The sequence below is a fragment of the Rhinopithecus roxellana genome, chromosome 12, assembly GCF_007565055.1.
Source record: "Rhinopithecus roxellana isolate Shanxi Qingling chromosome 12, ASM756505v1, whole genome shotgun sequence".
In the NCBI taxonomy this organism is placed as follows: Eukaryota; Metazoa; Chordata; class Mammalia; order Primates; family Cercopithecidae; genus Rhinopithecus; species Rhinopithecus roxellana.
The window spans coordinates 94355126-94427214 of record NC_044560.1 but is presented as its reverse complement, the minus strand read 5'-3'; the positions used below and the strand labels follow the sequence as shown (position 1 = coordinate 94427214).

Below are 72089 nucleotides of genomic sequence, written 5' to 3'. Positions count from 1 at the left end.
AGTGTCTAACTAAAATCAAGATCATAGTAGCTCAACACATAGAAGTTAAAGGTAGATAAGTCAATTTTGTAACCTCAACTTTGCCTTTTCATTTGTTGGCATATATATATATATATATATATATATATATATTTTTTTTTTTTTTTAGACAGAGTCTCGCCCTGTCACCCAGGCTGGAGTGCAGTGGCACTATCTCAGCTCACTGTAAGCTCCGCCTCTCAGGTTCATGCCATTCTCCTGCCTCAGTCTCCCGAGCAGCTGAGACTACAGGCGCCTGCCACCACACCTGTCTACTTTTTTGTATTTTTCATAGAGATGGGGTTTCACCGTGTTAGCCAGGATGGTCTCAATCTCCTGACCTCGTGATCCACCAGCCTCAGCCTCCCAAAGTGCTGGGATAATGTTGGTTTTTATATTACTTAAACATTTTAAAATTAATGAATGCCTGTCTGTGTCCATTCACATCTGGCCTAGAATATTTAAATTGGCTATAAGTCTTTTGACTGTAAGTCCCTTGGCCATAGGGTTCCCACTGAGGGACAGGATGGACCTGGGGTGGGCAGTCATGCCACCCCAGCAATGCTATGGGACAAAATAAAAGTTTGGTGGCCATTGATGTTGCCTCTGGCAAATCTTGGCCAGAGGGGGAGAATATAAACCAGAAATAAGATTCTAAGCCCTCCAACCATCTGAATGGACCATCCTCTTGGCCAAGGGTCTTCCAAAGTTAACCTGGAAAGCTAATTCAGGCCATGACGGGAAGTGGGTGTTGGACATGCCTCACAACTGGCCAGCATTAACATTAAAACAGAGATCTTAAGACTGATAGAACAGACTTTAAGCTTGATAGGGAACACTTATAATCTTTTCTCTCTGAAGCCTACTACCTGGAGACTTTATCTGCTTGATAAAACCTTGGTCTCCACAACCCCTTATTGTTACCCACACACTTCTTTCTATTGATTCCAGATCTTTAGATAATAACTCAACCAACTGCCAATAAGAAAATCTTTATTTTTATTTTATTTTATTTTATTTTATTTTGAGACAGAGTCTCACTCAATTACCCAGGCTGGAGTGCAGTGGCATGATCTCAGCTCACTGCAACCTCTGCCTCCCAGGTTTAAGTGATTCTCCTGCCTCAGCCTCCCATGTAGCTGGGATTACAGGCATGAGCCACCATGCCCAGCTAATTTTTGTATTTTTAGTAGAGATGGGGTTTTACCCTGTTGGCCAGGCTGGTCTTGAACTCCTGACCTCAAGTGATCTGCCCACCTCAGCCTCCCAAATTGCTGAGATTACAGGTATGAGCCACTGGGCCCAGCCTGTCACACTTCGTTTGAAGTAAAGTGTGTCTGCTGGTCATAGCTGATGCTTCATGAGATATTATGGCAATGGATAACACAATCTGTGTGACCATTAATGGTGGTAGTGTGAGAAATGCCGCAGGCAGGAAAGACAAACCTGAATATATATATCTATTCCTGGGAAACATACAGCAGCCCCTCCATAATGGGAAAGATTTAATATAGTTTATCTTTCACTGAGTAACTGGCTGGTCCTGCATCAAAGGCTTAGCAATAAACTTTGCTTCCACGGTTTGGCACATAGCAGTGTCAATAGCCAATTCAGGCTTGGCAAGGGTAAGTCCATGTGACTGAGTCCATGCATAGCCCCATCTTGCTGTAATGGCTACTTTGTATAGCAGGAACTGGTGTGACTAGAGAGAGAGGCTGGCTGAAATCTGTAGGCGGATCATCTTGTTCACCTAATCATTGAGGGACAACCCGCACAGGGGATGCTCACTGTTGTGGATTTATATAGAACATGATTATCTTCACATTCTGCCTTCCCTGAGGGAACTTTATCCACATACCCTTTCCTAGACCCCTCGTTACAAATGTTTCAATCCTTTTCTTTCCAGGTGTCCAAAGTGCCTTCCATTCTATTGGCATTTGTCCATGAAATAACGGGAGCTTGTATTATTCATTTGAAAAGGTGTTTTCTAATATGTGCGGTTAGTGCTATCAATTTCCCTTTCCAAAGAAACGGCTACTTCTTTAGCTGTGAACCACATATTTTTATAGTTGTAATCTCATTTTCATTCAATTCAACATATTTTTCATTTCTTTTGAGACTTCCTCTCTGACCCATGGATTACTTAAAAGTATGTTGCTTAATTTCTAATAACTTGGATAATTTCTTATCTTTCTGTTATTGATTTATAGTTTGATTCCATTATGGTCAGAGAATTTACTTTGCATGATTTCAATTATTTTGAGGATTGTATCATGAGGCCAGATACGGTGGCTCATGCCTTTAATCTAGCATTTTGGGAGGCTGAGGAAGGAGAATTGCTTGAGTCCAAAAGTTTAAGTTCAACCTACAGAGTAAGACCTCAACATAGTGAAATAACATAGTGAGACCTCATCTCTTCAAATCAACAAAATTAGTGGGGCATAGTGGCATGTACCTTTAGTCCTACTTGGGAGACTGAGAAAGAGGCTTGTTTGAGCCCAGGAGGTAGAGGCTGCAGTGAGCCATGATCAGACCACTGCACTCCAGCTTGGGTGACAGAGTGAGACCCTGTCTCAAAAAAAAAAAAATTGCATTGTGACCATGCTATGGTGTATCTTGGCAATTTTCCATCTATTCTAGAAAAGAAGCAGTATTACGCAGTTCTAGAATGGAGTGATCTATAAACATTAGATTCTGTTGCTTAGTGTTGTTGTTCATTTCTTCTACATTCTTGTTGATTTTTTGTTTACTAGCTCTATCACTTACAGAAAGAGGAGTGTTTTTTTTTTTTTTTATGTATAACAGAGGTGGGTTTCTCTGTGTTGGTCAACCTGGTCTTGAACTCCCGACCTCAGGTGATCCTCCCACCTCAGCCTCCCAAAATGCTGGGATTACAGGCATGAGCCACTGCACCCAGCCAGAAAGAGAAGTGTTGATGTCTCCAAATATAATTGTGGATTTCTACATTTCTCCTTTCAGTTCTGTCCATTTCACTTTCTGTGTTTTGAAGCTCTGTTGTGTGATATACTCACGTTTAGCATAGGTGTGTCTTTTGATGAATTGGCCCTGTATAATTATGCAAGTCACTCTTTGTTCTTGGTCATATTTTTTTGCTCTGAAGTGTATTTTGACTCCAGTTTTCTTTTGATTAGTGTTTTCATGGTATATGTTTTCCATTCTTTACTTTTAACTTGCTGTATCATTATATTTGTAGTGAGCTTCTTATAGACAGCATACAGTTGAATAATTTTTTTAATCCACTCTGACCATCTCTGTCCTTTAATTTGTGTGTTTAGATTATTACATTTAATGTAATCATAAATGCATTTACGTTTAGGTCTACCATTTTGTCACTTGCTTTCTGTTTAATCTCTGTGATTTCAATTCCTGTTATCCCTTTTTGGATTTCTTTTAAGTTTTAAAAAGTATTTTATAGTATTCAATTTAAATTATCTATTGTGTTTTTATTATATCTCTATGTATAATCTGTTTAGTAGTTGTGCTAAAGATTTTAATATACATACTTAACTTTTAGCCATGTGTGTAGAATCAATATTTTAATATTTTAAGTTTGGTGCAGGAAACTAATCAATATATAGGTTCTTTACCCTACCTCTTTTAGATTGTAGCTATCTTCTATGTTATGCGCATTGACAACCCCATCAAAAAGTTATAGCTTTTTTCTTTCAACCATCAAACATATTTTGAAGAATTCAAGAGAAAGAAAAAATGTCTATCACATTTACTATTTCTTTTATTCTTCTTTCACTCTTCATGTTCCAAGAACTTCAAGTAGTTCAACTTGGCTTCAAAGTCAGGTACCTATGGAGTAGTGGTACAAGTAGTGCCAGATCATCAAGTGTCTTAAAAATCATAATAAAAAGTTAGAATTTTACTCTAAATACTCTGAGGTACCACTGAAGGCTTTTAAATGAAGAGTGGCATGAAAAAAATTTCCATTTTAGAAAGATCGTGCTGGGATAGCAGGAAGAAAACATTATGGGGCAGGATGCAGGAGGGGTAGAAGGACTAATACTAAAACAGAAAAACAAGTTAGGAAGCCACTGCAGTCATCTGGCAAAAAGTTATGAGCCCTAAGTATGGCACTAGAAGAGGGAAAAGAATGCTGAAGATTTTGATAAGGTAGAAACCATAGAATGAATATCTATCTATCTATCTATCTATCTATCTATCTATCTATCCATCCACAGTAATGTACCACATAAAGAAGTTTCCATCAAAGATGAACCACATGTACAATAATGGTCCCATGTCATATTTTTACTATATTCTATGTTCAGATATGTTTAAATACACAAATACTTACCATTGTGTTATAATTGCCTACAATATTCAGCACAGTAGCATGCTGAACAGATTGGTAGCCTAGGAGCAATAGGCTATACCATATAGCCTAGGTGTGTAGTAGGCTGTGCCATCTAGGTTTGTGTAAGTACAGTCTCTGATGTTCACACAATGATAGAATCACCTAACCATGCATTTCTCAAAACATACCTCTGTCATTAAATGATGCATGACCATGACTCTGTGTGTGTGTGTGTGTGTGTGTGTGTGTGTGTGTGTGTGTGTGTGTTTGATGCTTGGTTTTAGAAGGCAAGAAAAAGAGGAGACTTGAATGCTTGGCTTCCATATTTCTTCCATATTTCTGACTTGCATAACTGGGTGGATGATAATTTTCCTCTTTGAGATGGAAAATAAGAGAGTATGACAAGACTTGTGATAGTGTGGAAATGTAAATTTAGTTTGTATATTTCAAGTTTCAGACGCCTGTGGATATCCTTGTGGTGGTTTCTCCTGAGCAGCTGGTGGTATTGGCATGGAGCTCCAAAGAGAGGTCTAAATTAGAGACATGGCTTTGTGAATCACCAGCCCACTGGTGGCAGTTAAAACCATGGGCCCGGGTGGACTTTCTGTGGAAGAGTGAACCAAATGAGTTGCAATTCTGGGAAGCACCAATATTTAAAGGATGCTGAAAGGAAGAGAAATAATGAAAGGTACAAAGAAGGCAAAGAAAGAGTAGAGCCGCTGGAGATGAGGAGGTAAGGACTTATAAAGAAGAAACAATGCCAAGAAGTCAAATACGACAAAAGTTGGAATGTGTCCAACAAGGTGAGAAGCCTGTGAGTCACTAAAGACCTTGGGGAACACAAATGTAAAAATTGCTCAGTGAGGGTGGGACAGAGGAGGTGGATGTAAACAAACTGATGGGAGATGGCCCTTGAAGTGAGTTTTGAAAGGTAAGAGTAGAAAACCACTAAAGCAGAATAAATTCCAGGCACACTGAAGAACTGAGTGTCACTAATTTAATCTGTGAGGGGCAAGAGTCGGCATTCTTGTCCACCTCAAAGGGCTGACTTGAGGAGGAAATGCATTTATGTATGTAAGAACATGGCACAAAGCACTAGATATGGCACTACTGGTTACCCTCTTCTTCTGCCCAGCAGCAGCAGGTCCTAGAACCAGCTTCCATTTACATGATTTACATGTGTCTCTCTGAAAATGTGGCCCCAAATTCTGCCCTGCCCTGGATACACCTGTATCAGTCACCAAGAGGAGGAGCTAGTGTGGAATGTGTCCCAGACTTAAGTGACAGAGGGGTATTTGTGAAGGAGAAGCACCCCCTTGATCAGCAGTCACTGACCACATCTTGAGAAACAGATGTGCCGTGCCACACAATCACGCTGGACAGATGAGGGCCAGGGGTGTGTTTCTAGCATTCCTGTACTCTGCATCAGGTCCAGGAAGTTGACACAGATGCTTCTAAGTTTCAGCCCCTTACTCCTCCCACTAGGTAAGGAGAAGTGCCCAGGGCCACTGGGCCAATGCCTCCCAGGCCTGAGCATTGCGTCCTTGCCCCAAGGACTGAAGCCTCCTAAGGCCTATGTGGTCACAGAATCTTTCAGTACTGTGCATGCCTGAGATGTTCTCTCTCTGGTAAGTCTTTCCTGATCATTGGAAAGGTTGATAGTCAATGCCTGGTTAGGTGATTCTGTTATTGTGCAAACATGATAGCTTCAGAGGGCCCAACTAGGGCACAGGGCTAATGATGCAGGCACCGTGGAAGGTGTAGTCTCCAACTCATCTTCTGAACCAAGAAGGTGGCCTGAGAACATTGACTCCAAGAACATCAAACTGGCTGCTAGGGTAGCTGATGAAGCAGAGCTGAGAGGCTTGAGGACAAATCCTTCAGATCTTGGATGGAGCAACTGGACCTAAAGATTGCTCTCCTCAGGACCTGATGTCACTTGAAGGGACTAGGGAAAATTCCAAGTCCATGGCATCCCTCCCCACCATGGTCCTCTTCCTATTTTCCTTGCAATCATTCCTCTCTGTTTTCCAGCCACTAATCCAAGGTATCTTGGGTCAGAGTTACCCTGAGCTGATGTTTTCCACCGTAAACTCTGTGCATTACTAACATTCAAGAGATAATAGAAGAGCATTGGGCCAAGAATTAGAATCCTGGGTTCAGGTCCCAGCTCTGCCACTTACTGGTGAGTGACCAGAGAATAAATGTATAAATGTGTGTTCTGTTGTTGGGTGGAGTGTTCTATAAATGCCAGTTAGCTTGTTGTTCAATTCTTCTATATCTTTACATAATTTTTGTCTCCTTGTTCTACTGGTTCCTGAGAGAGGAGTGTTGAAGTGTCCTGCAATAATTGTGACTATTTCTGTTTCTTCTTTTAATTGTATCAGTTTTTTTTTTTCCATGTATTCTGTAGCTCTGTTTCAGGTGCATTACAATTTAGGACTGTTATGTCTTATTGATAAATTTACTTCTTCATCATTGCATAATATCCCTCTCTATTCCTGCTAATAGTCCTCATCCTGAAGTTGGCTATGTCTGATACTAATAAAGCAATTCCAATTTTCTTTTTTTTTTTTTTTTGAGATGGAGTCTCGCTCTGTCGCCCAGGCTGGAGTGCAGTGGCCGGATCTCAGCTCACTGCAAGCTCCGCCTCCCGGGTTTACGCCATTCTCCTGCCTCAGCCTCCCGAGTAGCTGGGACTACAGGCGCCCGCCACCTCGCCCGGCTAGTTTTTTGTATTTTTTAGTAGAGACGGGGTTTCACCGTGTTAGCCAGGATAGTCTCGATCTCCTGACCTCGTGATCCGCCCGTCTCGGCCTCCCAAAGTGCTGGGATTACAGGCTTGAGCCACCGCGCCCGGCCTCCAATTTTCTTTTGATTAGGGCTTACATGATGTTTCATTGTCCATCCTTTTACTTTTAACCAGTTATATTTTAAGTGGGTTTATTGTAGATAGAATATAGTTGGACCCTGCTTTTTAAAAAAACCTAATCTGACAATTTCTGCCTCTAACTGAAGTGTTTGCTCCATTTTCCTATAGAGCAATTATTGATATAATTTAGTTTAAATCTCTGTCATCTTGCTACTTGTTTGCTATTTGTCTCATCTGTTTTCTTTCCTTTTTTCCCTCCCCCACCTTTTCTGCCTCCTTTTATACTTGAGCTTAGCCAAAAGACTGAGAAACTATTCTGACTCCTTTTAGATGGAGCATTTTTATAATTCCATTTTATCTCCAACATCAGCTTATTAGCTGCATCTTTTTTCTTTTAGTGGTTACTCTAAGGTTGACAATATGCCCCTTTAGCTCATCACAGTCTCCTTCAACAAACGTCATAGTACTTCAAGTATAGAGTAAGATTCCTACACAGTTTGCTTACATTTCTTCCCTCTTATCCTTTGTCTCTATCATATATCAGGTCATAGATTTTACTTCTACATAATTATAAATTTCACAATATATTGTTACAGTTTTGTTGTAGGCAGTCACTTAGTTTTGTCTAAAGAGATTAAACATAAGAACTATTTTATATTTCATGGTTCTTCATTTCTTGTATAGATTCAAGCTTCTATGTTATCTTCCCTTGAATAACTTCCTCTAACATTTCTCACAGTGCAATTCTGCTGACAGTAAATCTCAGCTTGTTTTCGTTTTCTGAAAAAGTCATTTCTCCTGCATTTTTGAAAGATATCTTTTTTGTGTACAGCTTTCTGGACTACCAAGGTTTTCTTTTCCCCCCGTTTTATGATGCTTTAAAGATGAAGCCCTGTTGTCTTCAGGCTTGTATAATCGTTTGATCTGTCCATTGTCATTTTTTATTGCTTTATAAGTAAGATTCCCCAACCCCCACTTTGGCTACCATCAAAATGAATTTTTTTTTTACCTGAGGTTTTCAATGTAATGGGTCTAAGTGTGTTTTTATTTGTTTGCTATGCTTAGTGTTCTCCTGGCTTCTTTGATGTGTGGCTTGTAATCTTTTATTAACTTTGGAACATTTTTAGTCATCATTTTTTCAAATATTTTTTCCACCTTGTTTTTTCCCTCAGTTTTCCTTCTCTGACTCCAATTACATGCATGTTAGATCATTTGACATTGTCCCACACTCTTGAATGTTCTCTTATTTTTTCCTTCCTTTTTTCCTTGTTTCAGTGAACGATTTCTATTGACCTATCTTAGAGTTTGTTGAGTCTTTCCTCTGTTATATTCTTTTGCTGATGTCAGTAAAATAAATTATTCACATTTCTTTTATTTATTTATTTATTTATTTATTTATTTCACTTTAAGTTCAGGGATACATGTGCAGAACGTGCAGGTTTGTTCCAGAGGTATACATGTGCCATGGTGGCTTGCTGCACCTATTGACCTGTCCTCTAAGTATCCCCCACTCAAACCCCACCCCACAACAGGCCCTTGTGTGTGTTGTCCCACTCCCTGTGTCCATGTGTTCTCATTGTTCAACTCCCATTTATGAGTGAGAACATGTGGTGTTTGGTTTTCTGTTCCTGTGTTAGTTTGCTGAGGATGATGCCTTCTTTTTTTTTTTTTTTTTTTTTTTTTTGCAGTCTTTTTTTTTTTTTTTTAATTATACTTTAAGTTCTAGGGTACATGTGCACAATGTGCAGATTTGTTACATATGTATACATGTGCCATGTTGGTGTGCTGCACCCATTAACTCGTCATTTACATTAGGTATATCTCCTAATGCTATCCCTCCCCCCACACTCCACAATAGGACCCAGTGTGTGATGTTCCGCTTCCTGTGTCCAAGTGATCTCATTGTTCAATTCCCACCTATGAGTGAGAACATGCAGTATTTGGTTTTCCGTTCTTGCGATAGTTTGCTGAGAATGATGGTTTCCAGCTGCATCCATGTCCCTACAAAGGACATGAACTCATCCTTTTTTCATGGCTGCATAGTATTCCATGGTGTATATGTGCCACATTTTCTTAATCCAGTCTGATGGACATTTGAGTTGATTCCAAGTCCTTGCTATTGTGAATAGTGCCCCAATAAACATACATGTGCATGTGTCTTTATAGCAGCATGACTTATAATCCTTCGGGTATATACCCAGTAGTGGGATGGCTGGGTCAAATGGTATTTCTAGTTCTAGATCCTTGAGGAATCGCCACACTATCTTCCACAATGGTTGAACTAGTTTACAATCCCACCAACAGTGTAAAAGTGTTCCTATTTCTCCACATCCTCTCCAGCACCTGTTGTTTCCTGATTTTTTAATGATTGCCATTCTAACTGGTGTGAGATGGTATCTCATTGTGGTTTTGATTTGCATTTCTCTGATGGTGAGTGATGATGAGCATTTTTTCATGTGTCTGTTGGCTGTATGAATGTCTTCTTTTGAGAAGTGTCTGTTCATATCCTTTGCCCACTTTTTGATGGTTTTTTTTTTCTTGTAAATATGATTGAGTTCTTTGTAGGTTCTGGATATTAGGCCTTTGTCAAATGAGTAGATTGCAAAAATTTTCTCCCATTCTGTAGGTTGCCTGTTCACTCTGATGGTAGTTTCTTTTGCTGTGCAGAAGCTCTTTAGTTTAATCAGATCCCATTTGTCAATTTTGGCTTTTGTTGCCATTGCAACAAAATGTTTGGTGTTTTAGACATGAAGTCCTTACCCATGCCTATGTCCTGAATGGTATTACCTAAGTTGTCTTCTAGGGTTTTTATGGTTTTAGGTCTAACATTTAAGTCTCGAATCCATCTTGAATTAATTTTCATATAAGGAGTAAGGAAAGGATCCAGTTTCAGCTTTCTACTTATGGCTAGCCAATTTTCCCAGCACCATTTATTAAATAGGGAATCCTTTCCCCATTTCTTGTTTCTCTCAGGTTTGTCAAAGATCAGATGGCTGTAGATGTGTGGTATTATTTCTGAGGACTCTGTTCTGTTCCATTGGTCTATATCTCTGTTTTGGTACCAGTACCATGCTGTTTTGGTTACTGTAGCCTTGTAGTATAGTTTGAAGTCAGGTAGCGTGATGCCTCCAGCTTTGTTCTTTTGGCTTAGGATTGTCTTGGCAATGTGGGCTCTTTTTTGGTTCCATATGAACACTTTAAAGCAGTTATTTCCAATTCTGTGAAGAAAGTCATTGGTAGCTTAATGGGGATGGCATTGAATCTATGAATTATCTTGGGCAGTATGGCCATTTTCACAATATTGATTCTTCCTATCCATGAGCATGGTATGTTCTTCCATTTGTTTGTGTCCTTTTTTATTTCACTGAGCAGTGGTTTGTAGCTCTCCTTGAAGAGGTCCTTTACATCCCTTGTAAGTTGGATTCCTAGGTATTTTATTCTCTTTGAAGCAATTGTGAATGGGAGTTCATTCATGATTTGGCTCTCTGTTTGTCTGTTACTGGTGTATAAGAATGCTTGTGATTTTTGCACATTGATTTTGTATCCTGAGGCTTTGCTGAAGTTGCTTATCAGCTTAAGGGGATTTTGGGCTGAGACAATGGGGTTTTCTAAATATACAATCATGTCATCTGCAAACAGGGACAATTTGACCTCTTCTTTTCCTAACTGAATACCCTTTATTACTTTATCTTGCCTGATTGCCCTAGCCAGAACTTCCAACACTATATTGAATAGGAGTGGTGAGAGAGGGCATCCCTGTCTTGTGCCAATTTTCAAAGGGAATTTTTCCAGTTTTTGCCCATTCAGTATGATATTGGCTGTGGGTTTGACATAAATACCTCTTATTATTTTGAGATACGTTCCATCAATACCGAATTTATTGAGAGTTTTTAGCATGAAGGGCTGTTGAATTTTGTCAAAGGCCTTTTCTGCATCTATTGAGATCATCATGTGGTTTTTGTCTTTGGTTCTGTTTATATGCTGGATTACGTTTATTGATTTGCGTATTTTGACTCAGCCTTGCATCCCAGGGATGAAGCCCACTTGATCATGGTGGATAAGCTTTTTGATGTGCTGCTGGATTCGGTTTGCCAGTATTTTATTGAGGATTTTTGCACCGATGTTCATCAAGGATATTGGTCTAAAATTCTCTTTTTTTGTTTTGTCTCTGTCAGGCTTTGGTATCAGGATGATGTTGGCCTCGTAAAATGAGTTAGGGAGGAGGGAGGATTCCCTCTTTTTCTATTGATTGGAATAGTTTCAGAAGGAATGGTACCAACTCCTCCTTGTACCTCTGGTAGAACTCGGCTGTGAATCCGTCTGGTCCTGGACTTTTTTTGGTTGGTAGGCTATTAATTATTGCCTCAATATCAGAGCCTCCTATTGGTCTATTCAGGGATTCAACTTCTTCCTGGTTTACTCTTGGGAGAGTGTAAGTGTCCAGGAAATTATCCATTTCTTCTAGGTTTTCTAGTTTACTTGCATAGAGGTGTTTATAGTATTCTCTGATGGTAGTTTGTATTTCTGTGGGGTCGGTGGTGATATCCCCCTTATCATTTTTTATTGTGTCTATTTGATTCTTCTCTCTTTTCTATTTTATTAATCTTGCTAGCAGTCTATCAATTTTGTTGATCTTCTCAAAAAAGTAGCTCCTGGATTAATTGATTTTTTGGAGGGTTTTTTATGTCTCTATCTCCTTCAGTTCTGCTCTGATCTTAGTTATTTCTTGCCTTCTGCTAGCTTTTGAATGTGTTTGCTCTTGCTTCTCTAGTTCTTTTAATTGTGATGTTAGGGTGTCAATTTTAGATCTTTCCTGCTTTCTCTTGTGGGCATTTAGTGCTATAAATTTCCCTCTACACACTGCTTTAAATGTGTCCCAGAGATTCTGGTATGTTGTATCTTTGTTCTCATTGGTTTCAAAGAACATCTTTATTTCTGCCTTCATTTTGTTATGTACCCAGTAGTCATTCAGGAGCAGGTTGTTCAGTTTCCATGTAGTTGAGCGGTTTTGATTGAGTTTCTTAGTCCTGAGTTCTAGTTTGATTGCACTGTGGTCTGAGAGACAGTTTGTTATAATTTCTGTTCTTCTGCATTTGCTGAGGAGTGCTTTACTTCTAACTATGTGGTCAATTTTGGAATAAGTGTGATGTGGTGCTAAGAAGAATGTATATTCTGTTGATTTGGGGTGGAGAGTTCTGTAGATGTCTATTAGGTCTGCTTGGTGCAGGGTTGAATTCAATTCCTGGATATCCTTGTTAACTTTCGTTGATCTGTCTAATGTTGACAGTGGGGTGTTAAAGTCTCCCATTATTATTGTATGGGAGTCTAAGTCTCTTTGTAAGTCTCTAAGGACTTGCTTTATGAATCTGGGTGCTCCTGTATTGGGTGCATATATATGTAGGATAGTTAGCTCTTCCTGATGAATTGATCACTGTACCATTATGAAATGGCCTTCTTTGTCTCTTTTGATCTTTGATGGTTTAAAGTCTGTTTTATCAGAGACTAGGATTGCAACCCCTGCTTTTTGTTTTGTTTTGTTTTCCATTTTCTTTGTAGATCTTCCTCCTTCCTTTTATTTTGAGCCTATGTGTGTCTCTGCATGTGAGATGGGTCTCCTGAATACAGCAAACTGATGGGTCTTGACTCTTAATCTAATTTGCCAGTCTATGTCTTTTAATTGGACCATTTAGTCCATTTACATTTAAGGTTAATATTGTTATGTGTGAACTTGATCCTGTCATTATGATATTAGCTGGTTATTTTGCTCACTAGTTGATGCGGTTTCTTCCTAGCATCGATAGACTTTACATTTTGACATGTTTTTGCAATGCCTGGTACCTGTTGTTCCTTTCCATGTTTAGTGCTTCCTTCAGGATCTCTTGTAGGGCAGGCCTGGTGGTGACAAAATCTCTAAGCATTTGCTTATCTGTAAAGGATTTTATTTCTCCTTCACTTATGAAACTTAGTTTGGCTGGATATGAAATTCTGGGTTGAAAATTCTTTTCTTTAAGAATGTTGAATATTAGCCCCCACTCTCTTCTGGCTTGGAGAGTTTCTGCCGAGAGATCTAATGTTAGTCTGATGGGCTTCCCTTTGTGTATAACCTGACCTTTCTGTCTGGCTGCCCTTAACATTTTTTCCTTCATTTCAACTTTGGTGAATCTGACAATTACGTGTCTTGGAGTTGCTCTTCTCAAGGAGTATCTTTGTGGTGTTCTCTGTATTCCCAAATTTGAATGTTGGCCTGCCTTACTAGGTTAGGGAAGTTCTCCTGGATGATATCCTGCAGAGTGTTTTCCAACTTGGTTCCATTTTCCCCGTCACTTTCAGGCACACCAATCAGACGTAGATTTGGTCTTTTCACATAATCCCATATTTCTTGGAGGCTTTGTTCATTTCTTTTTACTCTTTTTTCTCTATACTTCTCGCTTCATTTCATTCATTTGATCTTCAATCGCTGATACTCTTTCTTCCAGTTGATCGAGTCGGTTACTGAAGCTTGTGCATTTGTCACATAGTTCTCGTGTTATGGTTTTCATCTCTATCAGTTCTTTTGAGGTATTCTCTGCATTGATTATTCTAGTTATCCATTCATCCATTCTTTTTTCAAGGTTTTTAGTTTATTTGCGCTGGTTACGTAGTTCTTCCTTTGGCTCTGAGAAGTTTAATCAACTGAAGCCTTCTTCTCTCAACTTGTCAAAGTCATTCTCCATCCAGCTTTGTTCCGTTGCTGGCGATGAGCTGCGTTCCTTTGGAGGGGGAGATGCACTCTGATTTTTTGCATTTCCAGCTTTTCTGCACTGCTTTTTCCTCATCTTTGTGGTTTTATCTGCCTTTGGTCTTTGATGATGGTGACATACTGATGGGGTTTTGGTGTGGGTGTCCTTTCTGTTTGTTAGTTTTCCTTCTAACAGTCAGGACCCTCAGCTGTAGGTCTGTTGGAGTTTGCTTGAGGTCCACTCCAGACCCTGTCTGCCTGGTTATCAGCAGCGGAGGCTGCAGAAGATAGACTATTGCTGAACAGTGAGTGTTGCTGTTTGATTCTCGCTCTGGAAGCTTCATCTCAGGGGTGTACCCTGCCGTGTGAGGTGTGAGGGGTCAGTCTGCACCTATTGGGGGATATCTCCCAGTTAGGCTACTCAGGGTTCAGGGACCCACTTGAGTAGGCAGTCTGTCTGTTCTCAGATCTCAACCTCCATGCTGGGAGATCCACTCTTCTCTTCAAAGCTGTCAGACAGAGGCATTTACCTCTGCCGAGGTTTCTGCTGCTTTTTGTTTAGCTATGCCCTGTCCCCCAGAGGAAGAGTCTACAGAGGCAGGCTAGCCTCCTTGAGCTGTGGTGGGCTCCACCCAGTTCGAGCTTCCCAGGTGGCTTTGTTTACCTACTTAAGCCTCAGCAATGGCAGGCGCCCCTCCCCCAGCCTTGCTGCCGCCTTGCAATTAGATCTCAGACTGCTGTGCTAGCAATCAGGGAGGCTCCGTGGGCATGGGACCCTCTGGGCCAGGTGTGGGATATAATCTCCTGGTGTGCCGTTTGCTAAGACCCTTGGTAAAGCACGGTATTAGGGTGGGAGTTACCCGATTTTCCAGGTGTTGTGTGTCTCAATTTCCTTTGGCTAGTAAAAGGAATTCCCTTCCCCCTTGCGCTTCCCAGGTGAGGTGATGCCTCGCCCTGCTTCACCTCTTGCTAGTCGGGCTGCACCCACAGACCAGTGGCAACTGTCCGACACGCCCCAGTGAGATGAAGCTGGTACCTCAGTTGAAAATGCAGAAATCACCCATCTTCTGTGTCACTCACACTGGGAGCTGGAGGCTGGAGCTGTTCCTATTCGGCCATCTTGGGCACACCCCCCGATGATGGTTTCTAGCTTCACTCATGTCCCTGCAAAGGACATGACCTCATTCCTTTTTATGGCTGCATAGTATTCCATGGTGTATATATACCACACTTTTTAAATCCAGTCTATCATTGATGGGCATTTGGGTTGTTTACATGATGTTGCTATTGTAAATAGTGTTACAATAAACATATGTGTGCATGTGTCTTTATAGTAGAATGATTTATATTCCTTTGAGTATATGCCCAGTAATAGGATTGCTGGGTCGAATGGTATTTCTGGTTCTAGATCCTTGAGGAATCACCATACTGTCTTCCACAATGGTTGAATTAATTTACATTCCCACCAACAATGTAAAAATGTTCCTATTTCTCCACAGCCTTACCAGGATCTGTTGTTTCTTGACTTCTTAATAATCACCACTCTGACTGGCATGAGATGGTGTCTCACTGTGGTTTTGATTTGCATTTCTCTAATGATCAGTGATGTTAGCTTTTTTTCACGTTTGCTGGCCAGGTAAATGTCTTATTCTGAGAAGTGTCTGTTCTCAGACACTTTTTTTTTCTTGTAAATTTATTTAGGTTCCTTGTAAATTCTGGATATTTTTCACTTCTGATACCATGGCTTTTATTTATAGTATTTTTGTCTGACCTCTTTTAAATTAATTAATGTTTTTTACAGTAGTGTTAGGTTTACAGAAAAATTGCATGTAAAGTACAGACTTCCCAAATATTCCTCCTCCTCATGCCCCACCATCTCACACATAGTTCCCCTATTGTTAATACATTGCTTTAGTGTGGTAAGTTTGTTATAATCGATAAAGCAATATTAATAGATTATTATTAACTAAGTTTCATAGTTTGAGTAGTGTATGTGTGTGTGTGTGTGTGTGTGCAGAGATGTGTTGACTTAGTGGCCCTCTCTCCCAGTTAAAAACTTTGATGTCTGATTCCAAGGGTGAAAGGGCATTTGCAGCTGTTAATGGTGTGATCATAATCTGCTGTTCACCGGCTGTTTCCGTTTTTATTCACTCAGCAACATGGTGTGAGCATTTGCATTATTAATGATGTTTATAAAATATATTTTTAATGGCTACATAGTATACTATTATGTGATCATACCATAACATATTTAAATGAGTCACTATTATAGAAGTGTTTTCAATTGGTTCCAAGTTTTCCCTATCAAAAATAACAATAAAAATCATTGTATTGGGCCGGGCACGGTGGCTCATACCTCTAATCCCAGCATTCTGGGAGGCTGAGAGGAGCGGATCACCTGAGGTCAGGAGTTTGAGACCAGCCTGACCAACATGAATAAACCCTATCTCTACCAAAAATACAAAATTAGCCAGGCGTGGTGGTGCATACCTGCAATCCCAGCTACTCGGGAAGGTGAGGCAGGAGAATCGCCTGAACCCGGGAGGCGGAGGTTGTGGTGAGCCAAGATTTGCCCTTGCACTCCAGCCTGGGCAACAAGAGTGACACTCTGTCTCAAAAAAAAAAAAAAAAAAAAAAAGAAAGAAACACTAATAATAATAATAATAATAATAATGTGTTACTTTTCCTGAGCTTCTGATATCTATTTCCAAAAATATCCTAAAAGTGGAATTATTGGGTTGAAGGGCATAAAAATATTTAAGGTTTTTAATATATAAAGACAAATTGTCTTACAAAAAGATGATTTATACTCCCACCAGCAATCTATAAAGTTTATATTTCATTGTATTCTGGACACCTCTGTTTAAAAACTCTGACAGTTTCAAAGGTAAAAAGATGATGTTGATATTTTAATTTGCATTTCTTGATGACTGCTTTGGTGGAATTTCCCCATATGCCTATTAATGATTTGGATTTTTTAAAACAAACTGTTCACATCTACTGTCGATTTTCTGAGGTGCTTGTATTTTTCTTACCAACTTGGAAGAGCCCTTTTTATGTTGATGATGTTAACCATATGACTGTAAGTATGTTACAATTTTATGTCCTGTTTTGTCACCTGCATTTTAGTTTTGCTTTATTATATAGGCAACACTGAGGCTCCTGGGCATGCAGGTAGGGTAATACTTTTTTTTTTTTTTTTTGAGATGGAGTCTCACTCTGTTGCCCAGGCTGGAGTGCAGTGGTGCAATCTCGGCTCACTGCAAGCTCTGTCTCCTGGGTTCAAGCCATTCTCCTGCCTCAGCCTCCCAAGTAGCTGGGACTACAGGTGCCCACCACCACACCCGGCTAGTTTTTTGTATTTTTAGTAGAGACGGGGTTACACCATGTTAGCCAGGATGGTCTCGATCTCCTGACCTCGTGATCCGCCTGCCTCAGCCTCCCCAAAGTGCTGAGATTACAGGCGTGAGCCACCATGCCCAGCCAGGGTAATACTTTTAAGAACACTAGAAACCTGCACCCTTGGCATGGACCCTGGCTTCTCATGTGGTTTGTAAAGATTCTATGAGGAATAAGCAGAGTTTGGAGGAAAGGGCCTTCCAAGCTAGGGAGAATGGAGCTAAAACTTCCTATTGAGTTTTTACCTCTCTTCAGACTTTGCATCTGGTGGTAACACTATGCCCACTCTCCTACCTCTAATTTTCCTCATCCTTACATGGACAGGATCCCTTTTCCTTGATATCACCCAAAAAAGGCTCTAGTTTTCCAGAAGATACTTTATTAAAAATAAGAGAAAAAGGAAAATCAAGAGGGATAAATTGTTTTCCAAAAGCACAGAAGTAAAACACTGTTACAAAACATCCCTTTGCCCAAGGTGATTTCAGTCAACCTCAGATGCTATAACAGGCATAGTTTGTAAGTGGGTAGATAAAGGCTCCTTTCCTCCTTCTCAAGTCTTCTTCTCACCCTAAGATTATCTGCTTTTCAGTTTTTGAGTTTCTCTTTCTCCCATTTTTCCCTCTTTTTCCTTTACTGTCTAGGGCTCCACTCACTTTCACGACCCCAGAGGATCATGGTTGATGACTGGTTGATTATTCATTCCTGAGTAGTAAATTTTAAAAATTAAAACTAACATTTGTTGAAAGGTTACTACATGCCAGGCTCTGTACTAAGCACATTTTACATATTATTTCATGTATTCATTACAACTTCCCTGTAAAAAAGAATTACAGACCTCAGAATAGTTAAATGATTTGCAGAAATTCATGTTACCTATTAATTGGTGAAACTGTCTGTCATCCTCGTCTGTCTGGCACTAAAGTCCAGGCTCTTAACCACTGCACTTTATTTTCACAGTTATCTCTGTCTCGAACATCATCATAGTTATTGCAAATGTCCAGACACCTTGCTCAGCTCTCACTTGGGCAAGGGTGAAGAGTCCAGTTCTACTAGGTCTCATGGGAGAGTCCCTGGGGAATTGGTGACTGCAAGTCCTGCTTTGTTTAGCTTCTAAGATCTTTAGTTTTAAAGTCTTACTCTGGGGCCCTGCTCCATCCCATCCATTTGAAAAAAGCTTTTTTCACATCTTTGTTCCTTAGACTGTAGATGACAGGATTGAGGAAGGATGTAGCAATGTTATAGAAAAGGGCCATTTTCTTTCCACTGTTTGATAACGAGCCAGAGCCAGGGCCCATATACATGATGATACATGGAATGGCAAACATGGTGACCACAGTGATGTGGGAAGCACAGGTGGAAAAGGCTTTGATTCGCCCCTGGGCTGAGTGGATCCTCATGATGGTGGCAAAGATGTTGGCATAGACTATGACAGTCAGGGAGAGCGGGACCACAATGACATTGAAGCCTATAATGAAGTCCACCAGGTCATTGAGGGATGTGTCTGCACAGGCCAGCTTCAGAACTGCAGGAACCTCGCAAAAGTAGTGGTCAATCTCATTAGGCCCACAATAGGGCAGGCGCATAGCAAAGAAAGTATAGCACATGCTACCCAGCACACCATAGGCTGCACAGATACCCACCATGAGGAGACACACCCAGCGGCTCATGATGACCTTGTACCTGAGAGGGTGGCAGATGGCCAAGTACCTGTCCACGGACATGATGGAGAAAAGCCATGACTCAATGACCCCAAAGAGGAGGAAGATATACATCTGGGCCACACATCTAGCAAAAGAGATGGCCCTCTTCTTGCTGAGAATGTGCACCAGCATCTGGGGCACGGTGGTGGTGGTATAGGACATGTCCAGCAGGGAGAGGACACTGATGAAAAAGTACATGGGTATGTGCAGAATATATTCAAAATTCTAGGCAAAAGCAGTAAGTCCTGGTAAATGAGGGTGATGAGGAGGCTGTTGCTCATGAGAATCAGCAGGTAAAAGACGAAGAAGAAGGTGAAGAGCAGAGGACTGGTCCTGGGATTGGAGGTGAAGCCCACTAGAATGAATTCTGTCACGGTGGACTGGTTGAGCTCCTGCATCGTGATCTGCCTGTTTAAAGAGTTTTTAGGATATATCTTTGATTGAGTGTCTGTGCCAAGGGTGTGTAAGGAATTTTCACATTCATTGTTTCATTTACATTTCTTAACAATATCAGGAAGCTTTGGATTGGCAGGTGGAGGTGCCAAGAGCTCTGTTCCAATTGGAGTTTGAGTGATGTTGGGATTTGGTTCAGGAATCGGTGGAGGGTCATACTGATTAAAGGGGTGAGAGCCAGGTCAGGGCAGCATAGAGGCAGTGTTCTATTATGGCCTGTAGGCATCTGTTTTTTCTTTCCTGACACAGCCTTGTTCTCTCTGTACTGTACTCACCCCATATTCTGTTCTTTTGGGACTTCAAAGGTTCGTAAGCCTTGTGTGAATTAAGATTAGCATAAGAGTTGGGGCTATTATATTCATCGTTTGCTGTCAGTGTTAGCATTAGGGCTAAGGATAATATTGGGCATTACAGTTCAATGCTATGCAGGCAAAAGATTAGAGTTGATATTTAAGATTTAGCTTTTTTGGTGAGTGAACTTAAATGTTGTTCATTAATTATGCCATTCATTCAAGAATTTTAACTAAAATGATCATTATAACATTATCTCCTCAAATGAGAAGGTGGTTTTTCTAAAATATAGGGGGCAGGATATTTTGTAGTTAAAGAAAGATCTTGGATACATTGAGGATAGTCCTGTAAACAATGTTCAGAATTACCAAAATAAAAGTATACCATACAAGGAGGACAAAATCTTAAATTAAGAATGCATAAATTGTGCAATTAATGTTCACTTGTCATGCATTCTTAATTAGAAATACTTCAAAGACTCTCCTTCACACTGTTGATGTGGTGCCAATAAACTGGTTTTGCTTTGTTGGAGACAATGAACGTATTGAGAATTTAAAATTTTCCCTATGTCTGGGTTTACCTTTCAATATTCATTGTTTTTCTGGTTTTATGACTCAGAAAAATTTATGTTTTGCTCCTAATATATTCAAAATTCTAGGCATGATGGGAAACTATGCAAAAGTAAATCCACAAAATCTAGAGTTCTGTGAAAGGGCAATTGATTGGGAAGAGTTGGCAATGCATGACTAAGCACATGTACTCCACTGGGGTGGAATATCTTAGCTATCTCCTTACTCATTTCTGACATGCACCCTCTTTGGACTCCGGCTTCACAGTTTCCTCTCAACTTGTGAGAACTTGATAATGCGATTTGAAAGCTCATGAGAGAATAATAGGGTGACGATAGCCCAGGAAACGAATTAAAATTTAACTGGGCATCTGCATTTTATCTGATAACTCTAAATGCAGACAGCCTTCCAAAGGTTTAAACATATAAATAAAACCACAAAATAAAAATGTAATATGAAGCAAGAACAAGACAGATAGATCAATGGGACAGAATAGAGAACTCAGAAGTAGACCTTACCCTAGGATGAAGATGCTATTGTAAGTCAGAGGGGCAAGGAAGAGTTATTCAACAAATGTTGCTCAGACAATTAATTAATGATTTGGGTTATTATTTCACATAGTGTATCAAGACAAATTCTAAATATGTTAAAGAGTTAAAAAAAAAAAACTATCAAACAACAGAGGAGAAACTGTAGGTGAATGTTTATTTTACGGTGATTCACAGACCTCTCAAGCATAACCTAAGATTTCCAAGCCTTTCAGTCTCATGGTGATAACTTTTGTCTCTTTAATATGCAAATTTGAAGTAATATAGGCCCTCGACTGATCTGCTCTAAGAAGTCCAATGTTTTCCCCGATATTTCTAAGGGTTCCCTCTGGTCACTTTGCTCTAAAAATCCCTGCTGTGAGGAAATGCTCTAATAGATTATTAAGTTTAAAAAGCAGGATAGGAAATAATATATAACCCAATCCTAATACTATAAAGATTTACATTCATAGAAAAAAAATTGGAAAGGAATATATCAAAATTTTAACAATGGTCATTTCTGGAGGATTAGGTTTATAGATGATATTTGTTTGTTAAAATTCACAAGACTTTCTAAATTTTTCACAATAAGCATGAGTTACTTGTAATAAAGAATAAAGAACAGCCAGGAGGCGTGCCTGGCTGAGAGGACCCTGTCCTCTAGACTTGCCACTCCCTGAGAACAGACCTGAAAATGCACAATGGAATGGGTGGGCATTGGGGAGCAGGACCTGGAGTCTTAACAATTTCAGAGTCACATATTTTCAACCTTTTTAAAGCCCTTGAAGTTTTTTTCTGCAGAAGCAGAAAAACCCACCTACTCATCCTCACCCAGAAAAACATGGTTCCCTGGAACTCCTCTGATGAGCTAAAGACTTAATTTGATAACCATTAATGCAATCCTTTCTTTTTACCAAAGCCCAGAGAGGGAAAGCAATTGGCTTAAGTTTGCCCAGCCTGAGAGTGTCTGAGCAGGGAGAGCATCCAAGTGGACTGACCTCCAGTCCAGGGTCTGCAGTGCCAAGTGCTGCTCCCAGATGAGCCAAGAGCCTGGACATGGAGCTAGGGACAGAGGAGTCTGATGCTGCAAATCACATCAGCTCCTGGGTTGTGAGGTCCTTAAGCAAGGATAATGAGAGGCCACCCAGTTCTTACCTCCAGCTTGTGCCTGCAGGCTGAGGGCAGAGGAAGCAGAGAAGATGTGGGTGACAGGTCCCTGGCCCCCAGGACTCCTTGCCCTTTGGTGAGTTTGCACCGTCCTCCAGAGCAAAGCCTAGAAACGGGTTTCTACTCTCACTTTCCTTGCTGTGTGTCGTAGGGCCAGTTGCTTGGCCTCTCTGAGCTTCTGGTTCTGACTCTGTCAAAGCTAGATTTGATGATGACATGTTGGCAATGAGAAAACAGAAACAGATTGTGTGTACAAGGTCCTGGTAGTGGGTAAGCCTCTAGCTCCTGGTTGGCCAGGGCAGGCATGGATTGGGGTTGCCAGCCTTGGTCCATTGCTAGGGTGTAATGGAAATCAGAGAAAAATGGCTTTTTTTTTCTTACTTTGGATCCTTATATTTCTCTCCTCCTGTCATATCTCGTCTCCAGCAGCACTGACTAGGAGATAAAAGACCAAAGGCAGCTGGTTTTGAATTCTCACTTTTGCTATTTACTGGCCATGACTCTGAGCAAGTTAGTCATTCCTTATCTGCAAAAAAGAGGAGACTGGTTGCAATAATATCTGATTCTGTCAGGTTCTGATGATATATGTTTTCTCTTCCCTTCCCCGTTTGACAGCCCTTTTTCCCCCATCCCCTCCACCCTCCACAACACACACACACACACCATGCCCCAGTATCAGCACCGACTTGCAAGACCAAGAATGGCCAGAGAAGAAACAAGTAAAACTAGAAAGAAAAAACAAAAGGCAGAGAATGACTGACATGATTGATGAAAAAAAGATGGAGAGGTCACTGCAGGAAGAGAGACACATGAGTCAGAGAGAGGCACAGAGAACCAGATCCCAAGGGCACAGACAGGAGAGAGAGAAGGAGATGCTGAAAACACAACTGAGGAACAGGAAGAGAAGTACCTGGGAGCCCAGGATGGGCAGACGGTGGGAGAATGTTCATTCTAAGAATCCTAGAAGAGGGGAAAAGACCAAGGAAGCAGGCATAGAGACACTGAGACCTCCTGGGAGGCTGTCAGAGGAACCAAACCAGACAAGGAAGCAAGAGGAGAGGAGGCCAGGAGCCAGGAGGCAGGGAAGCATGTCTGTGATGCTGAGATGCAGGTGTGAGGCCTATGAGAGGGACACAGGAGCGAGGCAGAGCTGCAAAAAGGGCAGGCGGGGCTGGGCGTGGTGGTTCACGCCTGTAATCCCAGCACTTTGGTAGGCCGAGGTGGGTGGATCACGAAGTCAAGAGATCGAGACCATCCTGGCCAACATGGTGAAACTCCATCTCTACTAAAATACAAAAGATTAGCTGGGCGTGGTGGTGTGTGCCTGTAGTCCCAGCTACTCGGGAGACTAAGGCAGGAGAACCGCTTGAACCCGGGAGGTGGAGGTTGCAATGATCCAAGATCGTGCCACTTCACTGCAGCCTGGTGACAGAATGAGACTCTGTCTCAAAAAAAAAAAAAAAAAAAAAAAAAAAAAAAAAAGGCAGGTGGACCAGCAAAGAGCCCAGCAGAGAGAGGCCGGAGTGATCAGATGTGGGGCGGTGGGGAGAGGCAGGGCCAGTCCAGTCTCCCAAGGAGAGAGAGCTGGAAGAGGAGCCCAAAAGCAGGCAGATGGGAGGCTGGATTGGGGAGAGCTGGGCACAGAGGGGGAAACCAAGACATGACAGTGGGGAAGGCTCCAGCAGGAGACCCAGAGCAACGCTGCAAGGGGAAAAGCCTTGTGGATAAGAGAGGATAAGGGGAAGAGGAGAGATCAGGGATGGCTAGAGAGAGACATCGCTGACGGCAAATCCAGAGGTTGAGAGACGGCAAAATACAGAGAGGTCAAGGAAGAAAGAAAGGCAAAAGGAATGAGCTGAAGACCTAGTGGAAGAACCTCAGAGCCAGAGATACAGGTAAAGGAGGGAGAGATGGGACAAGACTTTGGAGACAGAGACACACAGAGACAGCCGATAGAAACAGAAAAAGACAGATGGAGAGATGGAAAGCAAGGGAAAGAGAGACAGACAAATAATAATAGGCCCAGAGAAAGCGAAAGAAATAGGAGGACACAGAGAAAGGAAGAGAAGTAGACACAGGCAGCCAGGCACACACTCACATGGATGTGGGAAAGAGATGGAGGCAGAGAGGCAGGTGGCTGCTGGTGAGCGGGAACAGCAGACCAGGCTGGGCTGCTTCTCAGAACTCCCACTGGCAATGTTGGGGGTATGGGGGCAGCCAGTAGGCTTACTTGCTCTCCAGAATGCCAGGGGACACTGCTGTCCTGAGCTTATAACCTTGCAGGGAAGGGGGTGGGTCTGAGTCCCCTCAGACTCAGAGGGCACTCCTAAGTGGCAGTTGGCCCCAGGGCCCTTGCCAGGACTGTTCCTGCAGCAGCTTCGGCTCACTCCCCAGGGACACTTAGGCCATGCCCTCCCCCAGAACCCAGGTCAGGTTGGGGAGCGTGAGGCTCAGCTGGGGCAGAGGCTCAGAGAGGGCCCCAGGGCAGATCTTTCCTCAACCGCTCCTCCTTTCCCAGGGGTAAAAAACTGAGACTCCCTGGCAGGTCTTGGGTGATGAAGCTCAAGAAATTGTCCTCTCCCCCCGCCAGGTGGCATCCCCAGGGCTGTTCGATCCATTAGGCACTGAAGACAAAGTGTCCAGAGTCCTTGAGCTTCCATAGTCTACAGACATGTTGGAGACCTGAAAAAGATGATAGGCTCAAAAATAGGACCTCTGCAAAATAAAAATTAGTAAATGTTTATATGACTATTAAGTATAATATTTTATCAGTCAACTACAGCTCAAACTCTCCCAGTTAAATAGTTTGTGATATGTTAATTATATTCAGTGTAGATGAGCTTGAGGCCTGGTTGGGGGGATGAAGACTGATGCAAGTGACCTACAGGACTGGGAAAGGGCACACCCACGCCCTCCCTGAGCTGACTTGTGCCCAGCTCTGCAGCCTCCCTTCCTGCAGTTCTTTGACTCCACGCAGCCAGAATCACTTTTAGATGCTCTGCCTCATGCTGCTTCCTCAGCCCAGGACGCCCTGCACAGCATGCAGCCTGGAAAACATTTATGTATGCCTCAAAACCTCACCTAATCCTGATCGTAGCACCTCAATGCTCCCTAATCTGTGAAGCCTTCCCTCGATAACCTCGATAACCTGGTTATGCCTTCCTCTGCAGTCAGCCGCTCTCATGCCCCGCACACCTCCTCCCTGGCACTCCATGCTGATCTACCAGCTTTTCCTTCATGACAGCCCCCCACAATTGCTCGTCCCGTTCCCCTCTGTTTATGCCATGGTTTCACCAACTGATAGATTGCTCTGTAAACACTCATAGCTGCCAATGGTGTATCAGACATTACTGGTCACTGGAGACAAAAGTTGAATAAGACTTGATCCCTGCCTTTGCCCATGATGAGCTTGAGGACTGATTGGGGGAATGAAGACGGGTGCAAATGTCCTACAGGACTGGATAAGGGCACACACAAGATTCTGCAGTGACACGGAGAAGAGCCCCACTGATGCTTCTTCACTGAGAGTTCTGGGAAGAGGGATTATTTGAGCTGGGTTTTGAAAGATGAATAGAAGTTTGATAGATGAAGACAGAGAAAGGCAATCCTTGTACAGGCAACAGAGTATGCAAAGAAGCAGAGGAAGGAAAGAAGATGGCCCTGAATTTCCCCCTTCATACTGTATGAGGACAGTGATAGTGTCATTTATATCATGTTTATAGTGTGCAGCACAGGGAAAGCATCAATCAATACTGAGGGAATAAATGAACAAATGGTGCATTTGAAGGATGTGAAGCAAGTCCAATGTGAACAGAGCTTGAGAGAAGTTATACCTGGGGCATAGCATCCCAGAGAGGATAGGATTCAAGAACAGGTCGGGAATTCTAGGCTTGGCTGGGTCAGGGACTCTCAGCTAAAATCTCCAGTCCCTGAAAGCTCCCTCCAGCTGTGCAGTGGCCCCATGGTAGGCTGGCTTCTGGCTCATGTCCACAGCCCATTCCCAGCCTTGCAATTTGCTCCCTAAGGATCACACTCTTCCAAATCCCATCAAGGTGGCAAACATAACTCCCTAGCTACAGACCACATAAATGGTTTGATGAAGGACTTTTTTCTGATCAGCAAATTCACTCATACAGAAAAACAGCTGCTTCGACTCATTTCTGGAAGAAGGCAGAGTATGAAAGAACAAATAAAAATATGAGTTTACGAAAGCATAAAAATTAAATTCATTCTAGTGTCATGTAACAAAATACCTTGCTTTTATGTGAAAGAATACAATTACCCAAATCAATGCTGCCCTGCAAAATCCAGGAGAGGTGGGTTTTTTTGTTTTGTTTGTTTTAATTTTTTTTGCATTAACAATTAACATTATTTAATTAATGGTGAGATTGATATGTAAAATAGAGTTTTAAGGCAATTTCAATATTAAATTGAGTCCTGAAGATAAACATCCACGTTTCTCCTTCATGTACCTTTTTTTTCTTTTTTTTTGAGATGGAGTCTTGCTCTGTTGGCCAGGCTGGAGTGCAATGATGTGATCTTGGCTCACTGCAACCTCCCCCTCCTGGGTACATGAAATTCTCTTGCCTCAGCCTCCCAAGTAGCTGGGATTACAGATGTGCGCCAGCACACCCAGCTAATTTTTGTATTTTTTTTTTTTTTTTGCTTTTATTATGACTTTTAAAAAATTATATGTTAAGTTCTGGTATACATGTGCAGAACGTGCAGGTTTTTTACATAGGTATACACGCATCATGGAGGTTTGCTGCACCCATCAACCCGTCATCTACATTAGGTATTTCTCCTAATACTATCCCTCCCTTAGTCCCCACCCACTGACAGGCCCCCGTGTGTGATGTTCCCCTCCCTGTGTCCATGTGTTCTCATCATTCAACTTCCACTTATGAGTGAGAACATGCGGTGTTTGGTTTTCTGTTCCTGTGTTAGTTTGCTGAGAATGATGGTTTCCAGCTTCATCTATGTCCCTGCAAAGGACATGAACTCATCCTTTTTTATGGCTGCATAGTACTCCATGGTATATATGTGCCACATTTTCAGGCATCTGTTGTTTCCTGACTTAATGATCACCATTCTAACAAGGGTAGTAAAGGTTACAGTTACTTTCCATCTAAGCTGCCCAGAGAGCAGTGCTTCTGTATCTTACCAGAATAATCTTCTGTGTGATATGTTGTCTTGCTCATGTCTTTGAACATTAAAAACAAACCAACATGGAACAAAGATTCACTATTAAAGAGCTAAGGTAATTTATAATCATGTTGCCTTCCTCTATGCCCATTTTGAAACATTTTATTGACACTTTGATTAGAATAGGTCACCAAGTACTAATTCTCAGGTACCTTTGAGCCTATCATATGCACGTGATCAAATGTTGATTTTTACCTTCCCAAGATCAGATCTTAAACTTAGAAAAATGAAATAATCTCAGGGTATCTTTTTACCAAAAACTATCTGAGATTTCCCAGAGTGTCCCTGGAAAATCATAAAAATTTATTCTTTCATATTATAAAAATAGAGATGGCAGAAATAATTAGGTCTGATTGGTGTGTTCCATATTTCTTATTTAGTTCAACACTATTATAAGAACTATAATGATCATCCAATCAGAAGAAACTTCCAGCTTTCCCTATAGTAAGTTTGTACAAATAAAGCATAATTAATGTAAATATTCCAGAAATTGTATGCTGCATGAGAAGGCCCCTGGGATTTGTCTGTACCCTCACTGCCCATAATACTGTTTTTAGCCATGAAGGAAACATTGATCAAACCTTTATGAAATAATTATGCACTGTACCTCAAAAGAGAACTTCACTCCCCTCCATTCTGATGTAATTGGCTGCTGTAATAAATTAAAGACATCCATTCAGTTTTTGTCATTTACAGATACCATCTGTTCTCTCTGATGCTGACCTAGAGGCTTGGGTATAAGCTAGAATTTGTGTCTTCAACAAAGAATGATAGTCTCAGAGCCTCACAGAAAGGACTTACAAGGTACTCTGAACATTGGCTCTTTCAAAAATAGATGCTTGAGTACAGGCTTCCAAGCTGGTATCTCTTAGGCAAATTTCCGGATGTGCGGAGTGGACTGAGTCAGGATTCCCGTGACTCTTTTTCGGCCTAATATCATGCAGATTCCATGATACTGACTGCTGACCCAGACTTAGCAGAACCAGAGTAAATGATATGGAGTTGAACGAAACAATGAGGTTATTTGTTTAGATCGTTGTTGCTATTATTTTTAATGTTCTATTTTTTATGGATATATGAAAAACCCCTTTCTTCTCTCAAGCTAGCTCTAATACTAATTAAGTAGATCCTATTTTTGTAAACTAAAATGAAACATTTTAAACTTATATCTGATTCTTATGAACCCATCAGCATTCAGAAGCTCGTTAGTCTCCTTACTTTTTATAGCAACATAGTTATTAGCACATGTTCAATAGAAACTTTCTTTTTACCCCAGATATATTGGTCAAATGAATTATGTGGCCAAGAATTTTTTGAGAATTATTTGAGAATTAACATATTTTAATCAGGGTTAAGTGTACTTGTAGGCCAATCTCTACAAAGCCTTCCCAGGAAAAACTGGCCTTTTATTTGACTGGCAAGATCCTGACCTTAGAGATGGTAAAGAAAACCACTTCCTTCATTTGAGTTAGAGCTTCAAGGTTAAAAAAAAAAAAAAAAAAGAGAGAGAGAAAAGAAAGAAAGAAAGAAAGAAAGAAAGAAAGAAAGAAAGAAAGAAAGAAAGAAAGAAAGAAAGAAAGAAAGAAAGAAAGAAAGAAAGAAAGGAAAAGAAAAGAAAAAAAGAGAATCACTTCCTGGCCAGTGAGAACTTCAGTGGATTTGGGGATATAGCAAATAATAGTGGATTTTCAGAGTCCAATTTGAGATTTTTCATGAAAACTTTCAGACTAGAGGTTAACTCTTTGGCTTTAGAAGTTGCTCAGTACTGCATGTCTCTAGATTTGCAAAGCAAACTCATAAAAGCCTATATGGTTGACATTCTTGTTACACCTATATAAACAATAAGGCCAAACATAATGAGACCAGTCTTTCTGTGATCAAAAATAATCTTTGGGCCGGGCGCGGTGGCTCAAGCCTGTAATCCCAGCACTTTGGGAGGCCGAGACGGGAGGATCACGAGGTCAGGAGACCGAAACCATCCTGGCGAACACGGTGAAACCCCGTCTCTACTAAAAAAACTACAAAAAACTAGCCGGGCGAGGTGGCGGGCGCCTGTAGTCCCAGCTACTCGGGAGGCTGAGGCCGGAGAATGGCCTAAACCCAGGAGGCGGAGCTTGCAGTGAGCTGAGATCCGGCCACTGCACTCCAGCCTGGGCGACAGAGCGAGACTCCGTCTCAAAAAAAAAAAAAAAAAATCTTTGAAGATTAAGATCACAGGAGGGAATATTGTCAGAAAAAGAGCATCTAAGACTTGCAAAAGAACAAAACAGATTAAATACTTAGTGCCCTCTCAGTGTAGTGCTGGTTGTTTTCTAGCAGATTCTCTGAGGATTATCTGATAGGCAGCCAAAGTGCGTGCCTTTGATTGACTGCCTAAGGACTAAGGCATTTTACAACTCTGCAGGTATAGCTGTTAATTTACAGAATAGCTATGGAACTCTATAACAGCATATGCAATGCAATGCAATATGCTAATAGCAATGCAAATTATTCCTACTAATCACAATGCAAATGAAGTTTGTTCAGCAGAGAATATAAATCTCTATACTTCAGATTCTTGCTTGAAACCAGTCCTAACACCTTGTTGGCTCCTTCTTGAGTTAATGAGCTCAGTAAAATCTTTAGCATTTGTTCACTTAATAATGATAAAGGAAAAGATTCATAAGTTCATCTGTGTTAAATTAAGAATTCTACTCATCAAAAGTCATTATTCTATTCTATTCTATTCTATTCTATTCTATCCTATTCTAGTCTTTCTATTCTATTCTATTCTTGTCTAGTCTATCCTATTATATTCTGTTTACCATAAGTTAAGTGTAAAGAATACCCTTCAGCAGTGAAAATAAATAAACATAAATAAATGTTTTAAAATAACATTGTTGGGCGGCTATGGCAAGTTACAAAAGAATACATTCTGTATAATTCAGTTCAAAATTCATGAAAACAAATACATTGTTTAAGAACGTTATGTACATTTCTTCAAAAACATCAATAAAAGCAATTTAAAAACTTAAACCCTAGAACAGACACTGGAATATGTGGGATTTTTTTTGTTTTTTGAGACAAGGTTTCACTCTGTCCCCGAGGCTAGAATGCAGTGGCGTGATCACAGCTCACTGTAGCCTCAACCTCCCCAGGTTCAGATGATCCTCCCACCTCAGCCCTCCTAGTAGTTGGGAGCATGTCACTATGTCCAGCTAATTTTTCATTTTTTGTAGAGATGGGGTTTCATCATGTGGCCCAGGCTGGTTTCAAACTCCTGGGCTCAAGCAACCTGCCAGCCTCAGTCTCCCGAAGTGTTGGGATTACAGTTGTGAGCCACCGCAGCTGGCCAACACTGGAGTGTTAGTTGTTATCACCAGGTCTAAGATAATGGATGATTTTTATTTTCTTCTTTTTGTTCATTTCTGTTTTACAAAATTTTAAAACATAAACATGTTTTAAAACATGTATTACTTTTGCATAAAGAAAAGCAGTAATAAACTTATAGAAGGTATTTTCAATGCATGTAATAGACAAAAAATTAATGTCCAAAATGTATAACAAACTACAAATTAAGAAAAGGCAATATCTCGTTCATTGAGCACTTAGTATTTGTTATTCAATACAGAAAGCGCTTTACATGTATTATATCATTTACTCCTTCTAGCAACCATCTCATGTATACACTATTTTCTTTCCATTTACAGATGAGGAAGCTGAGACTCAGAGAAGTTAGGCTACTTGCCCATCGTCACTGAGTTGATAAAGAATAGTACTGTAATTGAAACCCTGCAGTCTGACCCCAGAGCCTGCTGCACTTACACAATACTAACAACAAATTCATGAAAAGATGTTAAACTCTCTAGCAACCAGGGAATTGCAAATGAAACAATAAACAATGGTGCCAAGTTTCATCTATGAGATGGGTAGACACATTAGAATGTTTGAGATGGACAAACAATGTCGAGCACTGGTGAGGATGAGAGGTGTAGTTGGTATAACTACATGGAAACATCATTTGGGAGTATCTAATAAACCGGAAATTTCTTTGATTCTGCAATCTGCAAAGTCTACTTCTATGATTTTAAAAAATACATACATATGGAGAAATGCCCAAAGACATTTGTTGTAGAATTATTTAAATAGTGAAAAATTGGGAATAAACAAATATTCAACAATGGTAAATTGGATACATGAAATAAACTCAAATGCTTATTAAAGAGAATGAGCTACCCTATAATTATCAAATGAGTAGATATCAGAGCGAGTTAAAATTTTTTTTCTGAGGCGGGGCGCGGTGGCTCACGCCTATAATCCCAGCACTTCGGAAGGCCGAGATGGGCGGATCACGACGTCAGGAGATCCAGACCATCCTGGCTAACACGGTGAAACCCCGTCTCTACTAAAAATACAAAAAATTAGCTGGGCATGGTGGCGGGTGCCTGTAGTCCCAGCTACTCAGGAGGCTGAGGGAGGAGAATGGCGTGAATCCGGGAGGCGGAGCTTGCAGTGAGCTGAGATCGCTCCACTGCACTCCACCAGCCTGGGTGACTGAGCGAAACTCCGTCTCAAAAAAAAAAAAAAAAAAAAAAAAAAAAAGGAAAGAAAGAAAAAAAAAAATTCTGAAATATACTGACATCATGCTACCACTTAAAAAATGTAAACACACACGGGAACAGTTCTATGCATTGCTTATGGATGCAATTGTGGTTGATTGGGGGAGTTTGAGATGTTCAAAAGGCACTTCAACTTTATCTGTTATTATTTAATTCTTTTTTAAAAATAAAGAAAAAACGACAGACTAAACATGGCAAAATATCAACAAATATTTCTTTTAGGTAGGGGAAAATGAAATCTTTGTCATATAATTTTCTGTAATCTCTATGTATCTGTTATTTATCTCTGTATCTAGTGATATGTGCATATAGATGTGCATAATGCACACATATATTTTTCTTTTATGAAATGTATATACAGGTTGACTATCCATAATCCAAACATCCAAACTCTGAAATCCTCCAAAAGCTGAAATCTTTTTTTGAGTGCTGACTTGATGCTCTAAGGAATGCTCATTGGAGTATTCAGATTTTGGATTTTCAGATTAGGGATGCTGAACCAGTAAGTGTAATACAAATATTCCAAACTCTAAAAAAAGTCAAAATCTGAAATGCTTCTGGTTCCAAGTATATCTGATAAAGGATAATCAACCTGTATCTGTTTTCTCAAATAAAAATGACATTTATTTATTTAATTTTTAGATTTTTTAATTTTTAGTTTTTATGGGTACATAGAGGGGGATATATTTATGGGGTACATGAGAGATTTTGGTACAGGCAAGCAATCCATAATAATCACATCATGGAAAATGGATTATCTATCCTCTCAAGCATTTATCCTTTGTTTTACAAACAATCCAAATACACTCTTTTAGTTATATTTAAATGTATAATTAAATTATTATTAATTATAGTCTCCCTTTTGTGCTATCAAACAGTCTTATTTATTCTTTCTGTTTTTTTGTAACCACTAACCATCCCCACCTCCTCTGCTAGACCCATCCTTCTATTCTCTAATTCCATGAGTTCAATTGTTTAGATTTTTTTAGATCCCATAAATAAGTGAGAACATGTGAAGTTTGTCTTTCTGTGCCTGCCTTATTTCCCTTAACATAATAAGCTCCAGTTCCATCCACGTTGTTGCAAATGACAGAACCTCATTATTTTTTACGGCTGAATATTACTTCGTTGTGTATATGTACCACATTTTCTTTTTCCAGTCATCTGTTGGTGGACATTTAGGTTGCGTCCAAATCTTGGCCATTGTGAACAGTGCAGCAACAAACTTGGGACTGCAGATATCTCTTCAACATACTGATTTCCTTTCTTTGGGGTGTAGACCCAGCAGTGGGGTTGCAGTTGGGAGCTGCACCATATGGTAGCTCTATTTTTAATTTTTTGAGAAACCTCTAAACTGTTCTCCATAGTGGTTGTAGTAATTTACATTCCCACCAACAGTGTTTGAGGGTTTCCTTTTCTCCACATCCTCACCAGCATTTGTTAGTCCCTCACTTTTGGATAAAAGCCATTTTAACTGGGGTGAGATGATATCTCACTGTAGTTTTGACTTGCATTTCTCTGATGATCGGTGATGTTGAGCACCTTTTCATATGCCTGTTTGTCATCTGTATGCCTCCTTTTGAGAAATGTCTATTCAAATATTTTGCCCCCAAAAATGAGATTTAAAGTGTAAATTTTAAACTGATCATGTAAGAGTCAGTACTATAAACTGAGCCCAGAGCAGACTAGACTAGTTATTAGCCATATTGTTATACATATATGTCTAAAACAACTCTAGCTCTGATTTTATAGGCACCTAGTGCAAAAAGCAATGCTAAATATTACTTGTGTTTGTCAGACAGTAATGCAAGACTATGTCCCTGCATAATCTGCCTGCTTTTTATGTAATTTTCACCCCAAATGACTCTTTATGTGGTTTTCACACTGGGAAAGAGCACGTGTGCATGTTAAACATATGAGTGCCATTATGCTGAACTGACATAAACTTCCAGAGGTAAGGAGAGAACCCAGGAAAAGCAATGGCCATGAACCACAATGACATAGTCTCTGTAAAGAAATCCTTTGCCTTCAATACTCAACTGAGTCTTTGGGTGGTGGGAGCTGAAAATTTTTCAGTCAATGATAGAGGACTTCCCAGTTAGGGGTGGCCACACTCTCTTCTGACTGCTTACAGCCACAGGAAGACTCAGGTTGGTGAGAAGTGAGGTACCTGTATGATATCAAATGAGCCCATCCAGTCTGCCCATGACTATGGTCAACTCTGAAACATCCTGAGTCATTAAGCTGTCCTTCTGACTCTAAGTATTTTCAGAAAGGCCTCCTTTACATCCTTGTTCCTGAGGCTGTAGATGATGGGATTGAGGAAGGCAGAGACAACATTGTAGAAAAGCGCTAGTTTCTTGTCCGGCTCCAAGTCATACCAGGAACTCGGCCTCATGTACATGATGATGGCTGGCCCATAGAACATGATGACCACGGTGACGTGGGAAGCACATGTGGAGAAGGACTTGAGCCTCCCCTGTGCTGAGCGGATTCTGAAGATAAAGGTAAAGATGCGGACATAAGAGGCCAGGATGAGGGAAAGTGGGACCAAAAGCAGGATGAAACCCAAGATGAAGTCCAGCCTGTCATTAAAAGATGTATCTGCACAGGCCAACTTCAGGACAGCAGGGACCTCACAGAAGAAGTGGTCTATCTTGTAGGGGCCACAATAAGGCAGATGCATGGTGAAGACAGTGTAGATCAGGGCCCCAGTGATGCCAATGGACCAACAGACAATGACCATCTTGATACAAGTGGAATGGCTCATTAGTAGGGTATAGTGAAGGGGGAAGCAAATGGCAACATACCTATCATAGGCCATAATGGCATAGAGGACACACTCAGCAATGCCCAGGACCAAGAAGATGAACATCTGGGCTGCACAAGCTCCCCAGGAGATGGTCCTCCTTGGACACACCATATTAACCAAAATCTGGGGCACAGTGGTAGTGACATAGCTGATGTCCACCAAAGAAAGGACACTGAGAAAAAAGTACATGGGCGTGTGGAGGTGTGAGTCCAGGTAGATCAGCATGACGATTAGTCCGTTGCCCAGAAGGGTGATGAGGTAGAGGAGGAGGAAGAAGGCAAACAGGGCCATTCTGACCTGTGCCTCACTGGGGAAGCCAAGGAGGATGAACTCAGACACAGAGCTGTGGTTTTTCTTGCCAAGGCTCTGCATGGTGATCTGCCTATTAAGGAGAGACAAGGACTTCCCTGTTCTGTCCCTGACCTTGGGAAAGGAAGGCTGGGATTGACAGAAACTGAGCTACACACAGCACCGTGCACAGTAACTTGCACAGATTAAATCAAACCTTTGTTGAGTTGGATGAAAAGGACAAGGAAGCCAGGAATGAGTAGATGCCTCTGCTGAAAATCTAATTATGACCTGTGGGGGCTTAGGGTACTGTCAACCAGAGGTAATGTGGTGGCAACCCAAGGTCACAGGGCGACTGAGGTGATGGAGGAGAAGAAAATGAAGGTCTTCCAGAGATGACAAAAGACATGCTGGGCAGCAGAGGGGAGAGATCTCACGACCCTGAGCACCTGAGACACAGGCCCGCCCTGGTTCCTGGCTTGCTATTCCCACTTTCCCGGAGGCCTGTCTGGGCTTCGTTTCTTATACTTGGATCTAAGTGAAATTTTGTGTTGAATCCTTACAACTGCCACTTCGTGACCACATTTTTAACTTAGCTGTTACTGGGTGTCCATGGTTGTCACTCACCCAGCTGCTTGACCTTCGGCAAGTCCCTTCACCTCCATTGGCCTCAGTCTCCCCATCTGTTAAATAGAGATGGAACATCTAGGCACAGGATTATGGCAAGGAACCTATGAGATACTGTATGTAAAGACATTTTGCAAAATATAAATCACTTGGCAAATAAAAGGGCTTAGTATAAGTGGGATGAGTCTGGAAATCAGAAGAACTCAGGACTAATCTTGCCTCTGCCTCTGATTTTCTGTGGTATCTTGGGTAACTCCATATTCTTCTCTGAGCTTCAGAGTCCCATTTAAAAAAAAAATGAAGCTGTTGGATTCCAGAGGGTCCTTCCAGCTCTGATGTTCTTTGATACCAGGAACACCAGGCTAGAGACCCATGATCGCATCAGTGCCTGAGCACCAAGAGGTGGGCTGAGCTCAACAGGGTTGTGTTGGCAGGCGACTTCCCATGGGAGCCAGAGGTATGTCCAGAGCGTTAGAGAATACCTAGAGCATAGTCTCAGGCATCAGCACTCTGGAGTCTAGTGGTCTCTTCTCCTATTTCCAAGTCACACAGCCTCTCACTTAAGCCTCTTCACCTACTCCCAAGTCATTTAGCCTCCCAGGTCTTTCATGTGTAAAATGGGAGTGGTATCTCCTCCATAGTGAAGATTCCATGAAATACACTTGGTTTATAGAATTTGCTTAATAAGTGGAAGCAATTTAGATCCTAGGAAGCTTGGGTGGAAGGAGGAGTGGAGAGAGGAAAGAGTAGGTACAGTTGCATTCTCAAGCGTCTGAGCTTCCAAACAACAGGGCTGAAAACATTATCATTAGAGCTGACAGCCACGACTGACAGTGAAGGTGAGGAAGCTGGAAAAATTGACTGAGGCTGAATGGGCAAAAGAAGATGTGTCAAATGCGTGTTCTGTGCTTTAAGGAACACCAGTAATTGGATGAAAGATAAAAATGTCCCAGATAAGGAATGTTTGTGAAGGTTAGAGGAGACCTAGGGCAGCTCAGGGTCTTGGACATTGGGAGGGATAACTTTTCAAGAGATAAGGACTGGTCAGCAGTGAGGATTGCAAACCCTGGCACCAGGATGATGAGGGCTGAGAACTAGGAGGCGCCCACATCATCCTTTCCCCCAGTCCACACCCCAGACCTGGACTCATGCAGAGGCCTTCTGTGGGCCTCCCTTCATCACCTCCACCAGCAGATACGGTCTCAGCTATCATTCCTTGTCTCACATCTCCTTAGACTGGAACTCCAGGCCTTTCCCAGTCTGGTTCTAACCAATTTTCAAGTCTGTGTAACTCTCCATTTATCTCCGTGAGACTTCTGAGCCATGATGCTAACACACGACCACCAAAGGGATCCTGGTCTGGGCAGCTGGGATCCCCCAACTCTGATCCACAAATCCTCCATGCTAGCTGGGCAGTTGAGATCCCCCATCTTGGAGCCACAGATCCTCCATGCTAGCTGGCTTCCTCAGTGTTGCCATGCATGCCACCACCTCCTGCTCTAGCTGTTCTTCTGTTGGGAATGTCTTCTCTAATCCTTTCTGCTGCCTCAGCTCCCACCCTTCCAGGTCCAGCTTGGCCTCCTTACCTGACCGGTCCAGCCTTGTTTATTTTGTGTGCATATTGTCTTCCCCGCCTGGCTGAAGGCAGAGGCCGTATCTCTTTCATATCTCTCCATAGTATTAGTTTGCAGCAGCTGGCAGATCCAGGGGTCCTATTTGTATCAGAACAGGGTTGAAGAGTAGATTTCTAGCCCCCGAAAAGCCCTGGGGATTCCCTGTCCATGTGGTAAATGCAGCACAGAACCCCTGAACTGGATGCAATAAACAGCCAGAAAGTTTAATGCTCCCAGGACATTTCGGGCTTGGAGCTGGTGAACTGAGTATCTTTCTGAAGTTCCCCCTGGGGACTGAAATTTTTTCCCACTGAGACTTAGAGGAGGGACAGGTCCTGTGGTTGAGTGGCCACATCCCTGTGTGACACGGTGATAACAGTATCATAATAAAACTTGCTTTGTATCCTCCCAAACAGTTTTTTGTGCCTTTTACATCCTCAGGCATCTTATCCAAGTCCATATACCCAATAGAGAGAAAACTAAGGCTTGGATACAGATACAGTAGAGCCCTCTTACCCATGAGGGATCTGTTCCGAGACCCCCAGTGGATGCCTGAAACCACAGACAGTAAAACACTCTATATACACCACGATTTTCCTATACACACATACCTATGATGAAGTTTAATTTCTTTTTTTTTCTTTTTCTTTTTTTTTTTTATTATACTTTAAGTTCTAGGGTACATGTGCATAATGTGCAGGTTTGTTACATATGTATACTTGTGCCATGTTGGTGTGCTGCACCCATCAACTCGTCAGCACCCATCAATTCATCATTTATATCATGTATAACTCCCAATGCAATCCCTCCCCCCTCCCCCCTCCCCATGATAGGCCCCAGTGTGTGATGTTCCCCTTCCCGAGTCCAAGTGATCTCATTGTTCAGTTCCCACCTATGAGTGAGAACATGCGGTGTTTGGTTTTCTGTTCTTGTGATAGTTTGCTAAGAATGATGGTTTCCAGCTGCATCCATGTCCCTAAAAAGGATGCAAACTCATCCTTTTTTATGGCTGCATAATATTCCATGGTGTATATGTGCCACATTTTCTTAATCCAGTCTGTCACAGATGGACATTTGGGTTGATTCCAAGTCTTTGCTATTGTGAATAGTGCCGCAATAAACATACGTATGCATGTGTCTTTGTAGTAGAATAATTTATAATCCTTTGGGTATATACCCAGTAGTGGGATGGCTGGGTCATATGGTACATCTAGTTCTAGATCCTTGAGGAATTGCCATACTGTTTTCCATAATGGTTGAACTAGTTTACAATCCCACCAAGAGTGTAAAAGTGTTCCTATTTCTCCACATCCTCTCCAACACCTGTTGTTTCCTGACTTTTTAGTGATTGCCATTCTAACTGGTGTGAGATGGTATCTCATTGTGGTTTTGAAGTTTAATTTCTAAATTAGGCACAGTAAGAGATTAACAGCAACTAATGATAATAAAATAGAATAATTATAACAATATACCGTAGTGAACATGGTCTCCCCCTAAATATCTTACTACACTGTACTCATCTTCTTGTGACCTTGTGAGATGACAAAATGCCCACATGATGAGAGGAAATGAGGTGGGTGATGCAGACATTATAGCATAGCTTTAGGTTGCTACTGACCTTGAATATAAGCACAGCAATACCACCACAGTCAATCTGTAGCCAAGATGCCTACTGAGTGACTAACAGCCAGGTAGTGTAGACAGTGCAGATACGTTGGGCAAAGGATGATTTTTGTCCTGGGTGGGATGGAACAGGACAGCATGAGATTTCCTGCTGAAATGAAATCTCAGAATGGCATGCAATTTAAAACTTATGAACTGTTTATTTCTGGAATTTTCCATTTAATATTTTTGGGCCATGGTTGACTGCAGGTTACTAAAACCACTGGTAAGGGGGAGCTATTGTTATAGAAATGCTACTCATGTTTACTAGTGTTCTGTAACTACCGTTTATTGAAGACTATTTTCCTTAGATATCTGCTCAAGTCCACACACCTCACTGTGGTATAAATGCTACCAAATCTATTGCTGTAACAATGGCTACCAATTATTGAACAGCCTCTCTTATCAGATGACCCACTGGGTACTACACGCAATGTTATTAATTCTCACAACACAGTCAATATGTCATTTGATAGAACAGAAGACTCAGAGAGGTTAAGAGAATTAAGTGGTTCACACTTAATTGATGTTGCTCACACCATGCAGCAGATAAATCGTATATCCAAAATTTGAACTTAGATCTGTTAGATTCCGTATCATTCTACTGCAGCATTTCTTTCTTTCTTTTTTTTTTTTTTTTTTTTGAGACAGTCCTGCTCTGTCACCAGGCTGGAGTGCAGTGGCACGATCTTGGCTCATTGCAACCTCTACCTCCCAGGTTCAAGTGATTCTTTTGCCTCAGCCTCCCAAGTAGCTGGGACTACAGGCATGTGCCACCACGCCCAGCCAATTTTTGTATTTTTAGTAGAGATGGGGCTTCACCATGTTGGCCAGGATGGTCTCGATCTCTTGACCTCGTGATCAGCCCACGTCGGCCTCCCAAAGCACTGGGATTACAGGCATGAGCCACCCCGCCCAGCCTTTACTGCAGCATTTCTATAACTGAGGTGCAACGCTGGTTCAGAGGGTGCATATAGTCAGACTGTAGAATTATATGACTGCGTGTAGGAGCCAGATGGTCAAAAGGCCAGGGCAACTGTGCAGCCTTCCTTGATCCACTTGGAGGACACTCTCCCCAACTGAGTGCTCTCTTGAGTCTTTCTAGAATTCCAGGTGAGAAAGGCAAGAGACTGGCTTGGTCTCATTAACTGCTGCAAGACAGGGCTTACTGGAAAAGAACCTGCCTCATGGATGGGAGGCATTGATCAACTGTGACAGGCGGCCTACTGCAGCAAGGTAAGATTCAAATTATTATTTTAAAAATTTATGTTAAAAAATTAATTAATTTTTAATTCACAAATAAAAATTATTTGTTTTATAGTGTACAACATGATGTTTTGAAATATGTATACATTGTTGAATGGTTAAGTTGAGCTGATTAACATATGTATTAACTCATTTTTTTGGTGGTGAGAACACTAAAAAGTACTCTCTTAGCAATTTTCAAATATACAATACATTGTCATTAACCTATCCTCACCATGGCATGCAATTGATCTCTTAAACTTATTCTTCCTGTCTAACTAAAACTTTGTATCCTTTGACCAATATCTCCCCCATTCTGCCCTCCTCACCCCTTACCCAACCAGCCCTGGCAACCACCATTCTACTCTCTACTTCTATGAGTTCAACCTTTTTGGATTTCACATGTAAGTGAGATCATTTGGAATTTGTCTTTCTGTGTATGGCTTACTTAAAGTAACATCCTCCAGGTTCATCTGTTGTAAATAACAGGATCTGCTTCCTTTTTAAGGCTAACTAGTACTCCATTGTGTGTATATACAAATTCCACACTTTCTTTATCCGTTCATCCAGTGAAGGTCACAAAGGTTGATTCCATGTCTTAATTAATGTGAATAATGCTGCGATGAAGATAGGAATGCAGATATGTCTTCAACAGACTGATGTTATTTTCTTTGGGTATATTCCCAGTAGTGGGATGGCTAGATTATACTGTAGCTCTATTTTCAGTTTCTGAGGAACTTTTATGCAGTTTTCCATAATGGCTGTACTAATTTACATTCTCAGCAACCATGTACCAGGGTTCCCTTCTCCACATCCTTGCCAATACCTGTTATCTTTCTTCTTTTTGATAATAACGATAGGATTTAAATTCTGAAGAATGTGGTGACGAAAGTGAAGTTCAGGGCAAGGTGAAATCCAATTTGGGTACTGGAGACTTAAAGCCAATGGGAAGTACTTTTACCTTGGTCTAGTGGTGAGGAATCTGTGTCAAAGGGGTCTGTCTGCAGGAGTGGGACCTGGGCCACGGGAGGGAAACTGAGGGGCAGAATTGGATGGGTCCTGGTAACTGGTATGGGTCCTGGCAAGAGCAAATCATCTTGAAGAACGTCCGCAAGGCAAAGGCCAAGGCAGACCTGTGAATATAATATGAGCACAAAGTTGGACAGGCCCACAGCCTAGCAGGACTGGATGCTATCTCAGAGTACGGGATGGAGACTGCTTAGTACTCAGGTCCCCAGAGATGTAACACTTATACCCAGGCAACACGGATTTTTGTGCCTGGTCCCAGCTGTGGAAAGACAGCAGGGCCTGTGTCTCTAGAATATGAAGTCAAGAATGGGATTTGGGTGGGGTGATCTCTTATTTTAGTTTTTATGATCCAGTCCTGCTATAGGTCAATTAACACCTGTGATTATTTTAAACATTCCCCTTCACTCTCAAAATGTGTCTCAATTTGGACATTATATGGTCTCCTATATGTTCTTTATTATATGGTCTCCATGAGCTGGCAGCTACCTGACATGGATGGGCCTATCCATGGGCACGCACAGTAGACATTGCACAATGTAGTTTGTGCTTTAATGTTTTCTCTCTTAACTATTTATCTGCTCCATACATCATGCCCTTCCCTAGACTTAGCTTCTTAAACTCCAGAAGACACAGAGCCATTCTTTATTATGAAACACAGAGAAAAAAAGTCAGACAGATTGGGAGTTGAATGCTGACTTCACCACTACCCAGTCATATGATATTGGACAAATCATCTTCTCTCCTCGAGCCTCACTCATTGTATTTAGAACCAAAAACAATGCTGTGAGGGTTAAGAAGACGTGTGTGTAGTTCTTAGCACAGGTTCTGGTAAATAAAATGACTCAGTCAATGACAGGTTCTATCCAGTCACAGGTGAGCAGGTATTGAAGGTCAGCCTAGTTCTTCCCCAGTAGGGAGCTGGGACACCTGGAGTAGAGGCCAGAGTCTGATACCTGGATCCCCAGCAGAGGTTCCCTGTCCAGGACACTCACATCTCAGGCAAGTGGGAGGAGACAACGGTGCATGTGTGGTGGTAATTGCCTTCCTTTCTAAAAGATGAGCTTCTTGAATCTGGCATGCTTGTGATCTGAAACACAGATTTAATGTCCAAACAGAGATTTAATGTTTACTTACAGGGCTGCATATCCATAAATAAGTAAGCAGGTAAAGAGTTTATTTTTTTGTAAGCAGGCAAAGAGTTTAAAAAGATAGTACATGTCTAATACGCCAGGCAGACCTATGCCAGCCATTCAGTAGTTGTTAGCTCTTTGTATCCTGATCTGGTTCAGTTTTCATGAGAGGTCTACTAGTTACTCAGGTGAGTTACTTAATCTTCCTGAGTCTCAGTTTCTTAAACTGTGAAATTAGAACAATAATATAAACTTTACATGATCTGAGTGTTAAGTGAGATGCATTAAAAACTATGTATTTTAAGCACCGAACACTATGAACATAGTATGTGCTCAAGAAATGAGAGAAATAGTAATCATCATCATCATCATCATCATCATCATCATCCTGATTCTCTGAGGTTAGATTTCTAGGGAATGGTCCAGATGAGGCTGATGCCTAGATCTGGTATTTCAGCATACTTCTCTGCCTCTCAACTTAGTTTCTCTTCATCTAATTCTTGGCCAGGGTGTAGTGGGACTCAATTTGTTAAAATTACGTAAAGAATGTGGGCATCTGTGTTCATGAGGGATATGGACCAATAGTTTTCTTTTCTTGTAATATCCTACCGGTTTTTTTTTTTTTTTTTTTTTTTTTTTGTATCAGAGTGGTGGTGCTCACAAAATGAGTTAGAACTATTCCTTCCACTTACATTTTCTAGAAGACTTCATGCAGGCTTTGAGTGTGTCTTCCTTAAATGATTGGTAGAATTCACAAGTTAATCCATCTGCACTGGAGTTTCCCTTGTGGAAAGGTTTTTTATTTTATTTTTGATTATTTATTATAATTTATTTATATTTTATTTATATTTTATTATCTATAATTTTTATTTATATTTATTTATTATTTATATATTTATATTATATATTAATATTTATATATTTATTTATATTTCATTATTTATTATACTTTAAGTTCTGGGGTACATGTGCAGACGTGCAGGTTTGTTCCATAGGTATACATGTACCATGGTGGTTTGCCGAGCCCATCAACACATCATCTACATTAGGCATTTCTCCTAATGCTATCCCTCCCCTTGCCGCCCAACCCCTGACAGGCCCCAGTGTGTGAGGTTCGCCTCCCTGTGCCGTATGCTCTCATTGTTCAGCTTCCACTTATGAGTGAGAACATGCGGTGTTTGGTTTTCTGTTCCTGTTAGTTGGCTGAGAATGATGGCTTCCAGTTTCATCCATGCCCCTGCAAAGGACATGAACTCATCCTTTTTTATGGCCCCATGGTATTCCATGGTGCATATGCACCACATTTTCTTTATTCAGTCTGTCACTGATGGGCATTTGGGTTGGTTCCAAGTCTTTGCTATTGTGAATAGTGTGGCAATAAACATACGTGTGCATGTGTCTTTATGTAGAATGATTTATAATACTTTGGATATATACCCGGTAATGGGATTGCAGTGTCAAATGGTATTTCTGGTTCTAGATCCTTGAGGAATCACCACACTGTCTTCCACAATGGTTGAACTAATTTACACTCCCACCAACAGTATAAAAACGTTTCTATTTCTCCACATCTTTGCCAGCATCTGTTGTTTCCTGACTTTTTAGTGATCGCCATTCTAACTGGTGTGAGATGGTATCTCATTGTGGTTTTTATTTGCATTTCTCTAATGACCAGTGATGATGAGCTTTTTTTCATATTTTTGTTGGCCACATAAATGTCTTTCATATCCTTTGCCGCTTTTTGATGGAGTTGTTTTCTTCTTGTAAATTTGTTTGACTTCCTTGTAGATTCTGGATATTAGCCCTTTGTCAGGTGGATAGATTGCAAAAATTTTCTCCCATTCTATAGGTTGCCTGTTCATTCTGATGATAGTTTCTTTTGCTGTGCAGAAGATGTTTAGTTTAATTAGATCCCATTTGTCAATTTTGGCTTTTGTTGCCATTGCTTTTGGTGTTTTAGTCATGAAGTCTTTGCCCATGCCCATGTCCTGAATGGTATTGCCTAGGTTTTCTTCTACGGCTTTTATGGTGTTAGGTCTTATGTTTAAATCTTTAATTCATCTTGAGTTAATTTTTGTAAAAGGTGTAAGGAAGGGGTCCAGTTTCAGGTTTCTGCATAAGGTTAGCCAATTTTCCAAACACCATTTATTAAATAGGGAATCATTTCCCCATTGCTTATTTTTGTTAGGTTTGCCAAAGATCAGATGGTTGTAGATGTGTGGTGTTATTTCTGAGGCCTCTGTTCTGTTCCATTGGTCTATATGTGTGTTTTGGTACGAGCACCATACTGTTTTGTTACTGGACTCTTGTGGTATAGTTTGAAGTCAGGTAGCATGATGCCTCCAGCTTTGTTCTTTTTGCTTAGGATTGTCTTGGCTATGTGAGCTCTTTTTTGGTCCCACGTGAAATTTAAGGTAGTTTTTTATAATTCTGTGAAGAAAGTCAATGGTAGCTTGCTGGGAATAGTATTGAATCTATAAATAACTTTAGGCAGCATGGCCATTTTCACAATATTGATTCTTCCTATCCATGCGCATGGAATGTTTTTCCATTTGTTTGTATCTTTTCTTATTTCCTTGAGCAGTGGTTTGTAGTTCTCCCTGAAGAGGTCCTTCACATTGCTTGTAAGTTTTATTCCTAAGTATTTTATTCTCTTTGCAGCAATTTTGAATGGGAGTTCACTCATGATTTGGCTCTCTATTATTGTTGTATAGGAATGCTTGTGATTTTTGCATATTGATTTTGTATTCTGAGATTTTGCTGAAGTTGCTTATCACCTTAAGGAGTTTTTGGGCTGAGATGATGGGGATTTCTAAATATACAATCATGTCACCTGCAAACAGAGATAATTTGACTTCCTCTCTTCCTATTTGAATACACTTTATTTCTTTCTCTTGCCTGATTGCTCTGGCCAGAACTTCCAATACTATGTTGAGTAGGAATAGTGACAGAGGGCATCCTTGTCTTGTGCTAGTTTTCAAAGGGAGTGCTTCTGGCTTTTTCCTATTCGGTATGATATTGGCTGTGGGTTTGTCATAAATATCTGTTTTTATTTTGAGATACGTTCCATCAATACCTAGTTTATTGAGTGTTTTTTTAGCAGGAAGGGATGTTGAATTTTATAAAAGGCCTTTTCTGCATCTTTTGAGATAATCTTATTGTTTTTGTCATTGGTTCTGCTTATGTGATAGATTACATTTATTGATTTGCGTATGTTGAACCATCCTTGCATCCCAGGAATGAAGCCGACTTCATCGTGATAGACAGGCTTTTTGATGTGCTGGTGGATTTGGTTTGCCAATATTTTATTGAGGAATTTTGCATCAATGTTCATCATGGATATTGGTCTGAATTTTTCTTTTTATGTTGTGTCTCTGCCAGGTTTTGGTATCAGGATGATGCTGGTCTCATAAAATGAGTTAGGGAGGAGTCCCTCTTTTTCTATTGTTTGGAATAGATTAACATCTATTGTTAATATTGGAATAGTAACATCTACTCTTTGTACCTCTAGTAGAATTTGGCTGTGAATACCTCTGGTCCTGGGCTTTTTTGTTGTTGTTGTTGTTGTTGATAGGCTGTTAATTACTGCCTCAATTTCAGAACTTGTTATTGGTCTATTCAGGGCTTGAATTCTTCCTGGTTTAGTCTTGGGAGAGTCTATATGCCCAAGAATTTATCCATTTCTTCTAGATTTTCTAGTTTATTTTCATAGAGGTATGTATCATATTCTCTGATGTAGTTTGTATTTCTGTGGGATCAGTGGTGATCTCCTCTTTATCATTTTTTATTGTGTCTATTTGATTCTTCTCTCTTTTCTTTTTTATTAGTCTGGCTAGTGGTCTATCTATTTTGTTAATCTTTTCAAAAAACCAACTCCTGCATTCATTGATTTTTTAAAGGGATTTTTGAGTGTCTATATCCTTCAGTTCTGCTCTGATCTTAGTTATTTCTTATCTTCTGCTAGCTTTTGAATTTATTTGCTCTTGCTTCTCTAGTTCTTTTCATTGTGATGTTAGAGTGTCAATTTTAGATATTTCCTCCTTTATTCTGTGGGCATTTAATGCTGTCAATTTCCCACTAAACACTGCTTTAGCTGTGTCCCAGAGAGTCTGGTACGTTGTGTCTTTGTTCTCATTGGTTTCAAAGAACTTATTTATTTCTGCCTTAATTTGATTATGTACCCATTAGTCATTCAGGAGCAGGTTGTTCATTTTCCATGCAGTTGTGTGGTTTTGAGTGAGTTTCTTAATCCTGAGTTCTAATTTGATAGCACTGTGGTCTGAGAGACTGTTACGATTTCTGTTTTTGTTCTGTTTTGTTTTTTGTTTTTGCATTTGCTGAGGAGTGTTTTACTTCCAATTATATGGTCAATTTCAGAAGAAGTGCTATGTAGTGCTGAGATGAATGTATATTTTCTTGATTTGGAGTGGAGAGTTCTGTAGATGTCTGTTAGGTCCACTTGGACCAGAGCTGAGTTCAAGTTCTGAATATCCTTGTTGATTTCCTGTCCCATTGACCTAATATTGACAGTGGGGTGTTAAAGTCTCCCACTAATATTAAGAACTTGCTTTATGAATCTGGGTGCTCTGGTATTGGGTGGATATATATTTAGGATAGTTAGCTCTTCTTGTTGCATTGATACCATTACCATCATGTATTGCCCTTCTTTGTCTTTTTTGATCTTTATTGGTTTAAAGTCTGTTTTATCAGAGACTAAGATAGCAACCCCTGTTTTTTTGTTTGTTTGTTTGTTTGTTTTTTGCTTTCTATTTGCTTGGTAAATATTCCTCCATCCCTTTATTTTGAGCGTATATGTGTCTTTGTGAGTGAGATGTGTCTCCTGAATACAGCACACCAATGGGTCTTGACTCTTTATCAAATATGCCAATCTGTATCTTTTAATTGGGGCATTGACCCATTTACATTTAAGGTTAATATTGTTATTATGAATTTGATCCCGTCATTATGATGCTAGCTGGATATTTTGCCCATTAGTTGATGCAGTTTCTTCATAGTGTTGATGGTCTTCACATTTTGGCATGTGTTTACAGTGGCTGGTACTGGTTTTTCATTTCCATATTTAGTGCTTCCTTCAGGAACTCTTGTAAGGCAGGCCTCGTGATGAAAAAAAATCCCTCAGCATTTGTTTGTCTGTAAAGAATTTTATTTCTCCTTCACTTATGAAGCTTAGTTTGGCTGGATATGAAATTCTGGGTTGAAAATTCTTTTCTTTAAGAATATCCACTGGCCCCCACTCTCTTCTGGCTTGTAGAGTTTCTGCCGAGAGATCTGCTGTTAGTCTGATGGGCTTCCCTTTGTGGGTAACCCGACCTTTCTCTCTGGCTGCCCTTAAGATTTTTTCCTTCATTTCAACTTTGGTGAATCTGGCAATTATGTGTCTTGGGGTTGCTCTTCTCGAGGAGTATCTTTGTGATGTTCTCTGTATTTCCTGAATTTGAATGTTGGCCTGTCTTGCTGGGTTGGGGAAGTTCTCCTGGATAATACCCTGAAGTGTGTTTTCCAATTTAGTTCCATTCTCCTGTTACTTTCAGGTACACTAATAAGACGTAGGTTTGGTCTTTTCATATAGTCCCATATTTCTTGGAGGCTTTGTTCTTTCCTTTTATTCTTTTTCCTCTAATCTTGTCTTCACATTTTATTTCAGTAAGTTGATCTTCAATCTCTGATATCCTTTCTTCTGCTTGACCGATTTGGCTATTGATACTTGTGTATGCTTCATGAAGTTCTCATGCTGTGTTTTTCAGCGCCATCAGGTCATTTATATTCTTCTCTAAACTGGCTATTCTAGCTAGCAATTCCTGTAACCTTTTATCAAGGTTCTTAGCTTCCTTGCATTGGGTTAGAACATGCTCCTTTAGCTTGGAGGAGTTTGTTATTACCCATCTTCTGAAGCCTGCTTCTGTCAACTCGTCAAACTGATTTTCCATCCAGTTTTGTGCCCTTGCTGGCGAGGAGTTGTGATCCTTTGGAGGTGAAGAGGCCTTCTGGTTTTTGGAATTTTCAGCCTTTTTTCACTGGTTTTTCCTCATCTTCATGGATTTACCTACCCTTGGTTTTTTATGTTGGTGACCTTCAGATGATGTTTTTGTGTGGTCATCCTTTTTGTTGATGTTGATACTTTGCTTTCTGCTTGTTAGTTTTCCTTCTAACAGTCAGGCCCCTCTTCTGCAGGTCTGCTGGAGTTTGCTGGAGGTCCATTCCAGACCCTGTTTGCCTGGGCATCACCAGCGGAGGCTGCAGAACAGCAAAGATTGCTGCCTGCTCCTCTTGTGAAAGAGTTTTAACCACACATCCAATCTTTAAAATAGATATGTATCTATTCAGGTTATCTATTTCTTTTCAAATGAGCTGTGTTAGTTAATGTATTTCAATGAATTTGTCCATTTTATCTGTTTCTAATTTATTGAAATAAAGTTGTTCACAACATTCCCTTATTCTTTTAATATCTATAGAATTTATGCTGATATTACCCTTCTTATTGGAAATTCATGTCTTCTATCTTTTTTCCTGATCAGTTGGGCTATAGCATTGTCAATGTTATTTACCGTCTAAAAAAACTCCAAAAATATTAGCCTTTGGTTTTGTTGGTTTTCTATATTGTTTTTCTATGTTCCACTTCGTTGGTTTTGTAATAGCTGCTATTTCCTTTTTTCTTCTTACTTTGAGTTTAATTGGGCCTTCTTTATCTGGTCTTAAGGTAGAAGCAGAGGTAATTGCTATGAGATCTTTTTTCTTTTTTTTTTTCTTTTTGACAGAGTCTCACACTTTTGCCCAGGCTGGAGTACAGTGGCGTGATTTCGGCTCACCGCAAGCTCCGCCTCCTGGGTTCACGCCATTCTCCTGCCTCAGCCTCCCGGGTAGCTGGTACTACAGGCACCCGCCACCACACCCCGCTAATTTTTTGTATTTTTAGTAGAGACGGGATTTCACCGTATTAGCCAGGATAGTCTTGATCTCCTGACCTCGTGATCCACCTGCCTCAGCCTCCCAAAGTGCTTCTTTTTTTAATATAAACATTTAGTGCTATAAATTTCTCACTAAGTACTGCTTTAACTATATCTCACAAATTTTGATATATTGTGTTTTCATTTTCATTGGCTCCAAATACTTTCTAATTTTTTGTTTTCCTTTGCCTCACAAGTTTTTAGACGTGTGCTTTAGTTTCCAATGTTTGGAGATTTACTAGATATATTTCTGTCATTGTTTTTCAGCTTTCAATGTCTGAAAAATTCTTTCTTTCACCTTGATATTTGAAAGATTTTTTTCTGGGTAAAATCTTCTTGTTTGACAGTTTTGTTTTCTTTATTTCAGAACCTTAAAGACATTGTTCCAGGGTTTTTTTGCTTCCCTTGCCATTGACGAGAAGTTGGCTGTTATTCTGATCTTTGATTCTCTATATGTAATACCTTTTTCTGGCTTCTTTTAAGACTAGCACTGGTTTCAAGCAATTTTCTTATGACAGGTCTTGTTAGAATTTTCTTCATATTTAGTTTTCATTGAGATTGTCTTGGATGTATGGGCTTATAGTTTTAACTATATTTGGACAAGTTTTAGCCATTTTTTTTCAAATATCTTTCTGGTTTTTTATTTTGATAATGTTTATTAAACATTTTAGGCCATTTGAAGTTGTCTCACATCTCACTGATGCTCTATTCACTTTTCAAAAGCCTTTTTTCTGTGTGTTCTGCTTTGGTTGGTTTTGTTATGTTTGTTAATCTTTTCTTCAGCAGTGTCTAATCTACTGTTAATCTTACCCAGTGCATTTTTTCATCTAACACATTATAGTTTTCATCTCTATATAGTTTTATAATTATATTTCAGTCTTAGACTTATATTTTTCATGTTTCTTGTTATTGTGCTTGATCTTTCCTGTAGCTTCTTAAACATATGGAATATAGACATAATAACCATTTAATGTCCTTATCTACTTATTCTTATTGATCTGTGTATTTCTGAGTCAGTTTTAACCAAATTATTTTTCTCCTCATTATAGGTTGTATCATTTTGTTTTATGGCATTCCTGGTAATTTTTATTGGGTGTCAGACATTTGAATCTTACTTTGTTGATCCAACTGTGTTGGATATTTTATTTTTGATTCCTAATAAATACTCTTGAGCATTTTTCTGGAATGTAGTTAAGTTACTTGTAAACATTTTGACCCTTTTGAGTTTTGCTTTTAAGTTTTGTTATGTGAGACCAGAGCAGCATTTAGTCTGACTAGTGGGAACAGGAAGTATCTATGGCCCTATATGAGCTCTGAGGTTTGTTCCCTCTAATCCTTTCACTTTTCCCCCTGTACTCATTTGCTTCCTTCTTTCCCCATCCTCTGGCCATTTCCTCACACAAATGCGCCGATCAATACTTAGCTGAAGACTTGGGTGGGACCCCGTGCAAATCTCTGGAGCTCTTTCTTTGTACAGCTCTCATTTCCCCAGTGCCCTCCTCTGTGAACTCTTCAGAGAGCCACTTTGGTCTCCCTGAACTCTCAACTCTATCTCCTCAACCCATGGAGACCACTGGCCTCCTCCGTGTCCTCAGTACCCATGGCATAGCCTGGTCACTCTTTCCAAGCAGTAACTTGGGGAAATGGTAGCATTGAACTCACTGGTTTCTCAAGTCTCATAGATCACTGTCTCTTGCTGCTTGATGTCCAGTGTCTCAAATAATATTGTTTCACATTGTTTTAAAGATTTGTAGTTATTACAGATGTGTGTGTGTGGGGGGGTGGTTAATTCTGATGCCTGTTACTTCGTCCTGGTTGGTAACAAAGTTTGAAACTGCTACTTCTATATTTTATAACTCTAACTCAACTCAATATTTTTTTTATACCAGGAAAGCTTGCTACATTGTAGTGCTATCCAATTAGGTACCATTTTTAATAGAAAAAAAAATGGGATCAAAACTACATGTCCAACAATAGGCTAACAATTCCTTGAAAATAATGGTTATAAAGGATATGTCAGTGGATGGTAAATTGCTTACTATGTAATATTAAGTCTTTAAAAAGGCATAATAATTAATCCATTAGAATTGGCCTGCAAAGAAGAACAGAAAACCCAACTAATAGTGGTTCATATATACAGGAATTTTTTTTTCACATAACAAGAAGTATTGAGATAAATGACTAGTTGCGTTTGTTCACAGTTGAATAATGTTAGTGGGAGACCACTGTGAGTCTCAGCCTTTTTCTCATGATGTCAAGAGAGCTTGCCTAACTCCAGACATTACATCTGCATTCACAGTAGGAGAAAGACGGTCTGAGGAATGGGACTGTATCACAGTCACTCTATCTCTTATGTCAGGAAAACAAATTATATTCACAAAAACTCCTTAGAGGAGTTCTTAAGTCTCACTGGATGGGATCAGGTTCAATATCGCCCTTCAGGATGTGGGGTCTGGGCAAGGGAGAAACAGGATTGTCATTTGGGCTTAGATTTTTTATGATGGATTGACTGTCCCAAACAAATGTCAGCAAGAATATGGTTCTATTTGCAAAGAAGGGGACCAACCAACTAGAATCTGTCACAGTAAAGTTGAATCTAAAGTGTGATATCAACCAGGCAAGAGAAAAACAAACACTATCATTTTGGCATAGAAAAAAGTTAGAGAAACATCAAGAAGTCAAAATAAAAATGTTCTTTACTGTATGGAACTAAAGCATGATTTTTTCTTCTTTTTACTTTTCAGTGTTTGCTAATTTTCTTGATGAATATGGATTACTTTTGTAACTCAGTAGCAGACAGGAATCTAGTACGGGTGTAAATGAATGCACAGTGGACATCCCCTGGACTGAGAATCGAGATTTTCTCTTTCCTTGTCAGTCTCTATCACCTTGAAGCTCAGGTAGGGACCTCAGAACAACTCAGGGTTCCTGGAGAGGCTGGGGTTCAACTTTAGGGAGTCATTCTGCAGGTGACCCAGTCATCAGAAGAGCTGAGGGCAGGCCCTCTCTCTAGGCTAGAGACCCAGGTGGTCCCAGTTTGCTATTCTCCCCACCTCGCAAGCAGAGTGCAATCAAGGTACTTTACAAAATCAGTCAGACCTAGATGAGATCTTAGCTACCTTGAACAGCTGGAGTAACAGCTTTGACTTGGAGTAAGCCATTTCACCTCTTTGATCTTCAATGTCCTCACTTATGAAGTAGAAATAATGTGTTTCTCTCACAGAGCACAGAGTTGTTGGAAAACTGAATGAAATGGTGCTTGTGAAGTGCCTGGCACACTAAAAGTGTTCAATAAATATTGGTCCCATTTATCTTTCCCTTCCAGATTCCCAGGAGGGTATGTATTTAGCAAAAGCCCTAGAAGAAACTCCTGTCCTCACAGATTTCTGCTCTTAGGTCTAGAGTTTGTTTAGTCAACCACCTCCTACTCCTGGACATTTCCACATGTGACTCTGTCCTTCCCATCCAGGAGCCCTGGTGGCTCCTGTCTCTGGCCTGGCTTGTAGTGGATCATGACACTGGATTAAGTATTGATTAGGGGCACAGCCTGTGTGGTCAGACAAAACTGTGTGCATAATCCCAGCTCCACACAGGCTACTTGATGCTCCAAGTTTCCAGCTCTGTATCTGTAAAATTAAAACAATGCCACAAGGATGTAGTACATATTCAATGTCTGGTCTGTAATGACAACTTTAAAAACAAAAACAAAAATGAATTGCAGGTATGATTGTGACATAGGGAACATGGGTCCATTTTATAGAGGAAACAGGGGCTCTGGGAAGCTACATGACTTGTCCAGGTCACAGTGGCCAAGTCTGACTACAAATCCCCTGGTCTTATGCCACACCAATCACTTCCCCAGAGGATGATTTTCAGAGCCCTTAGCTGCCGAGCAGAGGGTGTGGGGATCCCTGTGGCTGTCAGTGGGAAGTGTCTGCTGGGGCTGCTGCCTGACACTAGAGACATTATGTGGAGGCAAGGATCCAGCTTGGGAATTATGGGTGGGATCAGAACAAGAAGGGCTTATTAAGAGGACAGAAGGTGACCCAGGAATCCCACATCCCTCCTAAGGAAAGGCAGGAGTATGTAGACGTCACTGCATTGTAACACAGACCAGGGATTCTGGGGTAGAAAGGGGAGTGTTGTTAGAGGTGAGAGGATGGGGCAGAGTATGGGAGCATGGGGTGCCTTAGAGAACTTATCATTGAAGTCAGAAGGGACCAGTATTTACTTTTAGTTCAGTACAATAAAGGATTTTGTGAAAGGCAGAGTCACGGCCACCTAAGCGGCCTTGAGCCTTGAGAGAGGGAACCTCCTGTCCCTGGAAGGATGTGAATAGCAGCTGCAGCATGCTTGCCAGGGAGGTTGCAGAGAAGTTAAGGGCTTGAGTATGGGCTGGATTTTTCAAGACTGCCTCCAGCCCCAAGGTTTGGTGAATTCCTGAGGTTATCCAGAGCAGATTTGTGGGTGTTGCTGAGGTGTCAGCAAGGGACTTGCAACCCAGAGCAGATGTCAGCAAGATTCAGAACCTGCTGGCTCAGGATCCCTGCCAGGTCTGGTCACCCTGAATGAAGAGCCTTCCCAAACACTGAGGCTCTATGGAGGACTGTGGCTGCCCTCCTCATCTGGGAGGGGAAGACCAGGGCTGGGGGTCCATGGGCTGGGACAGCACCTTACTCTGAAGGCAGCATTTGCTTGTGATGTTCAGGGAGGCTGCAGGTTTCAGGCAGCTTTGCAAGGTATGCTCCTGCAGGAGGGGCATGAGAATGTGATAGCTGCTCCAGCCCAGTCGACAGGGGACCCTGGGGCCAACACTTGCTCCCTGGGGCCAGGCTCCAGGCTCCTCTCTGACCTTCTGATTCTCTCTGTTTTCAACTCTTTCCAGTCTACTGAGTCTCTTTCCTGCCGCTGTGTCTCCTGTCTGCCCATTTGTGTATGTTGATTCTTTCCAACTCTGCCTCCATGTCTCCATTCTGCCCAGCCTGTATCTCTGGCTTGTACCCTGGTCCATTCTTGCTGCCCTTGGGTGGGGAGCAGCCACCTTAGCCCTCTCCACATTGCTATATCTTTTGTCTCCTAGGATAGTACTGGGCTCCTATAACTCACCCCTATCACCTGGTACAGCAGATCCCAGTCCCTTGGAGAAGGGTACTCCCCACTTACCCTTATGCCCCTGAACCAGCCCTCTATCCTCTTCCCAGACAGCTCTGAGGATTCCTGGGGCTACCTGGACATGGCAGGAGGAGGACATGTGGGTAGGGCTAGCTCTAGCATTGCCCTCCTGGCCTCTGACCTTTCGTCGGGATGCCCATTGCTACCACATGCAGCCCATTATGAAGGAGGTCATGGTATGAAGGGCTGGGGGCCAGAGGTGGACACACAGATTCGGAGAGAACCAGCCTATGGCCATTCCCCTGTGTGCAGAAGCAGCACCAGCAACAAGCCTGGTATTGTCTCCTCCCTGCATCTACTTGGCTTGATCAACTGTCTGCCCTGGCTTCACTCATCCTGCTTTTGGGTTATGCTTTCTGTTCCTTCTGACTCCTTCCATTCAGCTCCTACCTGGGAGGAGGCAGGGAATGAGCAGGCAAGTGAATGAGTAAGTGCTGTAGGGAGATGAGGACCTGTTTTCTAGCACGTCAGCCCAGCCATTCTTGCTATAGATGCTCAGGGAGGTGATGCTGCCTGTGATCATGAGTACAGGCTCTGCACAGCTGCGGCCCTCGGCAAGGGGTATCACCTCTTTCCTTATCTGTCAAATGGGTATAGTAATGCTACTCACTGTACAGGGTGGCATGCATGGGTGTCCTGTTCAGCTCACAGGCAGGCTGCTACAGCTTTCCCTGCTTCCTGTAACTGGTGTCTGCTCTGATTGGATGGTGCATATATTCATTAGTAAATCTTTCAGCTATCACCCAGTTATGGGGATAAAATAAAATAATGAATGTAAAGCACATGTTACTGTGCCTGGCACATAATAAACTGCTATCACTAGAATTATTAATATTAGCTGGGACAGGGACAGAGTAGAAAAATTCACAGCACTCAGACCAGTTCTCCCAACGCCCCATCCACCATTGGTTTGTGCCCTGGTTTCTCCTGAGGGGCTTCTCAGACACAGGTGATTCTTTCTTGACCTCCAGGGAAAGGAGAGAAAAGTGTAGGGAGAGAGAGAAGGTAATAATTCCTTTCTCCTTTGTTCTGGCTTCCCAGGGTCTCCCGGTATGCAGATCACTCAGCAAACATTTATTGGGTCTTATGATGCACCAGGCTATGCATTAAGTAAGAAGGTTACAGAGGGCAGCAATAAAGCCATGCATAAAGTGGAGCTGTGCTGCTTGGTGAGGATGTGTCTGACCTGTAGACTTTTCTTTCCCCCTTTCTTTCCTTTCTCTTTTCTTTCTTCCTTTATTTCTCTCTCTCTCGCTTCCTTCCTTCCTTCCCTCCTTTCTTTCTTCCTTCCTTCCTTCCTTCCTTCCTTCCTTCCTTCCTTCCTTCCTTCCTTCCTTCCTTCCTTTCTTTCTTTCTTTCTTTCTTTCTTTCTTTCTTTCTTTCTTTCTTTCTTTCTTTCTTTCTTTCTTTCTTTCTTTCTTTCTTTTCTTTCTTTTCTTTCCCTCTTTCTTTCTTGCTTTCTTTCCTCCCCCTCCCCTTCCCTCCCCTCCCCCTTCTTCCCTCCCCTCCCCTTCCTTCCCCTCCCCTCCTCTTCCCTCCTCTCCTCTTCTCTTTCTTTCAACAGGGTTTCACTTTGTTGCCCAGGCTGAAGAGCAGTGACACAACGATACCTCATTGCAACCTTGACCTCCAGGGCTCAAACGATCCTCTTGCCTTGCCCTCCCAAGTAGCTGGGACTACAGGCATGCGCCACCTTGCCCGACTATTATGTTTTTATTTTTTATGGAGATGAGGTTTCACTATATTGCCCAGGCTGGTCTCGAATTCCTGGGCTCAAGTGATCCTCCCACCTTGGCCTCCCAAAGTGTTGGGATTACAGGGGTGAGCCACCATGCCCAGCTATGACCTGCAAAATTTCCCAGTTAGCTTGGGCTTGCCTTGAGCTAAGACTGAGCCTGAGGAGCTGACCAGCTGGGAATCAGGAGTTCTGGATCCTAGTCTCAACTCTGACACAAATTCCCATTGCGACCTAGAAGGCAGCTTCTTCCTACAGTAAATCCATCTCCACATCTCCTCTCTGGAGATGACCTCCAGGGCTGCTGGGATGCTTTCTATGTCAGCTCTAGAGCAGCAGATGATCTCTGTAAAGTGTGGAGCCCCTCAACCTTCCTTGGAGTCTGAGGACCAAAACTAAGTCTGGCTTTAAGGCGTGAAGCCGGGGAATTGGCCTAAATTTGTTAGACTTTTCCCTGCAGACAAGGGAGCCAGGAAGAAGTGGCCCAATCGGATTTTTGTTTTAGGAAGAACACTCTGAAGGACAGGGCAGAGAATGGGTTGAGAAAGGGTCCAGTTGGAGGACTGAGAAAGGGTCCAGTGGGAGGACTGAGATGAGACCAGGTGAGAGACAGATGCTGAGTGTCTGAGCTGATCGTTGCAGCGGGATTGGAGAGAGACAAGATGGGTGGGAGAGGCATTTTGAAGGTGGCAGCGATGGAACCAGGGGACAGATAGGATGTAGAGACAGGAGCTGAAGGATTTTCCAAGTTTCTGACCTGTCTGACTGGACTGATCGGACAAATGACATTGATTACTGTGTGTGCATGCGTGTGTGCATATGCACACAGTATGTGCATGCATGGTTATATACACGTGTGTGTATGTATATATATATATATATATATATATACGTGTGTGTGTATATATATATATATTCGTATATAAATATAATCAAACCAAAGCCAACACAAGACTCTTTTCCCCTAAGATTTGGCTTTTTTATCCTAAGAATCAAGGACAAAAAATTTCAGTAAGTTGATGACTCAGATTAGTTGAGCTCTGGCTAGCTCTGGTTTTGCTGCACATGGGAAACCCTACAGCTGCTGAAGAATGAATGAGATTCAGTTTCTTCTATATATTCCCTCTCTGAGCCTCAGTTTCTCCACCTGTGAGATGATGATAATAATCCCTCCCCTATACTTCTCACAGAGTCATCAGGAGGCTCAAAGTGAGAATGAATGTCAAAGCATTTTGCAAGGCACAGCTCAAAAGGTGAATTCTATATTTTTGGGCCAAATGGAGGCACAGAGGCTGGGCTCATTATGGTGGATGATGTCACTCCTGGGTCTTCCTCACACGGGCTTTCTGCTTACAATATCTGAGAGTCAGGCAGTTTTTTCCCAAATGCTTTGTAGAGACTATTGTACACCCTCAGGAGAGTTAGGGAGAAGTGATGGGGGCTCTGGGGTTCAGGAAACCAAGGTCCTGGTTGTAGAACAGCATCTGCAGGCATACTTCACTGGTTTATAGACAGCTTGTCCCAACTGACCACAGCCTGCCTTCATGGTTTGACCAGGTTAAACACTCTTTAACACCAGAGCCTAAATAAAAATCCCATTCATTGGCTTCATGTAAATAATAAATAGTGAAAAATGGCAGCACATTTCCCCACACAATGCCCAAGGTGGAATAGTCCAACCTCTTTGGGCTGCTTCTCCACAAGAAGAATGTGGCTTTCAAAGTAGGTATTTTGAATACTATTTTATAGCTGAGGAAATAGAGGCCTAGAAAAGGGAACTAACAGCCCAGGTCACACAGCAAGTCAAGTCAAAGCCAGAATCCAAGCAGAACCAGCTGTCTCTAAACCCCATGCCCATTCCACCCTGTCATGTGGTTTCTCTCCCTTCAGGACCACCTGGCCCCAGCACCGTTATCTTTTGTTCAGAGGAAGAAACTGAGGCCAACCTAGGGAGACAACGTGACCTGCAAAAGCTCTTTGGTGAAAGGTAGATTTTAATGAAAATAGTTGTCTGTCAGCTATGTGACGTCTATCAGATTAACATCAATGTAGGTCCTGGAAAGATGCCTAGCACAGAGGAGAGTCAAACTGTGCAGTCCATTTGACCAAAATTAATAAACCATCTAATGGATTGAGTGCAGGCACAGGTTCCTGTGAAGACTTGTTCATGGTGCTCCGAAGGAGAGCAAGCAAACTGGGGAACATGTAGGTTGAGATCAGACAAATTGGTGCCAGGAGAAGGAGAAACACGGAGGACATCAAGATAGCTCCATTTCCTAAGGGCTGATGATGCATATGACATCTCTTCAGAGAGGGTGCCCTTTCCCTGTTCCCATGGAGAAACTGAGGCTCAGAGAGACAGAGCTAGGGGTCAGCAAGAAGACGCAAGTGTTAACAGAATGTTGACTTTTGTGGGGAGAAGGAACAGAGGGTAGACACCTGGGGCGGTGAAAATTGATGCTGGGCATCAAGGATGATGGAGTGACTTCTCAAGACATCTGCTTGCACAGGTGTAGAGCCATGCAGAAATGCAGTTAAGATTTATTGAACACATATCACGTGTTAGGCCTTCTTGTGTGATAATTTACATCCCAAAATATTATTCAATCTTCACAGCAAACCTGGAACAGAGAGATAATTATTCTCATTTTGCACTTCTGGAAGCAATCTCAAAGAGGTTGGGGGGAGGGTAATGGGGGGAGGGTAATGGGGGGGAGGGTAATGGGGGGAGGGTAAATGGCTTGTTCAAGGTCATTCTCTCAGCAAATTATACCGACCGGATTTAGAAGTCAGTGTTTTTTTCTACTACACTGTGGCCTGAGATCGAGTGGGTGGGTAGTCAGAGAGTTGTCTTGGCCTGTAGACAGACTGAGGGTAAAATTAAAGTGATAAAAAAATAGATATCTTCAAAGGATAATGTGGGTATTCTCATTGTTACAGGCCTCTGAAATTTTCCAACTTGCATAGAGTCAATACACCAATATTTATCTCAAAACGCATGGTGGCATGAAGGAAATCCAAGTGCCCCACTAAGGAGAGAAGGATGCTAAGGGGAATTAGAGACCGGCTAGTTCAATGCTTTCATTTCACAGCTGGAAAAACTGAGGCTGAGACGGGTAAGTGTTGGTGGTTTGGAGGTACAGCCAGTGCTAGATGTGACTCCTCTTCATAAATCTCCTGGGAGTGGTGGCAGTGGACAAGAGCAGGTAAAATTGGTGGTATTGTTGGGGATTATCATGTTTCAGCTGAACTGGGCATTGACCATTACCCAACCCCACCAGTGACCCCAGCTCGAGTGCAAACCTTAGCTAGTTCCCTGTCTGAATTGGTGCCTTTCTTTTTCATTGAGAGGTGGAACATAATGCAGGAGCCCAACCAGTCCTTTGTGACTGAATTCATCCTTCTGGGCTTCTCCCTCAGTCCCAGGACCACTCCTTTGCTCTTCTCCGCCTTTCTGATGATCTACCTGTTGATTATTCTGGGCAATGGCTTGATTGCCATCCTCATTTGCCTGGATTCACACCTTCACACTCCCATGTACTTCTTTATTGGCATCTTGTCCATGTTGGACCTGGGCTACACTACTACAACTGTGCCCCAGATGTTGGCACATCTGGCCAGTGAGAAGAAGACAATCCCTTTCACGAGCTGTGTGGCCCAAATGTACATTTTCTTGGTGCTAGGCATCACTGAGTCCTGGCTCTTTGCCATCATGTCTATAGACAGGTATGTGGCCATCTGCCACCCACTCAGGTACAAGGTCATCATGAGCCCTTGGCTCTGTGGGGTAATGGTCATTTTTTGTGGACTCTGGGGTGTCATCTCTGCCCTTGTCTACACAGTCTTTGCCATGCACCTGCCATATTGTGGCCCCAACAGAATCAACCACTTCTTCTGTGAAGTCCCTGCAGTCTTAAAGCTAGCTTGTGCAGATACCTCAGTCAATGACCGAGTAGATTTCATTCTTGGTTTCAGTGTCATCCTGATCCCACTTTCCCTCATTCTTGTAATTTATTTCAACATTTTCATTGCCATCTTAAAGATATGTTCAGCACAGGGGCAGCTAAAGGCGTTCTCCACCTGTGCCTCCCATATCACTGTGGTCACCATGTTCTCTGTGCCAGCCATGGTCATGTACATGAAGCCTGGCTCTAAGGCCTCCTCGGAAGAGGACAAGAAGCTGGCTCTGTTCTACAATGTCATCTCTGCCTTCCTCAACCCCATCATCTACAGCCTCCGGAACAAGGATGTGAAGAGGGCTGTCCTCAGGGTGACAGGCTGGGGCAGGGCCTTATAATGAGTCCCTGGAGTGACAGCTGGGAGTCAGAGAAATAAGACTCATGGTGCACAATCACTGCCCCACACACTCATCACATGACCAGCAGCACCAGTGGACACTCCCACTCAGCTCCCAATCTCAACTCCACACAGGTCTGTGGGAGACAGTTCACTGTTTGGCAGACCAGACCCTGAAATGTCTTCCAGGAACACCAGGCACAGTGTTCAGCCACTTCACATGTACTATTTCAATTAACCATCAGGACAATCCTTTGAAATAAATATTATTATTATCACTGGTTTCTAGAAGAGGATGTAGGCACACAAAGCTTAGATAACCTGCTCTTTGGGTACATAATAGGTGTATATTTGAAAAAAAAAAAAAGATAACTTGCCCAATGTCACTCTGCTAATTAGCAGTAGATTTGGGACTGGAGCCCAAGACTGATTCTAGTGACCATGCTCTTAACCATTATCCTGTCTTTGATGTAAAGTAATGGATCCATGTTTAGTGCTCAATGAAAATGCATTCTATTCCTGCCCCGTTTCCCCACTGTAATGCCATTTCAAGTGACAGACTAAGACTGGAAGAGAAGCACATGTGAGGAAGATAATTTAAGAACTGTTCCTGTGTTCTTTATTTAATTTTTCCTCCTTTCCATTTAACTTTGTGCATTTCAGTTAACATATTGCCAAAGAGAGGATTGTGGTTGTGGTGGAGTGGACAACCTGGGTAGAAGCCCTCAAGGAGTAAGACCTTAAGAGTAGTTCTGAGAGAGAAAGTGATAGAGAAGCCATTGGACTGAAAATTCATCTTTGCAATAAACTCACTTTCATATGATTGGTATAACCTCATAAAGTCATTAATCCAGTATTTATTAACCCCTACCCATGCCCTGTGCTAAGAATTGAAGAAAAGTAGGACATTGTTCTCTTCTTTAAGGAATTCCACAAACAAGAGTATGCACCAGTGTAGGTATGAGAAGTAATAGAAGCACCTTCAAGGAAGACTTTTATGATTAGAATTTTATCAAGAGGAGAAAACAGGGTAGAGAATTACAACCAGAGGAGTAATTTAATAATAGTAGTAAAAGCAAATGATGTTTGTTGCTATAGTGCTACATACATCTAAAGTCTCATTTAATCTTCACAAAAAACTTCAAGGTATGTGTTATTCTCCCAGTTTTACAGATGATAAATTGGAGGCTTGTTAAGGTAAACACCTAGTTTGTGCTGTTGGTTAGTGGTAGGACTGAACTTGAATTTTCTTTGACCCCAGAGCCTCTGCTGCCTCCTTGATACAGTCTACCTCATAGACCACACCTTTGTGAAAGTATCTGGAGTAGTTGGAGTATGGGAACGAGTTGGTTTGTCTTGAGCTGCAGTCAGCAAACCTTTCTTGTAAGGGGCCAAATAGTAAATATTTTTGTCTTTGTGGAGTACATATATAGTCTCTATCACAACTTCTCAACTCTTGTTGGAGGGCAAAAGCAGACAAAGACATAATAAATAATATTTGCAACCATATCAAAATTCAAAAACTATTCCAAGCTAGAAATCCATATAAAAACATGAGCACTGAGCAGGTCTTGCTGAGAAGGCAGAAGAGTAAACCTTTCTAGGTACCAAGTATAGCCCCCAAGGAAGCTCCATATTTGCAAAAATACAATAAGACAGTAGAAACTTTAAATTTTCATTACAGTTGACCAATACGTTATTTCAGGCTTACTTGGTTCCCATTATTACCATGTTACTTTGTTTTGTCTCTAGATTCTGCTATGAGGTTGGGAACCTACTGAGAAGTCACCGCTAAAATTATAAATTCTCTGAATCTTTATGTCATTGAGCTTTAGAAATTCAGGATGCTTGTGGTAAATGGGACTTTTAAAGTCATCCAGCCTAACTTTACATCCAAAATAATGACAGTACTTTTGAATAATATGGCCCTGTAGCTTATTCTCGGATGCCTCTAAAAATGAAGAGCTCACTATCTCACTCTCTTCCAAACAGCAAAATATTCTATTATTAGACAGTGTGAATCACCAGGGTTTTTTTTTTTTTTTTTTTTTTTTTTTTTTTTGTAAGTTGAGCTTAAGGTTTGCCTCCCTGCAACTTTTACAAATCATTTGTAATTTTTCCCTCTGGAAGCATACAACACACATGTCTCCCTTTTTTGCATGACAAACTTTGAAATATTTGATGAGATCTCTCAAGTTCTTCATAAGTCTCCATGCTCAAATTTCTCAGTCTATTTTCTCTTCTTTAAATAACATGGTTTCATGCACCCTTTATTGATAAACTCTCTTCTCTGGATAGACAAACTCTCGTTTGTCATTTTTACTTTTAAATTGTAGGTGCAAGGATCAAAAACAGTACGCTGGGCATCATTGGGCTCTTTGCCTAACATTAATGAAATTTCACTTTCATCAGTTGTAAGATGCAGTCAGGAGTGGGTATTGACTTTTTTGACTTTATGGGATGATTATGGAAAATGTATGTAAATGGCATGCGCTAGACCCTGTTTAGAAATCTGGTAAGAGCTATATAAATCCAAGGAAAAGCCCCAAAATGAGGTCCGCACAATGGGAAGGAAGCTGCATAAGAAGTAAGGTTCAGCACCAAGGATAGCTCCACCACAAGAAACGCCGGTGCTTGTACCTCGGGGCATAGCTCAGTTTCGTTGGCTCATTTATCCAGCGTGTATTTTTCCAGTGTGCGCTGTCCTAGCATCTAGCAACACACAATGAATCAAGAAGACAGGATCTTTCTATTTTTGTGAGGGAAACTGATAATTTAGAACCTACATAGTACATTGGAAGATGCTAAATGCCACCTTTATGAAAGATTAAACAGGAGATGCGTATAGGGAGTGTGAGATGTTTCCATACGCAGAATGGTCAGGAGAGACTCAAGTATTCCCTAAGAAGATGACATTTGAGCAAACACTTGAAGGAGGTGAGAGTATGAACCATAAAGATATCTTGGGAAAGAGAATTTCCAGCAGTGGTAACAGTAAGTGCAAAAGCTCTGAAATAGGAGTATGTCTTGTGTGAGGAGCAAACAAAGACTGCATGGGGAACAGGTAGTGAGGCAGGAGAACCGAGTCTGGAGGCAGGGAACCTAAAGCCGATTCTTGCTGGCTTCCTAGAACTAAATCAAAAGGAAAAACCCCACCTATCCATGCGGAAGTAACAAAAGGATCAGAGGCTACTCCTTTTGCAACCTCCTTCCCCTTTCCACTTCCTGACAGAGGAAACATTAAAAGTACCTCTGATTAGTCCCCTCCCACAACCAATCAGATAGGTCGCAGTCCTAGTCTTCATTTGTGTAGGAATGTAACTTTGTAACTTCACTTCAGCCTCTGATTGTTCACCTCCCACAACCAATCAGACTAGTTGGGGGCCACTACTTCATTTACATAGGGTATAACCAAGTAACCAACGAGAAACCTCTAGAGGGTATTTAAACCCCGGAAAGTTTTGTAACCAGGACTCTTGAGCCATATGCTCAAGCCCACTCCCACTCTGTGAAGTGTATTAATACTTTCAGTTCAATAAACCTGTGCTTTTGTTGCTTCATTCTTTGTTGCTTTGTTTGTGAGTTTTGTCCAATGCTTTGTTCAAAATGCCAAGAACCTGGACAACTGATAGTCAAGACCCTCCGCCAGTAACAAGAGGGTGAGAAGTGAGAGGTAGGAGGTGAGGACAGGGAGGTGACTCTTCAGGACTCTGGCTTTTCCTGAGTGATACAGAAATCCACTGGAGGGTTTTGATAAGAGAATTTATATTTTCTGGCCTATGTTTAACAGGATCACTCTAGTGACTGTTCTAAGAATAGACTCTGAGGAAAGACAGCTGACACTATGGGACTACTTGGAAGATATTGCAATATTTCTGACAAGATGGCAATTTGGACTGGTGGCAATGGTGGAGATGGAGAGGTGATTTTTCCTGGGATGTGTCTTTGAAAAGGAACCAATAATATTTGCTGATGTATTGCATGGGAGTGGTGGGTATGGGAGCAAGAGAAAAGTTCAAAAGACTCTGAGGTGCTTTTTTTTTTTTTTTCATTTTAGCCACTGAAGGGATAAAATTGCCACTAACTGAGCTGAAGAAGACTGTAAGAGGAGCAGGTTTATAGGGGAAGACTAGAAATTTGATTTTAGAAAATGTTGTTTTAACTCACCTGTTAGATATTCCAATGGAGATAGATATCAAATAGGCAGTTGAATAGATGAGTTCAAAGAAAAGATCTAGGATGGAGGTATACTTCAGATTTTTCAACACATAGTTAGCTTTCAATGCCTAGGTTGTATCCATAATTAGAGTGAGAATTCAAACTCAGATCCTGCTAATTCCAATGCTATGGCATACTGCCTCTAACATGAGAATTAAATATTTTCCTCATCCATCTGAGCTGGAGTCCTGTCCCTAACTTTATGAGGTATTATTTTAATTCAAATTGATAGCTATCAGCCTTTCACTTTCTGTATAATATTTCAGATATTGAAATTCTGATCCAAGGTTTGGGGGTTTTCTATGGAAAAACTTGACACTCTGCAATGCTGTGCAACATGTACTTTCTGTCCCCTAAAATTGTGACTACATAAGTCACTTTTCTCGAACAATGTCACCTAAAGGGGCTTATTTCGTGTTTTGTCCTGCTAAACCCTACATGACATTTGATGGTGTGAGAGACACACTTGATCTTAATGTGGTGGTGAGACCATGGGACTTGGAGTTTAAGTCCGAGATCTATCATTTACTATAATATCTATCTGACCTTGGATGGCTGATTTTGAAATTTTCATTTGTGAAAATGAAAATGGTGGTGCTGACCTCCACAGGTTGTGGTAATAATCTAACAGGATCACATTTACTAAAACATTTTATACAGCACCATTTTATAAATAACAATTTCTTCTTTGGAATCTGGAAATGACATATCTAGATAATAGAACTCTGTTACAGCCATTTAAGGACCAGGAGAAGCATAAAGAAAAAAGGACTGGTCAGTAACATGCCCTCTTGTCCGGGCTGCCAACCTAGGATCAAGGACCGAGTCCAGATCAGACTGAAGATACATTCTCACCCACCACTCAGTTCTATCCTGTGAATAACATGGCTGTGAAAGATTCCTTACTAGGTTTTACAAAAAGCTTCCAGACATGCAGTGATATGGTTTGGCTGTGTCCCCACCCAAATCTCATCTCGAATTCCCACATGTTGTGGAAGGGACCCAGTGGGAGGTAATTGAATCATGGGGGCAAGTCTTTCCCATGCTGTTCTTGTGATAGTGAATGACTCTCATGAGATCTGATGGTTTTAAAAAGAGGCGTTCCCCTGCACAAGCTCTCTCTTTGCCTGCTGACATCCATTTAAGACATGACTTGCTCTTCCTTGCCTTCAACCATGATTGTGAGGCTTCCCCAGCCACAGGGATCTGTAAGTCCAATTAAAACCTCTTTCTTTTGTAAATTGCCCGGTCTCGGGTATGTCTTTAGTAGCAGCATGAAAACAGACTAATACACACAGGTATCTCATTTCCAGGAAAATGTGTTTCACCTTTTTAAGCAATACCAAGAGCACAGAAATTTTCTCTATGTCTAAATTCTTGAGTCTCTGAGGCCAACTTTACATGTCAATTTGTTCTTTACAGTTGTGATCACTGCAGGTATGACTGGGAAGGTGTGGATGAGGGGATAAATGACCTAGGAAAAAGATTCCTTTCTCTTCCCAAAAACATTTATTTAGAGTTTCCCTTTTTTCTGAAAATTTATAGTATGTGAGAAAGGTATAGCGTCAGAGAGAAAGAAAACAAAGAGAAGAAACTGGATGTTCTATTTGCTTGTTTTTTTATTTACTGTCATTTGCAGCACCTATGGTCTTGATACTTGAAAGAACGACTTTTAAAACTACAGACAGGTCTAGAACTTTCTGGCTTGCTATAAAACATTTGCTATGAAACTGATTTATGCTGTGTCTGTATGTGTCTGTGTGTGTGTGTGTGTGTGTGATCTTCAAAGCAAGACTCCTCTGTACAACTCTCACAACAGAGCCATTGGAATTTTATTGGGGTTAGTCAATTAGACAAACCAGCAAGTATTAATAGAATTCCTACTAAGTGCCTAGAGCTATGCTAGGCCAATTTGGATAGAACATTCTCCAACTGTGCAGGTAGGTATTTTGGCTTCAGTCCCTGCTTCTATGATCTTACACAGTGTTCTCCCATTGCAACTGCAAGGGCATCAAGAATATGTCCTCTTCTTTCCTCAGAAGGAAGGCCATGCCTAGTGAAGTCTGGAAAAATCACAGCTCTGTAACTGAATTGATCCTCCTGGGCTTCTCCAGAAATCCCAGCACCAACTGGACTCTTTTTCTTTCTCTGCCTCTACTTATTTAGAGTCCTGGGCAATGGGCTCATTGTTACCATGATCAGAGTAGACGCATGCCTCCACACCCCCATCCATGTATTCCTTCTGGATCTCAACTATGCCACCACCACAGTGCCACAGATGTTGGTCCATTTTGTAAGCTATAATCAAGCCATCTCCTGTGTTGAGTATGTGGTCCAGTTGTACATTTTCCTGACTGTGGGCATCACTGAGACCTAGATTTTTGCAACTGTGGCCTATGACAGGTACATTGCCCTATACTATCCACCCAATTTTGGGGTCCAGATGAGCCAGACCCTGTGTGTACTCCTGGCAGTCAGATTTGCCTTTCGTGGTCTCTTCTTCTGTGCCCTTGTATACACAGTCTTTGCAGTGAATCTGCCCCAATGAGACCAACCACTTAAAAAAAAATTCCTGCTATCCTGAAGTTGGCCTGTGCAGACACATCCCTCAATGACCAGGTAGACTTTATCTTCGGTTTCATATTGCTCCTGATCCCATTGTCCCTCATCCTGGCCTCATATGTTTGTATCTTCATGCTATTCTAAGGATTCACTCCACCAAGGGCAGATTATGATCTTCACATATCACTGTGGTCACCATGTTCTGTATTTTGTGCATGCTCATGTACATGAAGCCTGGCTCTGAAGTCTCTCAGAGGATGACAAGAAGCTGACTGACTCTGTTCTACAATGCCATCTCTGCTTTCGTCAACCCCATTACCTACAGCCTCTGGAAGAAGAGTGCGGAGAGGGCTTTCCTCAAGTTAATCCAAATGAGTGAGGACATTCACTAGATCATGGATAAGACTGTTTGCAGTGCTTCTGGTCTCTTGTCTACACCCCTCACACTTTCATCGAAGTCATTAGAGTGAATAAGGACTCTCTGGATCAGCAAGATACTTAGAAAAAAAAAAAACACTTTCATATTAACTTGCCAATGAAAACATTAAGGAAGGACTCAGAGAACTTTGTTCAAGGTCATTGACCTTCTGTGGCTTTGGAAAATTTATCTAACTTCTCTGGGATTGAGTTTCCATATCTGTAAAATGTGTTTTATGAAATTCATTGTGCCTAAATAATAATAGCTAACTTTATTGAGCTTTTCTATATGACAGTCACTGTCTAAGTGCTTTATATGTACTTATTTTCATTCTTATAGTAACTCTAGGCAGGGTGCAGGGGCTCATGCCTGTAACCCCAGCACTTTGGGAGTTAAAGAAATAATGTGTACAGTGTTCCATTTCCAAGACAAAGTGCCTTGAATTGGCTTAGGCCAGAAAACTACAGAAGAAACAGGATATACTAGGCCCCTACTTGGATAGTCGATGCCCACTTGTCAGCGCCCCCTCCTTAGTTGCTATCACTCGAACCAAAGAAGTTTAGTCTAAGATGAAAGTTTACTAGCCTGCAAAATAGCTCACTTTGTCTGTTCTTATCAGCCTGCCCAGCTACTTAGGTCATAAGTCAAATACTTGAAGAACCCCTGAGCTAGCTAGGATTGCAATGTATTGTGGGCTGCAGCAAAAGGCAGCAGGACAACCCTAAAGAAAAACACCTAAAGCCCCAACAACCAATAGGTGATGTCTGGGAAGATTATGACCCCATAGTATGCAGCCTATGAGGAAGCAGGGGAGGGACCTGCACACTAGGGGATAAATTGCTTGTTGAAACCATGCTGGGTGTGCCTGCCCATCAGACACCTGATCTTGCATGATCGGGTCTTATCAAAAGGCTCACTTTTGCTGTTCTCCAGGTCTCTGCATCCATTCTTTGGGTTTGGATGGGTGAGTCTGTTTCTCACAACTTGGTAGCCCATACAGGGATCTCTGTGCCTGCGTGGAGTAAGACACTGGCTGAGAAGGGAGACATGTCCCACCCGATTTAGGTGGCCCACTCTGCCCAGGTGTCCCAGCACCCCACAGAAGCCATAGACAAACCCAAGAATGTTATTCAGGAGACAACGGAGGTGACAAAGGGAGAAAAGCAGGCACCCCGGCAACCAGGCAGCCTCGTGCATCAGCCAAGGTAAGAAAATTGGATGATAAGTACTGCCTTGGTGGTTGGGCATTTCAGAGGTCGAGTGTGTGTGGCTGAGACGTATCTTAGGTACAGAGCTAGTGTGAAGTCCCATTCCATGGTTCTCCTGTGAGGGAAATGGCTGGAGACGGATGAAGCTATTCTCAGGGTGTGCAAGAAATCTCCAGTAGGGGTGGGCTGAGTACACAGGGAAAAGCTCAGACACAGAGACTAACTGAAAATGGGAAATAAGAATTCTAGGCCTCGGGAACAAAGGAAAGAGGGAACTAAAGAGATCCCCTGTGAAGTTCCCCCAGATAGTCCACTGAGGAGAATGCTGCAGGTTTGGAGGGATAATGCTCGAACCAGAGACAAGTAAAAGCAAAAGATGATTAAGTATTGCTGTTTTATCTGGCCCAAAGTGCCCATTCATCAGCCTTCAGTCTTTTGGCCTAAGTTTGGCTCAGATGAGGATTGGGCGTGCCAATCTTTAATTCTCTTTGTGAATGATAAAATCCCATCCTCACAAGAGGAGATGGTTTATGCTCTTTATTGGATTAGTGAATTAACTCCTATGTTCCCCCTTTAGGAGGAAGAAAAAGAGCGTAGTAAAGAGCCCTCACCCAGTGAAAAGCCCTGGGATCCCCTAACATGCTTGCCCCCTCCATACATCTCATAATGTAGAGGACAGGGAGATGGGGGGGCAACAGGAATTTGGGGGTCATGAAGGAGTTAAACCCAGTGCTCCCTTAAATCCTTATCCAAACTTGAGGAAAGAATTAGAAAAATGTAAGAAGGACATTGAGAATTTCCCTATTCCTTCTAAACAGCAGGTGTCTAACATGTACCCGCTTAGAGAAGTCCCTATGGGACAGGGAGAAGTTGGATTTGTGAGTGCACCTCTAACAAGTACTGAGATTAGGAATTTTAAAAAGGAAATGAGGCCATTCTTGGAAGATAACCTTGGTTTAGCAGAGCAGCTAGATCAATTTTTAGGACCCAATTTTTATACTTAGGCTGAGATGATGTCAATCATGAATATGCTGTTTACTAGGGAAGACAGGAGAATGATTAGGAGGGCAGCCACGACCATTTGCGAGAGATAGCATCTCCTGGGCAAGGAGTCCTGCCAGCTGAGCAGAAATTCCCAAATGTGGATCCAGATGGGATAATAAGGACCCCAGGGATTGGGTCCAAATGCAAGGCCTTAGGGAGCTAATAATTAGAGGGATTAAAGAGTCCACTCCTAGGACACAGAACGTCTCAAAAGCATTCAAGATTCAACAACAACAAAAAAGAGGAGACTCCCTCTGCATTTCTGCAGAGGCTCAGAAATCAAATGAGAAAATATTCTGGATTAGATCTGGTAGACCCAGTAGGGCAGGGCCTTTTAAAAGTTAATTTTGTGACTAAAAGCTGGCCTGATATTACTAAAAAACTGCAAAAGATTGATGGATGGAATGAGAAACCGACTGAGGAATTACTGAGGGAAGCTCAGAAGGCTTTTGTAAGAAGAGAGAAAGAGTTAAGCTGCTGACCCTGAAGGCAGGGGAGAGCTGGAGGTGCAGTTATATGTGGGAACCGGCTGCTGAAAGCTGTTGATGAAAACTGCAGCTGAATCTTTTGTTATTTTGGCAGAGCTGTCGTCTTTGCACACGGACCGGGGGAGCCAGGGCACAGGACAGCTCAGTTCTTGCCAAGAGAGAGAAAGAGGAAGAAACTGAATGTCAGGGAGAAAGGAACGGGATGACAGAGAGATAGAAGAAGAAAATGAGTGAGAGAGAGAGACTGGAAAAACAGAGATAAAAGAGGGATACAGAAGGTGAGACTGGGGAGAGAGAGAATGTAAAAGGAAGAAAGGGTACAAGAGGGAGAGAGAGAGAAAGAGAGAGAGAGAGAGAGAGGCTGTAAAAAATGGGAGACAAAGAGACAAAAGTGCAAGTAAGCAGTAGCTGTCACAGCCCTGCTGGTAGAGGAGAGTTGGAAGCTGATCTTTGGTAGGGCCCTGGTCGTGAGCACCCCACAGCAGGTTAGGAATATATTAAATCAAAGAGCTGGCAGGCAGATGGTTGACTGATTCCCCAATTTTAAAATATGAAGCCATATTACTAAAAAAATTTAATAATTTGGTCTTAACAACAGATACTTGCTTGATTCCAGCCAGTTTCTTGTGGAAAAAAAGAAGAGAATAAGACGCCATCAGAGCATAAGTGTTTAGATATGATAGAATATCAAGCTAAAATTAGACCAGACCTTAGAGAAATTCCACTACATGGTGTGACAAGGCAGTTCGTGGATGGGTCGTCGCGAGTAATAGATGGTAAAAGACACAATGGCCATGCTGTCATTAATGGAAACAAACAATCCTTATGCAGAAAAGGTAAATTACCCAATAACTTGTCAGCCCAAACCTGTGAATTATATGCTCTTAACCAGGCCCTAAAGCTCCTAGAAGGCTAAGAAGGCACTATATATACTAATTCCAAATATGCCTATGGATTAGTACACACCTCTGGAAAGATCTGGACAGAGCTGGGCTCAATAAATAGCAGGGGGAAAGAATTGGTACATAGGGAACTTGTTAAACAAGTTTTAGAAAGCCTCCTGCTTCCAGCAGAGGTAGCTATAGTTCATGTAAGTGGCCATCAGAAAAGAAACACTATAGAAGGTGTAGGGAACAGGTTTGCAAATAAAGCTGCTAAGCAAGCCTCTCCCTGAAGGAAGAAGTTAAACTGTTTAGCCTATCCCCAGATATCCCTAAGGTAGTATTAAGACCCCAATTTTCTAAAGAGGAGGAGGAAGAGCTGGGCAAGATAGGGGCCACTCAAACTGAGGATGGGAGGTGGGTGCTCCCTGATGGGGGGGAAATGATAAACCCAAAATGAAAGAACTGATGTCCATACTGCATAAGGGACGTCACTGGGGTTCCCAGGCCGTGTGTGATGCAATACTCAAAAATTATGGGTGTATAAAACTTTATACCCTTGCTAAACAAGTGTGTGGGAGTTGTGTGACCTGCCAGAGAATAAACAAAATGGTAGTTAGAAAACAGACTACTGGAGGGAGACCTCCCGGGTTAAGGCCATTTCAAAGCATTCAGGTAGATTTTACAGAAATGCCCCAAATACAGAGACTAAAGTATCTACTGGTAATGGTAGACCACCTCTCAGGCTAGGCGGAGGCCTTCCACCTCCCAACTGCCACCGCCAGGAATGTGGTCAAAGTAATCTTAGAACAAATTACACCAAAATTTGGCCTGGTAGAAAATATTAATTCA

The 72089-nt window shown here is 41.5% G+C and overlaps 3 protein-coding genes across 3 annotated transcripts; 1 reads left to right on the top strand and 2 right to left on the bottom strand.

Moving 5' to 3' along the window:
• Positions 1-18467: 18467 nt before the first annotated feature.
• Positions 18468-19432, bottom strand: LOC104669017 (olfactory receptor 2A12-like). Its single transcript, XM_010371853.1, is given in 2 exon segments — positions 18468-19268; positions 19271-19432. Coding segments are annotated over 2 exon segments (963 nt in total).
• Positions 19433-34083: 14651 nt separating this feature from the next.
• Positions 34084-35028, bottom strand: LOC104669064 (olfactory receptor 2G3-like). Its single transcript, XM_010371940.1, has one exon. The coding sequence runs from the start codon at positions 35026-35028 to the stop codon at positions 34084-34086; it is 945 nt and encodes a 314-aa protein (XP_010370242.1).
• Positions 35029-59483: 24455 nt separating this feature from the next.
• On the top strand, positions 59484-60419 carry LOC104669063 (olfactory receptor 13-like). The gene has a single exon (XM_010371938.1). It carries the CDS (start codon positions 59484-59486, stop codon positions 60417-60419), a length of 936 nt encoding a protein of 311 aa, XP_010370240.1.
• The last annotated feature ends 11670 nt before the right edge of the window (positions 60420-72089 follow it).

Coding starts and splice junctions, on each gene's coding strand:
- LOC104669064 (XM_010371940.1), bottom strand. CDS start 35,028: ATGCAGAGCCTTGGCAAGAAAAACCACAGCTCTGTGTCTGAGTTCATC.
- LOC104669063 (XM_010371938.1), top strand. CDS start 59,484: ATGCAGGAGCCCAACCAGTCCTTTGTGACTGAATTCATCCTTCTGGGC.